General features: G+C 31.5%; 2 protein-coding genes across 2 annotated transcripts; both read left to right on the top strand.

The window, feature by feature from the left end:
• Nucleotides 1–47188: 47188 nt before the first annotated feature.
• On the top strand, nucleotides 47189–48645 carry LOC113520055 (GILT-like protein 1). Its single transcript, XM_026905316.3, has one exon. It carries the CDS (start codon nucleotides 47228–47230, stop codon nucleotides 47894–47896), a length of 669 nt encoding a protein of 222 aa, XP_026761117.2. The 5' UTR covers nucleotides 47189–47227; the 3' UTR covers nucleotides 47897–48645.
• A 6322-nt stretch (nucleotides 48646–54967) lies between these two features.
• Nucleotides 54968–56202, top strand: LOC113520054 (GILT-like protein 1). Its single transcript, XM_026905315.3, has one exon. The coding sequence runs from the start codon at nucleotides 55049–55051 to the stop codon at nucleotides 55703–55705; it is 657 nt and encodes a 218-aa protein (XP_026761116.2). The 5' UTR covers nucleotides 54968–55048; the 3' UTR covers nucleotides 55706–56202.
• The last annotated feature ends 15887 nt before the right edge of the window (nucleotides 56203–72089 follow it).

Genomic DNA, 72089 nt, shown 5'->3' with positions numbered 1-72089 from the left:
TACACCAGAGGAAAACATTAAGGGATCAACAATAAACTGTATCTTTGAATATTTTCGACACTTTCTGTATTTTTTATGTTTGTTACCGTAACAGAAGAATATAAAGAAGCAATAATTGGGCTGATGCCAACAACCGATGGAGAAGAAAGTTTTTATGAGCAAACGCAGTATTCCACACACTAGATTACATTGCCGGGAGTTAGTGAAGGCTGCAATGCCTTTATGGTGTCTATGCGCGCCACAGTGGCGATCATCAGGCGACGATGATCAACGTCAAAGATGTTGCTCTATCTTTTACAATCAGGTGAGGAATTGTTCGAATTGATTCTTGCTGCTGATTTCTATCATCTTACAACCCACCACCAACTAAAGTTCCATTCCAACCATTTGGACGAGCCTCCACCGTGCGATTTTTAAGACACTTTCTTCCACGCACAACCTCTCTTTGTCAACTAGTAGCAGTATTTCCTATATATATATATATATATATATATATATATATATATATATATATATATATATATATATACTGATTTTGTCACTGGTTTTTTATGGGACACAATCTTTTTAACAATTATTTTTTACTATAAATTCTTTAGACAAAATTTGAACTTATTTCAACAGTGATTAGTGAAGTTTTTAAGATTTAGAATTTTGAATATAATTTTTACTCAACATATTTTAAATGAAAAATAAAAGTAGAAACTACGAGCAAATTGTTGATAACTAAGACCATTACGTCTATTAACCAAATTAAAGCACTCTATTCAATTAAAGCAATCTAGAAATCATTTCAGCAGACATAGTTACGGCTATAATTTTCATAAATGAAATAAAACTGACTGCGGCTCAGACCGACCGACATCGGCCATCGTCGGCCGCTTTCAAACACCAAAACCAATTTGTCGTGACACCCGTTTCCCCGTAATTTACACTTAAACAACCCCAAAAAGACCCGCGCGGTTAGATTACAGAGGTCCAGTTAAATCAGACGTGCTATACTCAGAACCCGAGTGCTATTTTATGATCCGTGAATATCGCACAGGCATTTCTAGATGCTTGGATCACATTTTTATTGTTATGGAAATACGAATTTCCCGTTAGTTGGAATTTCAAAAGGGTCGATTAGGACGTCTGGTTTGGAAGGTTGTGCACAATACGGAGTTTCCCCCTTATTTGTAAGATATGCCCTCGGTCGCTGCATTCCGTTTAAGGGTTTCCCGAATTTTTACCTCCGATTTCTTTGTAGAGAAGCAGCGACTTTAAAAGTTCACGCCATTGAATTATGGCTTCTCACTCGATTGAGTTTTACTACTGTGTAAATCCCCATACTTTATAAATGTTGAAATTTTATATCGTGGATGATATTGAATAGATTTTACTTTAATACGATGCATTTTCGGAACATGGAAATGTTTCATGTTGTGGAAATTTGAGTAGGTATTTATTTCCGTTAAATATCTTATTATATAAAATGATGAGTTTTGCTTTATAATAAATAGAATTTAACATCATCATCATCACAAAATTAAGATAAAAGAAACATGACTAAATGTTATCAATTTCAAAAAGAATTATAAAAATCAATTCACTATTTACAAATTATTAATCCCATAATAAAGTAGAAAAAATATAGTATAAAAGAATACAGACAAACTGTGAACAATGAAAAAGCATGAAAAAAAATATCCTTAAAAATTATAATTGTTATATTTTTAGAGAATTTTTCAGTCGATTATTATCAACTGAAGGCTATTTAAACTAAAAACTATGGAATTAACTAATAAAATTTTATTGAATTTTCCAACCAATATGAGAGACGTGGAGTTATTGATGGGTCCAACGTGACTAGGCATGAGCGCTAAAACTTTGCCCTAAATACCTTGTCATAAAATATTAAAACTCTTTATTTTATGTTCTTCTTTCTGTTGTAAATTATTTTTTAATTGGTGCAAAATTAATTTGAAATGTCAAAAAAAATTTTGACTATTAATATTTTCTACTAGAGAGTAGAACTGCATTGATAATATATGTTTGAATATGGATATTTATTATAACAGTTGTTTTTCATTGAATTAATGTAAATGTAAAACTGAGGTGAGACAAACCATCTCTATGTAACAATGGATAACAATGTAAAATATGCAGTAAACATTAGATATGAAAACAAAATATTTGATAGATTCTAAAATTTATTAAATTTACTCATCAAAAACTATAATACTTCAAAATTAGTTTATTTGACCCTTTTCTACAAATCTAAATTAATATTACAAAAAAAGATTTATTTTTTGCTTGTAATGATTAAACTCAAAAATACTTAATTGATTTAATTATTTTTACCTTTAAAAAGCTACATTATCAGCTAGGAAATTAGGCTGTATTTTTTTTTATATTAATTTATCTTTGTACTCATCTACCGGGTGAAACCGAAGCGAATCAGTATTTATATACATTAAATTAACGAAGCATAGCAAACTTACTTATAAAAGTATAAGCAAAAAGGGCTGTATTTCCAATATTGAATCTTAAAATAGAGTAACTTATAGCCCAAAGATAATTCTAGCAAGTCTTGATACATTTTTGAATTTATCACGTCGGCCACTCAAAATAAATCAGGGTGTTTAGTAATCCGAGTCCATTATTAGCGTTTGTTTAATTCAGATTATGAGCTTTGAAATGGTTCCGTATTAGAACAACACCCATTACGTGAAGCTAACCGTCTCATATAATGACCCATTTGTATGCAAATTAACTGTACAGAGATAATTTAAAGGATTTTACTTCTTAAGATGTATTAAGGTCGTGAACCAAGATGCGGTGAGATTAGAACGAGTCGTGAACTTTGCTATTGGTAAGTATATTTTCACCTTAGCCATACATCATTGCCTACTCTATTCAAATATATTTATTTATTTATTCTTTATTGATCACATTACAAAAAATATTTGGTGCAAAAGGCGAACTTAATGCTGTTTAGCATTCTCTCCAAGTCGACCTTTGGCAAAACAGAAATGTAATTATGCGATGAAAAATTGAAAATTGTTCTAGATAAACAGTTACAGAAGTATCCATATTAACTTACAACTTGTATAACACATATAATGAAGAACTATAGCGCATTATGGTCATATAAATTTATTTACATGAGTACATTAAACAAATATTACTTTTATATACAAATATACATATATCATAAAACATTTTTACATGATTATTTAATATATAAAATTTTGTGTCATTGATGTTTGTTGAGAATCTCTATTTTTCCCCCTCAAACAGCGTTACCGATTTTTTTTTTTTTTATAAAATTTTTTGTTTTTATTTTATTATGATTTAGCATTGAAAAATACATACAAATTCAAATTTTCACGCTTTTACGATCAACCTCTGTTTTTTAATCGCGATTTTTATATGCCTCAATACGATTGCAAAATGACAATCGAATATAATAATTATAGTACGATAAATTTTCATGTACGAGTATAGTTCTAGAAATAATGTATATGGTAAAACAACGTTTGCCGAATCAGCTAGTATACTATAATACCAATAAACAGTGATGAGGATAATGAACTGATTTTACAGATATGCATATGTATATTTATCAACCTTTAAAAAAAATATACACATGACTATAATCCCAAATGGGGTAGTCAGAGACATTTATTGATTGTTACTGTTGTTGTTATTGTAATATTCGACGGGCCCACATCGAGTATTTTAGAATCCAACGTGTCAAAAGACGACCTTATCGTATTTCTCTCATTAATATAATTATTTTAAGTTAACTTTCACCTCCTTTATAATAACAATAACAGGTATAACTATGAATAAAAACAAGCATTTACGAACTACTCTGTAGTCGTATGTTATATAAAAACCAACTAAAAAATTTCAGCAACTCTTTTTTTTATTACTTCTGTATGCATATTTTTATACAATTTATAACGGTCAAATTCATTATACTACCGTCATTTAGACTGTAGGTTTGTACTGATCCTATAAATATATCTATAATAGTATAAAACATAAAAATTCTCGTGAAATGTTTTTTAATCATAATAGATTAAAGTACATACATACTCGTACATTATCATTACATATTATACTGGTCATATTCATAATTACCATTAAAATAATAAATTACGCTTCAATCACGTCACAAAATACAAACAGACCGTAAGAAAAAAAAAAGTTTTAACACGTCATCAATCATTGAACGATTGATGGATGTTTGACAGTAATTAAATTTTACGCCCGCATCCACTGCATTTGTTGTGGTAATTATGCCTTTTAGTGGCCGTTGGGATGAGATTCTTCGCTTTGATGAATATCATTTAATACTTGTAACAGTTATATTGACCATTAATAAGTTTTGTGTCTGGAAGACCTCGTACATGTTCGAACGGTTTGATTGGAACATTAAGCTCTATATACATGGAGCGATCTAGTTAATCAATTAATCAACGTGATAGTCATAACGATCTTTCGAACATTAGATTGAACAATTTTCCGGAGAAAGTATAATGGATTTGCGCGAGAGACTGTGATAAGAGCTGTATTCAAGTCAATGATACTAACTAAACTGCATCAAAAATGTGCTAAAAAACATCAAGCCATTTTGAGACAAAAAGTTCTCGATCAAAATAAATTAACTATTTCGTAACACTATTTTTAACATATTTTAATATTATAACTACCATTTTAACTTACGTATAATTAGATCAAGAAAACTCTACTAGTTTCGGAACCAATTTGGGACCCTTAATCTTAAGCGGCTGTGACTGCGCGAATCAGCCTGTATATCTATATTCGATTGCGTCATCACATGCGATAAATAGAATGATTTTATCGTATATTTTCAAGGATTTCCGTTGTGTTCTTAGATCGGTCATTCGTCCGAAAAATTGGACACGAACTCTTCGTGTATGGGGTTCATTATTGATCAAACCATTTGATGGAGGTTTGAATACTTGTCAAACTATATTGCGCAGTTTGAATCTGTACGCCCCCGTAATTTACCTTAACGTGATAAAACGACGTGAATTTCTAAGAAAAGTTTTTTTTTATAGACTCACTGTAATAGGAAATACGTATTGAGTTTTCATAAGCGAACCTGAACTTTCTCCTAAAATATTGTAAAATAAAATCCAGCTAACAGACCTAACCGACTAATATTTCACAAATAAATCATGAATATATATGTATATATTTCATGATTTATTAATATATATATCTAAATTATGTAAAATTTACATTGTAAATCATTCGATTACATATTTATCAAATTTTTTACCACATTGCTTATCAAGTATTAAACTATCTGATTATATGAGTACCTACAGTACGCAAGTAATACATTTAATACGAATAATAATATGGTAGAAAACTTATTCTGACACGTATTTATGTTAAAAGAGTTGACAATATAATATATGTATTTATTGCCCATCGCCCGGGAATCGCTTACATACTACATATCTGACAAATCGAAAGCTTATATACAATTTTCTTGATAAAAATATTTAATAAAAGTTAAATTAGAAAATCATTGCATTTTTACCATTCATAAAAGTTAAAAATCTAATATGGGACAAAAGTTTTAATGTTACATTATACCTAATTTATTTATAGCCACGGTATAAATTGCACGTACAAACACATTCAGCTATTCCATTAAGTATGCACAAGATTATACAACGTAGCTACTAGCATACAATTTGGCGAATAAAAATAAATAGGTACTGAAACATCCCAGAGCTAATAAGACATGTATTAAAAAGCTTTTAAATCGAAACGGCAAAATACAGAAGCAACAAAAACTGACATCGAGACGTGGATACGAATAAAGAAGAGTCGCTTTGACAGCTCCAGATGCCAAGATATAAAATCGCCACGCTAACTTTACGGTTTACATACAAAATGTTATAGAAATTTGATCCTTGCTACAATAAGATAAAATCTATAATGAACAGCAATATAATGTAAATAGCTTGCAAAACAGTACCGTCTTTTCAGCCGTCTTTAGGTGTAAATTATTCAAACGCGGCTCATCCAACGACGCTCGGTTGGTCCTATTTTTTATCATCGTAAGCCTGTCTTTAAACATAAACGAAGGAATTATTTAAAGGGCCGGATCAAGAATTAAACCGCGAGATGTCACAGTTGAATGCTGATTGTAACCCAGATCAAGCCGCGGTATTATAGAGCGAAAGGGATCATTTCATTTACTTTACTTTTTATTGTTGTCATTCCAATGAGCTGAGCTCATTTGCTACATGACTACTTAACATGATAAAAATTATTGATAACTAAATTCATAATCAATATTGATAGTGTTACCATATCCAGTAATAGGTCATTTTTTATAAGTAGTAAACATTTTATATTTAAATTAGGTATTTAATAGATAACATGTTTAACAATATGCTAACTACTTCAACCAACCGTCCCTCTTGATAACGTTAAAACATTCTATCTTCACATCAAGTTCGTTGCAAAAAGGCAAAGATAACTATATTCCAAGGGTCTGTTGTTCCATCTTTTTTTTTATACTACTTAGAATGGCAAACAAGCTGACGGCCCACCTGATGGAAAGTGGTAACCGTCGCCTATAGACATGAGCAGTACCATGGACATAACAGAGTATACTGTTTCGCCCATGATACCCCCCGTTGCGTTGCCATTCCTGAGAACTCAGGTGTTATTCCTCTGTACCTAGTAAATTCACGCCATATCCCACCTTTCAAACCGAAACACAGCCATGCAAACACAACTGCTTCACAGTTGAAACACGAATGGGACATCACTTGTTTTCTAAAATAACTCGTGCAATTAGTAACCAAGTTTATTTATTTTGTGTTACGAAATAAAAATATAAATTTTACTATTTTATAATTTATGTAATTACATAATTTTCAAATAAATCGTTGAAAAATTATTTAATTCAATTCACCTATATTTATAAATAAGTATCTATTACAAAACAATGGATAATGTGTAGGTACACATTATCCATAATCATAGCCAATTCCACATAAAGCGATATTATTCAGTATTTTACAATTACAGACTTCTATTTTAGTATCTAGGCAGACTTCATTTCAATTAAATGTTATTAAACTAGTTCAGTACGATTATGTCCTTTATTTTACCTTTATACCGACTAATAAATAAAGAAATAAAAACTACATGAGTGTAGTTTCAAAAGTAATTACTTAATAATGTGAGGGCCCTTATTATTTTATTACAAATAGATTTATATTGAATCTATATATAATATTATTTCACATTCACTCTCTTATTAAATATTTTTACAGTATTTTCTGATGCATCTTAAAAGGGTAAAAAATCTTAACAACCCGTTTGATAAAAAATTATAACCGTCGCTTATAAATATGAACAGCTACAAAATATTATAAGATACAATTTGACACCAAAGATAGGAGTCACGCGTCACCGTTCCCGAGGACTAAGGTTTTTGTTTATCTCAATTCACCCTGTAATTTTACTGTCCTAGGACAATAACTAAATAACTGATAAATATACATACATACATTTTTAAATACTAATATATATATATACTAATGTCTATAAAATGTTTGCGTTGTTGAATAGACAATCTACTATATATTTTCAACCGACTTTAAAAGAAAAGAGGTTGTATTTCTTTTCATGTTTGTTACCCCACAACTCTGTTAATTGTTAACTGATTTAGAAAATAATTTTTTGGATGTACGTACAGATTGAACCTATAGAAATTTTATCAAAATCGGATCAGTATTTTAATTATTAAATCAAAATAATTGGTTTTGTTGCAACGGAAATCGGTTTTTTTATACAACATAATATTAAATTATCGAAACAACATATTTTTCCAAACGTAGTATGTAACCAATACGCGAGTATTTTTTTTTTTTCTATTAAATAGAAACAAAAATTACTGTGCATTCTTCATTTATATCAGTCAAATTCATAATCTCCGCCTTGCTTAAATCGCTTAAGAGTCTTGGAAAATGCAACACGATTCAAATTTTTAATATTGAGTTTAATTTATATTTATCATTTAAGTTTATTATTTTTCGTTACAATTATAAAAAATCACATATTCAAATAAATTACTAATAATTTTAATTGAACGACACATTCTGTTGGGATTCGAACGCACATCTCTCATACAAATTATTTTCATATATTAAAATAAAAAATCCAAGATTTCCAAATAGTAGTTTAATAGTCATGCGTAAAATCTAGTGGCAAAACATTCCGAAAACGTCTGATCGCACCGACCATCAGGATATACTGTGTGTCCATGTCGTGACTCCGCCGTCATTCGTCGCACTTTGTTTATGGGGCTGCCAGCGGCATTCTACGAGTGTACACTGTGCCCGACCAGGCACGCCTCCGTTCGTGGTCACCATTTTCGGTATCGAGGTCCTGACACCGCATTTAGTTTTATAAAACGAGCGTTAACGCCTTCTAACTGCACTTTCTATACTTTCTACTCGACTGCCGAAAAAAAGACAATATTTTCGGATACTACTATATGTATATAATCTATGACACACACACAATCATAGAGTAACAATGTAGTGTTACTTTTTTACTTCTTGTCATTTTCAAGATGTCGAAAGGCTAATAGAGCAAAGAACATATGTCAGTACAAAAAAAGAAAATATCGAAATAGAACTCTATATTGCGACTGGTGAGCAAAATAAGCTCGCCTACTGGCTAATGTGTTCCTTTTACGGCGATACCTATATCCAACTGTATAATATAAAAATTTATCATAGTATGGTATATATAGATACATCCATACATCCTTACTAATATTAAAAATGTAAAAATGTAATGTAAATGTGAGTTTGTTGAAATGTAAATGAATGAAAGATAACACCTTACAGTTGTGATTTTACGAAATAATACAATAAAGAATTATTTCCGTATCAACGTATATTCGATACCAATTTTAGACAACTGCAAAAACAATAGAAGAACTATATTCAAATTAAGAACTATTTCTTTTTCAGCCTCTCCTAATTTTTACGTTTACGTGAAAATTATAACAGATAAACATACATTTTACTATTACAATAAATCTCACACTTTTCACATGACAGTTTAACTTTTTACGAATTAGCACAACTTAATACAAGTATTATTATATATAAGAAGTTACATTACTATAATGACTAAAAACAATATTAAATAACAAACTTAGCAAATACTTGAGATCAATAAACTTTTATGTTTGTTAAATTTTATTTTTTTTAATGCTTTTGTAAATATATCTGCAATTTGAATTTCTGTTGGACAATAGGTAATGCTAAATTCATTATTTTGATACAACTCGTGTATATAATGATAACGAACGTCTATGTGCTTGGACCTCTTATTAAACACACCATTTTTAATTAATGCAATAGCGCTCTGATTGTCAATATGAAATGAAAGTTTTATATCAATATTCAGATCTTTAAGAAGAGATTTTATAAACATAGCCTCCTTACAACATTCAGCTGCAGATATAAATTCTGCTTCTGTAGAAGACAACGATACAATTGGCTGTCTTCTGGAGCACCATGAAATAGGACCACCTGACATCATTAAAACATAGCCCGTTGTACTACGCCTTGTTTTAAGATCGCTCGCATAATCTGAATCACAGAAAGCGGTAAGTTTTAGATCTGAACCGAATTTGTAGCACAAACCTTCTTCTAAAGTACCAGAAAGATATCTAAAAATTCTTTTTATGGCAATTATATCTTTCTTTTCAGGATTCTCCATACACCTACTAGCTTTACTAACAGCAAATGCTATATCTGGCCGAGTTCTGGTCGATAAATACAAGAGACTTCCTACGGCTTCTCTATAAGGATAATTTGATTTTTCTTCTCCATAGTACTCTATTTCTCCATCTGACTCTATTTCTCCATCTGACTCTATTTCACCCTCTCCTACGGGTGTGGGAACTGGTTTACATTTATCCATATTAAACTTTTTTAAAAGTGTTTTTGTATATTGAGTTTGAGTCAAATACCAACCTACTTCATTTACTTTTAACTCCATACCTAGATACAAAGAGGGTTCATTATAAGACGTAATCTCAAATTTCTCATTCAATTTACGTAGCAATTGCGTTAATTCTTCTGTTTTACCAATTACTACTCCATCATCAACATAAATAGCTAATAAAATTGACGCATCTTGGTTTTTATATATACATGGCTCATTTTTTAATTGGTCAAATCCTAATTCTTTTATTTTTTCATTGAACTTTTCATACCATCTTTTAGGAGACTGTCTAAGTCCGTATAATGACTTCAATAACTTACAAACTTTATTTTTTGAATCATATTGTACTCCCTTAGGAATTTTCATGAAAACTTGTTCGTCTTCCCTTAAATTTCCATTAAGAAACGCTGTTTTTACATCGAACGTCATTAATTTGTAGTTCTTGGCTGCGGTTATAGCAAACAAAGTTTTAATAGCATTTTGAGATGCAACTGGACTAAATATATCATCATAATCTACCTCTTGTTGTTCATTTCCTCTAACTACTAGTCTGGCTTTATGTTTTCCGTTTTCTTTAATTCTGAACACCCATTTATTAGAAAGTATTTTATGTCCTTTCGTCTCAGTTTTATCTACTATTTTCCAAACATTATTTTCTTGTAAAGAATTCAGTTCACTTTCTATAGCCTTTTCCCATTGTTCTTTTTCAGAACTTTTCAATGCTTCTTCGTAAGTAAGCAAAACATAATCCTTATATTTTTCTGGTAATTTTTTAGTTCTTTTTGATGTTATTATTGTTTCTTCAGCCTCTCTTTGTCCCGTTTCTTCTAAAATTCTTTTCTCTGCCTCTTTTTCTTCTTGTGGTATTACTTCTTCAATTTGATCATCTTGGTTATTTGAGTAGACTTTTACATTAATAGTTTCTGGTTTTGTAATTATTTCGGTGTTTATATTTTTACTATTTCTTTTTACGAATGTGATATCTCTCGCAACTATAACTTTTCTATTAACCTCGTCCCAAAGTCTGTATCCGTTATTTGTATATCCGATCATCCTATATTTTATTGCTCTGGTTTCCAATTTTTTACTTGATGGCAATTTTTTTGCGAAGGCATCACACCCAAATTCACGAATATTCGAAAGATTTGGTATCTTTCCATTCCATAGTTCGAAAGGAGTTTTATTATTTATAGACTCACTTGGTAGTCTATTGAGTAAGTATACGCTACAATAAAGAGCTTCACCCCACATTTCTTTTTCCATTTCAGCCATAAACAGCAATGAACGTATTTTTTCATTTAAGGTTCTATTTAAACGTTCGGCTTTACCATTTAATTGAGGACAATATGGTATTGAGTAATCTAGTTTTATTCCTTTTTCCTTACAATACATTCTAAAATTATTTGAAGTGTACTCACCACCATTGTCACAACGAACTGTAACAACTTTCAAGTTGGTTTCACGTTCTGCTTCTGCAATAAAATTCTTTAAACAAGTAGGAACCTCGCTTTTAAATTTTAGTAGAAAAACCTTAGTGTAATGGCTATAGTCATCCAAAACAGTTAAGAAATACCTATTACCATTCCATGTTTCCATTTCAAAAGGACCACAAACATCTGTATGTAATATTTCTAGTTTTCTGCTGGCTCTAGTTCTTACGGTATTGAAAGGCAGTCTAGTTTGTTTAGCTTTTATACATACTTCACAACTTGCCTTCATACCTTCCTCATTTTCTATTTTTACACCATCCGCTACATTAGGTAAAATTTTTAAAATATTCTCACCTGGATGTCCTAATTTTCTATGCCAATTTTCTGCAGAATTATCATTTTCCTTTAATAAATATACTTGTTCTTTCATTTTTACTTCTTTTTTTAATTTAACTACAAATAAACCTGAGTCTTCTTTCTTACCAGTTATTACTTTACCATTGCTGCGAATCTCTACACCATGTTTATTAAATAGAACGGAACCACCATTCCTAACAATCTCTGGAACAGATAATAAATTACGCGAAAGATCCGGCACACATAATACATTTGTTACATCACATTTAGTTCCAATAAAATCACCTACATATTGTGACTTCATACTAACATCTTTCTTAGCTATACCAACATCAATAGTCTTAGGTTTAATATTAGAAAGTAAAGTTTTGTCATTGACCATATGTACAGTACAACCAGAGTCGAGAACAAAACTTTCTGACATTTTAATTGTATTACGGCTAGAGGCTAAAAAAGCAACATTATTATCGTACTTATTTTTTCTAAAAAAACAATCTTTCTCTTTGTGGTTAGTTTTCTTACAAATTTTACAGTATAAAGAATTTTTACAAAATTTAGCTATATGACCGAACTTATTACATTTAAAACATCTATTAGAAGAATGTGAGGTTATTGTCTGACTATTATTACCTTCTTTTTTCGACATTCTACCTTTATTTCCTGCAGCTAGGGCCACTGATTGCTCACTCTCTTTCTTCCTTTCTTCTTCTTTTACTAATCTCAATCTTAAATTCTTTAATGTTCTTTCTTCTTTAGGAGTACTTTCCCACGCAGTTACAAACGGTTGGTATGAGTCAATATTCGAAAATATGTTTAATATTTTGGATTCTACTAACGCATCATCAAAGGGCATTTTTAGTTGTTTTAATCTATGAACCAAATTTTCAAACCTTGAGAAATTTTCATCCATTGTCATATCATTTTCAAATTTATAATTATAGAAATCTTGTAACAAACTCATCTTTTTTCGTTCTTCCGATCCTTCGAATAAATCGCTTAGTACTTTATACATTTCATAAGCAGTCGTACAATCAAATAGTTGTGTTTTATATTTTTTCGATACTGTTTGAAGGATGATGTGCTTAGTCAAAGCATCTTTATTCGATTGTTCGCTTTCTAGTTTTATATTTACGCTGTCTATATATTGTATCAATCCTTTCGCTTCCAGCAGAATCCTTAATTCGAATTTCCATAACTGAAATAATGTTACATCATCTAAAATAGTGACTCGGTGAATTTCTTCTGCTGTTGCGACGGCCATTTTCAGATTGAAATTTTTCTTTTTACTTTTACTTTTTACTTTTAATATATTTTTTTATTTCTTACTATATTTTATTTATTTTACGCGCAGAAACGCAAAAACTAGCCCATAACCTGTGATTTTACGAAATAATACAATAAAGAATTATTTCCGTATCAACGTATATTCGATACCAATTTTAGACAACTGCAAAAACAATAGAAGAACTATATTCAAATTAAGAACTATTTCTTTTTCAACAGTTCCTTAATGGCTTAAACAAAAGCTATGAAATTTCGTATAAACATACTATTTGAGATGGTTATATAGGCCATTACTATATTCTTCTCCATCTTATATGCTAATTTTTTTCTGGTCAATAATCATATACCAGTAACGCAGACGAAATCGTGGGTAAAAGATACTATAACCATACTTTAGCGTAACATACATTTTTAACGTAAAGTGCAGCCTAAATGGTTATATAGTTTTTACAGTTTTAATGGTGTATCAGATAAAAATACAAATAAAAAAAGTAAAGGACCTAAAGGCCCTTAAGGACGTTTGTCTTTACTAATGATTAATTACATACAATTATAACATATACGAGGTCTGTCCGGAAAGTTCGTATAAAAGTGTTCTGGAATGCGAGAAAGAGGAGTGGGGAGGCCAGGTAAGCGCAGGACCCCTTCCTTATGTCCCTAACAATGCTTCAGTTCTGGTCTGACCGCCGTGCGGTGCGAACTGGCTTGTCACGCCATCTGTGAAGTTACCTCTTAACGAAACCCCGTCGGCATGGAGCCCGCTTCCGTTGAAGAGCAGCGCATTGCAGCAATTTGATGTCGAATTAAAATCCCAAAGCAAAGAGTGGAAGACATCCGGGGAACCACGAACAAAAAAATCAAGAAAATCCCGCTCAAATGTCAAGACAATGTTGATTGTTTTTTTCGATGTTCGGGGGATTGTCCATCAAGAATTCGTCCCTCCAGGCCAGACAGTTGATGGAAAATTCTACGTCGATGTGCTCAGACGCCTCAAAGCTCGTGTGGCACGAGTTCGTCCAGAATTGGCGCGAGAGGGGCGTTGGATTCTTCACCACGACAATGCCCCTGCCCACACCTCTCTTGTTGTCCGTGAGTTTTTGAGTAAAAATTCCATTACGGTGACCGAACACCCCCCTATTCGCCGGATTTGGCCCCGTGTGACTTCTTCTTGTTCCCAAAAACCAAATTGGTACTTCGGGGGCGGCATTTGGGGGACATAAATGAGATAAAAAAAGCTACGACGGGGCAGCTGAGAAACCTACAACCAGAGGACTTTCAAGGAGCCTTCTCACAGTGGAAACGGCGTTGGCACAAGTGCATTATGTCACAGGGGGAGTACTTTGAAGGGGATAAAATTGATTTACCTGAATAATTGTAAAATAAAATTTTTAAAAAACTTTTATACGTACTTTCCGGACAAACCTCGTATAGAATATATATTCAGTTTAAATGACAATCAAACCAAAGTCTATTCACAGTTTTTAAAAATAATGTCTACACTAAAAAATACGGTCGAATGGAGAACCTCCACTTTTTTGAACTCGATAAAACATTGAAAATTCAATATTAAATTTCCGCAAAGGACAAACATTACGTTCTCAGCCATTTCAGTAGCCTGGCGTTGCAGCCTGCTGAGCACTACAGGGGGCCGAGTGAATGCACACAACGCCTGATACGTTTTTTCCTTATTTATGCCAGTATTACGCCAACACTGTTAGATAAAATAAAATATATCGTATATACAACTCTTTGTTATGTACTCAAACTTCTGTCCATAGAATTTAAAATAATATTATACTACAAACTAACTGAATCCGAATGTTTTTGGAAAAGTACATGACATTTCGCATAATACCAACTTTCTGCTGAACATCGGTGCATAGAGTAACATACATGTATAATACAGATAGATTATATCAAGTTTTTAAATGTAAAAGGGAAAAGAGTTTTTGTTGTTTCCCCCAAATATGAGTGTATATCAAAAATATAGACTTTTTATAATATATAATGGTGTGTTAAAAGATAATGGAAGTAGATATATGTGTGGTTAAACACTTCCTTTAATAAATTATAATTACCATATACTAACTTTAAAAGTAAGAAAAAAATTATAATACAAATAAAGACAATCATAGTATCTACTCATCAAACTGAACCCTACTGTCACTATTACTAAATAACATGAATCGAAATCGAATTATTAGAAACTCTTTTTTGAATCTCTCTTATAAACCATGAGATCATTACGATCAATTTTCTTGAAGAAAATTACTTGATTTTTTTAACACTATCTCTGGATTTAAATACAAACCATAAATACTACCTCGAAAGGGTAACATAATACAACTAAATTGTTGCCATAACGATTGATGGGCTGAGTTTCCGCATATGTCCGCGCGAATTCTCCCCCATCCACAATAATTCTCGTTCTCTATCTAAAAAAATCCAATTTCGCATCCGTCTACAACACGTGACGCACAAAAAAGCAGTGTCTGACAAAGCCGTCATAAAGTTTGCAAGTAATTCATAAACTGGGAAAGTGCCGTTCCACCGGTGGGCCTTGGATCTATGCCTGCGATAGAGCCCTATTAATTTTTACGATCCATTTAATTCTTTAACCTGGCGGAATCGATTTATAACTGTTTTATCGTCGGGCGAGATTTAACGCGAGTTGTAAAGCTTCTGTCGGTATCGCGACAGCATCGTGTCCTAATGGGCATATGGGCGTTTCACACTATGTGTAGTTTAGACTACGGCGCTTCTCAGATCAAAATGTGAATTGCCCATAAATTGTTTAATATCTAAACTATACATATTATGATATTTTTATGGAGTGATAACTGTATCGAATAAGATCTAATACATCATGCAAAAGTCCCACTATAAAAAACATCTCTGGACGATTCTCGTTATGGTGTGAAAAAATATTGAATAAGAGCACTGGGGCGACTCACACTCTGGTCCTGTCCGCATGTGGTATAACCCATCTATATACATATACCTCTCCTAACAGCTGTCGCATGCTATTGAAAACTACCAGTGAGGCTTGCTAATTGGATTTTCTACTTTATTTAGAACGAGGAAAGACATGTCCGTGATGCATTCAATCGTTAAAGAGACGTTAAGATTTTACGTTTGAATTGATGAAATTGGTAATGTTTAAAATTCTTTGGTAGTGTTAAACGCAAATATGGATTGACCTTTATAAGGGGAAAAGAATACGTACATACGTCGAATAGGTAATATATTAAATTTAGTCTTTAATATAAATAAAAACAATAAATAAAAGTACTCTTTGTTCTATAATAATAAGAGGTTAATTTCTCTCTAATTATATGATTAAATATAAATGCGACCTGCGTAGGCTTCACACAGGTACAAAATTAGTATCTAAAGACTTCTATAAGAAGTACCTGGCTAAATAACGATAAACCTATATCAAACTTTATTGCGTGACTTAAAAGAAAAAAAAACACGAAAAAATAAACAGACGCAAATAGCGACTTCGTATTAAGTAATATACCTTAGTTTTGTGGAATTAATTCACTCTTTGTATCAATTCATTAAAATCTAAGTTTTTTTTTTGTTTTATAAAATAATTTGTAATTTTGTAATATTTTCTCTATTGGTTGACCGTGGTACTATATTAAATACTGTTCAGAAAAAAAAATTCTAAAGTAGTGGACGCAAATAATGCAAAAACAATATAAACTAATATAATTATGATATTAATATAAACAAAGCATATTCCTTTAACATTTTTCAATTTGTTAAAACGACTGACCTTTGATCGACCATGACTTGTTTGTTTTGAAAATCGTATTTTCAGAATGGCATAAAAACATAGAACCCAAATCCAAGCGGCGAACAATTGGTTGAATTTGTTTCAACCTTATTCAAACTCAATTGAAATCGTTCGTAACGTAAACTCGATAGTACGTAACGAAAAATTATACAAAACCAACAACTGAACAAACGAACGGTCAACAGTGCATGAAACAGGTCGAAACGCGTGCGTTTTACTAGTAAATCAACGAATTTGCATACGTGGCTATTAACACAAACCACTGGTTCCGTACTATTACCATAAAAATAAATATCCAGGTAGAACGGCCACTTCCGTAGAATCAATAATAATAACTACGATTACGCGCTAAGTCCTATTTAAGAACTAAATCAGTCAGGGTTTGCAAACACGAGTCGTATTTAATCGTCAAAACAAATAATTATTTGTTAGATGTGAACAATTTTTGTGACAACCCTCCCAACCTGTATAAGGTCTAAAAGGGAAGAAAAATGCATTCTAACTTGGCTTTACCTCATTCACAAAGGAAAGTCTTTCAGTGTCTATTCCACCTGGTTTTTCTATGCTTGTACTATTACCTAACCAACCATCAAGTATAAATATAGCAAATTGTTTTTTAACACGTCTAACTCGTAAAGTTAGATGGTACTGATATTTTATTACAATTCAGGATAATTTCAATTTGTAGTCTAACATTTTAGATGTTACAGGGTTGCTACAGAACTTTTATTTTTATATGGATATAGGTTAATACAAATGATAAATCGTTTTTGTAAAATATATTTACTTTTTACCAGCGATCGGGGATAAAAATAGCCTATGACTTTCTTTATTCTAAATATTACATGTATGCTAAATTTTGTAACAATTAAAATTATAACAATACTAATATTATAATTAACAATGAAATGGAAATATTTTTTATAAAAAAAAAATATTTCCATTATCTTTTTAAGCGTTCCTTTTTAAGCAATTTTCAAGTCCTCATAACAATTGTGAACCGTTTTAGATTATTCTTCTTTTTAAACGGTTTTTTAATTGATAAAGTTTGCTTACATAATTTCTCATAATAGTTTTTTTGATTTCACGTAAACACACGGTCCTGCGTTCTAAATTCAAATATTTTTAATGATCATCCTAATCATAATTTATAACTGCCTTAGATGTTTTATACAGTAGTGTCTTTTATTCATTTTAAAATAATAGTGTATTTATTAATTCTGTTATAATTTAAAACTGTTATTATTCGATCCTTATTCGAGTAAATAATGCTATTGACATTGTAAATTCCATTATATTCCATCATAAAACTGCACAACAATTTCGTGTAATAATGCATGGATTCAAAACTGATTGGTTGGATCAGCTAGTTTGCACTGAATGCATTGAAATCATAAATCAATTGCATAGCCGGTTACTTTGTATGTTCAGCCATTAGCGTCGGTTGTGCGATGCACGTCCCTTCAATGTTACTTGTTGGTATAAACTCTATATTATGATATTTTAAATATATCGCTTAATAAATCTTACTAACACATCTTTACTAATATTAGTATTATTAAAGTGAGTTTGTTTCTTACCTCTTAACTCCTTAAAGGCTTAACCAGTCACAATTTAATTTGATATACACGTACTATATGGGAATGAACAATGGCATAGGCTACTCTTTATCTCGGTCAATAGAATATTAAAAAATAATTGAAGATCGCTTAGCGATAAGGCCGCCTTTTGGACACTTCACATTAAAATTATATGTATTTATTACCTTTATAAACGGAGTAATAAAGTGTAAATAAATAAAATAAATAAATACATTTGTATTTAGTACAAAAACCGTTTGTATCACTACCGCTATCCCAATCATGTTTTTGGAATGAATGGGATATAGTAATAAAATTACAGAGTACATAGAAATATCACCAGTCATCTAGAAAAAAAAAGCTATGACAATACAGTCTCTTTGACATCCATGGTGCTGTTTATGTCTATAGGCGACGACCACCATTTTCCATCAAATAGATCGTCAGTTTGTTGCCAGATCTAAGTATCTAAAAGAGCTATCTTATGTAAAAATAATGTTAATAGAAATTAAAAAGAGCTACCGACTTTTCGTGTAGTCCCGTCTCAACAGATAAAAACTTTATAAAATACAATCGAATCTATATACAATAGATAAAAAATGACAATTTAAACAGCTTTTGTAGAAACCTCTTTTAATAAAATTTATTTTGACTTTATTTAACCATTATTTATTATTTAAAAAAAAATCTATCTGTATATAATTAGAATTAACTATCACGGGAGTAAATGGTTTCATTTAAAAAAAAGAAACATCAAAATGTATTCAGAATGGGCGAAAATATTACTAAATATATACAAAAACATACAGATACAGTCGAAGTCAACTATTCTATTTTAAATTAATTAAAAATAACTACAAATTAGTTAGTATGTTTCTATCTTTCGTTGCAATTATTATTTTATCAAAGTTAATTATACAAAGGTCGATCATTATAGACACGCAGCTAAATAACTATAAGTTAATTAAAAGTACCAGTTTATTTCTGTATGAGTTAAGGTCATTACGTAAACTCATACAAAAATAAACGGTTAGTACATTTACTGTAATTACAATTCTTCATTTACGATTAATTTTTTTGTGATAAAAAAATTACTGTAATTCAATATTTTTTTTTATTTTTTATAAAAATAATTTACTTGCTAGAAATATAATGTTTACATAAACGTTAATTATATTGTTATATTAGAATTTTGATATAATTTACATGTAAATAATAAATTAAATATAAGAGTAAATTATTAAAAGTTAAAAAAATATTTAAATATAAAATTGTCATATCTGGTATTTTATTTACCTACATCACAATTTAATCATTCAGATTAAATACCAAATAAACTCGTAATAAATTTGTACATTTAATACTTGAAATATACATTATGCACTTTATATTAAACATGTATCTATTACAATATTTACTGAATAATAATTACTTTACAATAACCATTTTTTTTAATAATAGTGTAAGTAGTCTCAAGTCCTGTAATAAAACTAAAAAACTTTATTGCATAAACTTTCATATATACTTCTAAAGTCAATAACCATCGTTATTGTGTACACGCATACAAGTTATGACTGATGGCGGAAAATCAATTGCCATCGACCCCTGACGTCTCACTTACGACCCTCATACCCCTCCCCCGCACACCCGCTGATCTAGCTGTTTTTCACCCCCCGTTGCACATGTCAAAATAACAAAAAATGATAAATGTATTATACAAGAAGATCACTTATGAGGAAATCTTCTAATGCGTGTATAAATATGTTTCTTAAGAGTATTCATACCGATGTATAGCAACGTCGGAGATATATGTAAATTTTCAAAAACAATTGAACAACTTACAATATTTTAATGTTATAGCCACCGGTTTAACTTATGTTAGTCTTGAGCGGCTGTGACATAACTAAGGGTCCCCAATGGCCCCGAAACTAGTCGAGCTTACTTGACAAAATTATACCTAAGTTAAACCGATAGTTATTATGTGTAATCGCCTATTGCCGTGACCACAAGGTGATAAACCTTGTGGTCACGGAAATAGGCGATAGAATAGGCGACCCCTTCCTTTCCAGTTAGACTTTTAGATTTAGAGACCTAAAAGCCTAACTGCGACTACCAACCCGCCTGTCAAACGTGGAAACTACAGCCATTGTGGGAAAGGCCTATACTCAGCAGTAGACAGTTAACGGCCGATAGTATATCACCGGTTAGTCGATCAGAATTACTTTGTTCAATTCCTGATGTAGTAATGTATTGTAGTAGTATGAAGTATGATTTATTACTATTATTATTTATATAGAAGTTCTAAGATATTCCATATTAGTCACCAATCTCCGACCAAATTATCAATTAAACGAAGTAGTTCCGATTGACTATCCGGTAATGTGGGCTTTTGCACCTAGTTCACTATAATATTTACAACCTATCAGTTTACCAAACTTTATTTATATCCGTTCAGTAACTTTTGCATAAAAGAGTCAAATATCCATCCGTACGGATGAATATTTATTATGTATGATGAACTTTCACGTTTACAATAATAGTTAGGATTAATTTTACATATGTTCACTGTCAGAAAATGTACATTTGTATATTTACATTATCGTAAGTATTGTATCTCTTTATTAATAGTATTTAAAATAACGAAGAGTTTCCTGCCTTTTTGTCACACTGTTTATAATTACTCTCCTCTATCCAAAGTACCCCTTCCTATCCCGTGGGTGTCGTAAGAGCCGATTAAGTGAGGGCGAGGGACGGGCAGCAGCGTCCCTATTAAAACATCTCTAAAGCCTGACTGCGGTTGCCAATCCGCTTGCCAAGCGTGGCAACTACTGGTAAAACCCTATTCACTGCTGAATATAGGGAAGACCTATATTCAGCAGTGGACAGATAATGCCTGATATGATGATCCAAAGGTTGCCTGGAAAAGATCGCTCTTAGCGATAAGACCGCCCATTGTTTCCTCAGTGTAAAATTATCTTGTAATTGTTTGTATTTATAATAAGTTTACTATTGTAATCTTATGGAGGAAACAATAAAGAGTATCTATTTTTTTATTATGTATTGTATTTTTTTTTTGTATATGTATGTTGTAATTTGTGTGCTGTAAGTAAGTAATGCAAATAAATTATCTATCTATCTATTTATTAGAACACTGTTTAACTAATCAATCAGATATAGGTATTGTTTTTTTTTAAATAACAGATAATTCCGACGTCACCATACATGGTAGTCGGTATGAATGCTCTTAAGGGTGCTTAATGTGCGTGACTACTCCGATAAGATCGCCAGTTGGAAATATATTCGCCCTTTGAGGGGTACGTCAACGGTTTAGTTAATAACCCGAAAATATGGAGACTTGAAAGTTTTAATTGTCAAACGTTTATCGCTGGCTGCTCGTGTAATTTAATCGCGATTTAATGGGTAATGTAAGCTTTGAAATGGTAAAATATGTTAATTTAGCGGTAGAAATGGCGGTGTTAAATCATGCAGAGTCGAAAGGTTTTAGAAATTAATTAATTAATATTGAATTTGTTACGTGTAAATTGGTGATAATAATAAAAAATCATTCGTGTTATTCTATATATATATATATATATATATATATATATATATAAGGCTACTAATATATACTAATACACGTATTATAAATGTGAAAGTATGTTTGTTTATTACCTCTCGGCATTTAAGGCTCAACCGATCTTCATAATATTTGGTATACATATAGTATTTCGAAATAACATGAGCCGTTCCCAGTCAACTGATGATTTTACAGCCGAGATGGTCACAAAAATACACATAAAAAAATATTACTGAAAATACTTATAATAGCCCATAAGTTAATAAAAATGAATGTATTAATGAATGAGTATACTTTATTTGCATTATACAATATAGGGAATAAACAAGACAATTAATAAATATAACTATACAATTATATAATATTGTACAAAATAAACTTAGTACATCGATCAGACAGGTGTTGTTCTGTTTCATTTCATCTTGTCCCCCAATAACGGGACTACTACTATCTTTTTTAAAAAAAATACTATCACATATTTTTAAAACAGACTATAACATTTATATTCTAATATTGTATATATTGATATCTCAAGAATTTGCTCAGGAGTTTCTTTCAAGTTATCGACTCATTAAAGAAACCATGGGTATTACAATATATTTTGAGAGATAAACAATACTATTATTACCTTTGAGACAAAAACAGCTTTATACATAATCAATTATACATTACACTTTTACTAAATACTAGCTAATTACAGTTATCCACAGCGTAATGCGTAGGTAGCGATTAAGCGAACAAAACCATTAAAATAGTTTACAATGCTAAAGTAAAATAATATCGTAAAATAAGTCGGTTATTACTTTCCTCAAAAATTAAAAAAAAATTGTAAATTTACTATCTACAAATTATACTATTGTAAATTTAAGTAATTGGCGATGTTCAAAATAAGAATTTAGAAATTCAAAATATATTATTTGGATTATTCTTTAAGAGATTCCTAATAATATTATAAATGTAAAAGTGAATTTGCTATTTTGTTTGTTACCTTATAGTACCTTTACGGTCCAATCACTATGAAATTTGATATACTCGTACTATTTGGAATGGAGAAGGAGACATGCTACTTTTTTTCCCGGTCATATGGTTAAAATCGCGGGTAAAAGCTAATATTTACATTTATAAATCACAAAATTGATTATAATACAAACAGTCAATTTCCTATTGTAAAAATGAAAACTTCTCACAAGTACCCGTTCATGGCACAATGTCTCCTACGTTGTTTCTTAAATCTACGCACGTGACGTTATCCAGCTCATGCAAGAACCATTTGTCGCCCTGCACTAAGTTTGACACCAAACTTGGCCGTAACAAGTGGAGAAGGGAAAAAAATAAATATTTCACAGCTCCCCTTCGCCCTTGTTGGTGGAATCACGCGTCGCTTGCGCGTGTTTTCACGAAGATGGATCATTGGTACGCGCGACAAGTTGGGTTGCAAACGGACGTTTCTACCGCAGTGCTACTGCATTTCTAAACGTTACCAGATTATATATGTATATATGTACTGCAGTAGAAACGCCCGTTTGTAAGCCAACTTGTCGGGCATACTGCGCGACTTTTAGAACGAGATGAGACGCTGTGATGCAAAACGCCAAACGCCTCTTGAAAAAGACTTCCAAATGAAGGCGAAATGATTGTAGAAAATGACAAAAAAAAACAGTGAGTTCATTAATTTTCCGTTACTCGTGTATACAGGCATCGAATAAAAAATGAATATGTTTTAAAAAATATATGGACGTTTTTACTGTAATTCTATCGTTACGAATGCTACAAGGTTAAAAAACCATGACTATAAGCATATCACATTATATATGACGCTGTTCGTATCTATACCAATGAGATCACTTTCCAGCAAATGAGCCGTCAACTTATTTGATATTACGAGAGTATAAAAAATTGTCAACCTCTCTTTTTAATACTAAATCCATAGTTTTTATAGCTTATTACATTTCTATTATTTCTCCAAAATTGTTTTTTTATTAACGATATTTCAAATAATCCATTCGAGTAGTTAATATTTTTTATTCACTTATTGTATTTAAGTTCTAATATTAACTAAATGGTCGACGAATGGGCAGCAACATTTCTCTTAATATATCACTAAAACCTAATTGTAGTTGCCAACCCGCTTGCTGAGCATGGCAATAACTTGCAAAATCTCTTATAAAGGAAGTCTTTGTTCAACAATAGACAATTAAAGGCCAATATGATGATATAACGACACAAAAAATGATATATACATACATATTTCTCCTACAATGATATAATTGTAAACAAACAGCTACCAAATCTCATTTAAAACAAATTGAATTTGAAACAATTTTATTATTAGAGATATATTCTTATGGGAAGGTCTATATTCAGCAGTGGACAAATAATGAGTGAGATAATGATGATTAAGGATACACCTATTTGAGTCTCAGTTACGAATATATACAGTTTATACCTAAATGAACAAACAATCAAAATGCTAAATTCCAAAACTGACAGTTTTGTTTGTTTCAAATGAAAATTGTAAATAAATTGCATAATCCAACTGCAAATCAACACTATCTTATTAATGAAGTAATTTATGGGCGTTTTTCAGACGTTTGAACCGCCCGTATGTAATAGGCAGCTCCCTTCAAGATGGATCATCGAGAACTACGGGGGGTGCCGATCGCGCGATAAACCGGCGCGATATGAAAACAACGGAATGTGAACATCGGCACTGCCACCGCGAAATGCTAAGCTCGCCGCGATTCGACGCTTTTGTGCATGAGTAAAAATGATAGTTTTTATTTTTTTAACACTTTAACTATTGTGTTCGCGTTACAAAAAGGTCTCGTTATGAATAAGTATGTTTGATATGTATTTATTCAAAACCACTTCCTTTTTAAGTTCGAATCTGTCTCAAAAATTAAAAAAATAAGTATGTTCGGTAAAGTAAAAAAATAAATAAGCATTTCTCAACATTGTCTCGTTTTTGAGTTCAATTTTATCTTTAAAATAAAAAAAAATAAATTGATCACTCTATACTTTTTATTCTATTCTGTGATTTAGCTTGACCTATTTTTATGTTTATAATTGATATCAGATTTGATATTAGTAAAAAAATTTAATATTTTAAGTAAATAATGCCATAGACGAATTGACAAAAAGTAAGTAATAAGGACTTTTATTTCGATCAAAAAGGTTTATAATTAATTAAAATGCTACTGAAACTAGCTTTTACCCGTAACTTCATCCTCGTGACCAGGATTAAAGTAACCTATGTCCTTCTGCATCGCATCTGTTTACAAAATTTCAGAGATCAACAATCAAACAAATTTACTTTTACAGTTCTAATATTTATAAGTATATTTTAATTCCTAGTTCATTTATTTTTAAAAAAACATTAGAACGGATTCCTATTAAAATAAAGTTTCATCGCATTTAGTAATAAACAGTGACATTTCTCGTTGATCTTGTTCCAAAACAATCTACAAGGGATTTCGATAATTTTGTTATTCGATAAACTCATAATGGAAATTTGAGATCTTCGCATAGAACGCCGCGGGGCTGTTCCGGCGACGGGTGACCTAAGTAACAAAGCTTGTCAACATCAAATGATAAACTGATATCAATGCCATAATAAATATTAAGATGAAACTTGATAAATCTCTATTATCACGAAAAATGGAGATTTTTGTATTTCAGTGACACATATAGACCTAGATGAAGTTAGTACCATAGATAAAATATTTATTTATTTAATTGTAGTACCTCAAATTTATAATATGAGTATTTTACAATGTACTAAGTAAAAAATATTGCGTGTTTGATCTCTAATTGTATATCTAGGCTGAGTATATCTGCCTGGAGTTTTTTATGTTAAACTTTTCGTCATACACAGACAAAAAAGAAAAAAAAACATTTCTTTTCTGTATTAACCTTTCTTTATATATATTTTTCTCCTTATTGTCTGTTGTTGTTATGTGTGTGCTAAATTATGCAAATATTTTATTTATCTATATACCTCTAAATTTCATGTAAAAACTCCATAGCAACATTAAGCTGGGGTCTAAAGCCTCTTTGAACGTACGATATATATTTATGTCTATATCCGTGAGTAATTTCATAGAAATATCGAGAATATTTTTTCTAACATTCCATAAAATAAAGTGAAAAGTTTGCATCTGACGGGTGGTTGAAGCATAACAAAACTCACAGGGCACAAGTAAATATTAACATTTACTTAGACAACGTATATGCACCCTCACACCCTCGAATATTTGCAAGTACAAACATACATACTAACAACAAAGTTTCAAAATGACGCACCAAAAGAACACACTCTTAAAAGGGCATTAAGATCTTATTTTTATATTAAACTTGAACTCAAAACTTGTAATCGCCTTAAGCCTCCACCGTTCAAAGCCAGCTGTTGCCAGGTCCCCTTCGAAATATTCCTCATTTTTTTTATAATCCAACTTATTGTTGTGACATTTGACTGGAAATACGAAATTGAACGCTATTTGTTATAGCAATACGTTTAATTTCTTTTACAGGTTTTTTTTTTCGAAATCACTAAATATAAAATTATAGTATTGCCCTGTCAAGTGAAATGTAATAAACAGAGGGTGATAAAAATAATTATATTTGAAGTTAAGTACATTTTACTAAATTCACAACTGTTAGGCAACTGTCTAGTCGAGATTATTATAATCGTTGTAAGCAATTATTAAATTATAATTATTTATAACGTCATTTAGAAAGAAATTATTATTATTAAAACATTATTTTAACACAAAAATAATAAAGTGTGTTTTGTATCACTTCTCATTCATATTTACTGTATTTGTTATTTCTCTTGTTACTTGGTGCAATAAAGTGTAAATAAATAAATAAAAAAATAAATAAAGTGACTAAAAAATTTCAAAACGGATGGGGATTAAACCGCACCTTCTACGCCATCCTAGGACTAGTGATCATACTTATTGAACGATCACTTCACTAGATGCTTACATCGATACGATTTTGAAATAAATACATACACATATTTAAACTACCAAAGGGACACTTTGTACAAAAGTCGTTTGCTTGCGTACCTCTGTCTGATTCGTGTTTCAACCGTAAAGCAATTGTGTTTGCACGGTTGTGTTTCGGTTGGAAGGGTGGGACTACAGAGGAATAACACCCGAGTCCTCAGAAATGGCAACGCATGGGAGGTATCATGGACGAAACAGTATACTCTATTATGTCCATGGTACTGCTCATGTCTATAGGCGACGGTTACCACTTTCCATCAGGTGGGCCATTAGCTTGTTTGCCATTGTAAGTTGTATAAAAAAATTATAATAACTGGCAATTAATAAAATACTGACACCTATTTTGTAAAATGTTGTTTAGAAAGGTTTTCTTATTAATATGTTATGTTTATGGACAAAATTGAAATGAAATTTATACAAGATTTTTGACCTAAATATCGATGACTTATTTGAGTAGAAACTTCAAAAATCTATCATCATTCAGAACACAATTATAATAAAATAATATTTTAGACAGCAACTCAATCGAAATACATACGGGTTCTACCAATATCCCTCACCTGCACAATTAAATTACGTTTAAACCCTTTTGTCAGCACAGAACTGTAGAAATCCTAGAAAGTATACTGTACCTTTCAATAGTTGTATAGGTAGCCGTAATACTAATAGATACGGTCGACCCCATTTCAATCCAACTATCCATATATGTCGAAACCCTTTTACTATAATCGAATATAGCTTTCATCTTTCGGACATTCAAAATGGACATTTTGTATAATGATATTGCTTTCTTTTTTACATATGAGCATACATAAGTAATGCGTCAATATTATTTTACTATTCGTAATATATGAGGTTTACAGCCAACCCTCTAGCGGATATAGAGCGAAATGACCCACGTTCTTTTTATTTTTACTGCGGGGACGCATTGTGATTTTTTTAGAGTTTTTATTAAAAAAAAATGAGAAATAGTGACAATATATTATGCTTTATTCTTATCTTTCACTTTTAATTTTAATAATACATTTTATTTTCGAAATCAAAAATAAAAAAAAAAAATAAACGAAAATCTGCTTATAATTAGCAAAGAGACTATTAAAAAACATACAAAAAATATCTGGCAATATAAAAGATAATTAATATTTGATCACCCCAACTAGAACTATACTGTACTAGTTGCGGTGATCAAATATTAATTATTAATTATAAATTTAATTATCGAAATGCTCACAGTTAATATGATCAAATATTAAATAATTGTGAGCATTTCATTCATATAAGTACCTGACAGTAAAATAAATATTATTAAATATTATATTATTATTTCATTTATTTAATTTTTATTCATTCAATTTTAAGAGACTTAAAAAAGTTTCAAATTTTTATAATTTATAGCAATAATAACAATGAAAAGAAATAATATGAGCAAAGGTATAGTATTATATTATCTGTAGCAAATATGAACTTACTTCTAAAAGAGATTTCTTCTAGTTAACACAGTGACATGGGAAGTCTTGAGTGGACATCAGTAGTGCAAGGGAATATGGAAACATATTTAAATACTATAAAATATAATTGCTACGTGATATCTTCGCAAATTTTGATATCTATTCGATGTGATTTCAACTTTATACCTTTCGATTCTGATACCTTTTTTTCAATCAGAATTGTTTATTTCTATATTAGTTCTATAACTATTGTGTCAAAATTGGAACCATTTTTGTTTGTGGAACAAAATTTTTCATTTAACTTACTGCTATAAAAATAATTAAAAGAATGAAAACTCTTTATTTATCCTTAAATAACAATTACAAAAACATAATTACGTAAAAGCAAGATAAAGATACAAAAATGGGCGACCTTATCACTAAATATCGGTCTCTTCTAGGCAACCTTTCCTGTTGTATCTAATAATATTTCAAATGTCAAGTTGACATATATTTGCATTTGTCGTTTGATGATTTATAAAATAAAAAAAAAATCCAATAAAGTATTTGTAGACTGTTGCGTTTTAATAAAACGTAACATTGGACATGCCATATTTCCCCGAACATATTTTTTTTATGGATGAAAATGGAATGGTAACCCCGCCTGCGCTATCGGTATGTACTGGCGGAGCACCAGTGAGCAATCATAGATGAGCATGCAAGCAGGTCAGTTAGCCCATCATGAGGATTGCAACAAGTATTAGTCACCATGATTTCCATAGGAAACCACGTGGTTTTGCTAGCAATAGGGCCTATTAGTCCCCATTACTAACAATCCCTTTCCCCCTCACCGAACATATTAAAATTCATTTGCTGTATGGTCGCAAGTCGGTGGTGGAAGTCACGAGAGGTTACTAAAGGAACTTAATGGGCAGCAGCGAGGAGGAAAGGGATTGTTAGTAATGGAGACTGAGAATCCCATTGCTAGCAATATACCCAACCAGGTCGACCTCCTCGCGGTTCTCCCTGGAAACTATCATGGTTAATTCCTGATGAATTCATCATGATGGGCTAACTGGCCCGTTTTCATTCTCATCTATCACCCTTCACTGGTGCTCCGCCAGCGTATCCCGTTAGCGCAGGCGCGGTTACCATACCATTTTCACCGATCAAAAAAAAAAAATGGCCAGCAGCGTCGCTCTTAAAACATCGCCAAAAGACCAACTGCAGTTGTCTACACGTCTGCTAAACGGTACAGCTACAGAAAAACCCCCCTTATGAAGTTCGTCAGTGGACAGTTAACGCCTGGTATAATGATGATGATGATTAGATTCCAATATGACAGGAGACGAGCTTCTCTATCACTTAGACAAGTTTATTGTCTAAGTGATAGAGATAAACATAAGAGATAATTATAATAATTGTTATTGGTGTTTTCTATCATTGAAGAATTAGTCGGAAATTGTATATTGACACAGAAAATTATTAGTGTCTGGACAAATTCACATCCATTGCGTTCTATAAGGCGGACTAGTATACCACTGCGCCATAATACGACGAATTTGATAACTTATCTCGTTACAAATTGTCTTGTATAATTCATGAAGGTCCCAAAGGTGATAGGGGTCGATAGGAAAGGAAATTATGTACATACATTGGTACTTATCTGTTGGACTTTTTTCTCGTGAGTGAATCGCAAAGGGTGTAGTAACCATTAGGGTATGTTTTTCATTATTTTAAAAGCATTCTACGTGACATAAAAGAACTTAATTCTATTACACGATACAAACAATGTCTATATATAAAAAAATAAATGATAATGAACGTAAAAATTTGTAATCGAATTACGTTAATACAGCTTGTAATTTTAGTTTATATCCTAACTTACCACATACAATACTTTTATATACCAATAAACGCGGATAATACCACGAAAAATAGCTTGTATAAATATAAAAGGACGTTATATTATAACTAGTTTTTACCTGCGACTTCGTTGATTAACCAGAGAAAGATTTAAAACAAATTTCTTTTATATGTATACCACAAAAGTAACAAATGGCCCATATAATGGTAAACGGTGACGGTATACTTGCTTCGTCGTTCCAATTTAAAGGTGTAAATGGAAGCAAAATTTCCGGGGCTCGAAAACATGCAGTACAGCATACTCAGTGATACTCTTAATACTGTTTATGTCTAAAAATGACGATTAACTCTGTCTTTCTGATAGCTGTCAACCTATTTGCCATGTCAAATTATTAAAAAAAAAGCTTCCAATCAAAGTTGGTAATAGCTATAAATTCCTTTGCATAAAACGTGTAATTTCAGAACATAGATAATACTATACTCCCACAGATATTAATAAACTTTTTTCGCGTACTAAGCGAGCCACCTATCGACGGAGTCAGCAAAAAGTGAAGCGTACTTCGAAACCCTTACGGTACAAAGTAGAACAAAAAAAAATTAATTTTGCTACAAAACTTTGTACGGATGGGCTTTCTTAAATTACTGACATGGCACTAAGGAAGTTTTCCTATTAGAAGAAGGCCGTAACTTGAAACTCCAGTGGGCAATAAATACAGAAGAGCAGCTCTTCAATTTTTCAACCTATTTCAAAAGATGGAGGTATTTAATTCGAATTCATAATTTGTCTTTGTAAACATAATTTTGTTGTTAGAATATTCCCTGAAATGGTTACAATAAATTCCGATTATAGTCTCTATAGGCACTTTTTATTCTAAGCTATTTTCTGCTCGCAATTTATATAATAAGAATTTTCATTCTATTCAATTATTATCAGCCTACTGTGATCCAACGCTGGATTTATTACCATGCTCTGGAATCAACTTCCAGCAGCAGTACTTCCGAACCGATACGATATCGTAACCTTCAACAAAAAAGCATACTTTTTTTCCCACAGACTGGCAGCACACCTGCATTTCATGTTCATGGGCGGCAGTAGTCGATTACAATCAGGGAAGCCGCATGCTCCCTTTGTTATAAAAAAATATATAGGTATCCATCAATACGTTTCAAGCAATGCGGTCCTTAATATTTTACATCAATTTTCTTTCTTTCTTCTTCGTACTTTAGTAAATCTATTTATTTATTCTAAAAAATATTGTATACGTTTGTCTGAAATATTTCCTGTGTACAGATATTGTCTAAGAACAATTTTATTATATTGTTAACTTTTTGTCTCTACTTCGTACGATTGGATTTTAGAAATAAGAAAACTAATAAAATATGCCAATTCTAGATGGTGGATTAAAATGAAACCTATACTAGATTTTAACATAGACCGCATCCAACTTAGCATAGTAGTTTTAGCTTAATACCGGAACAAACATATAGGCAGTCAGACAAAATTTCTAAAAATTATCGTTTTGGCATCTATTGATCTTATTAACACCCGTTATCATCATTATCACTTTAACTCTCCATGCTGGACATAAGCCTCCCCCTTGGGTGGTTTTGCCAGTAGTTGCCACGCTTGGGAGGCGGATTGGCTACCGCAGTTAGGCTTTGGAGATATTTTAAGAGAGAAGCTGTTGCCAATCCCTCGCACTTATTCGCTTCTTACGATACTTACAGGAAAGGAAAGGGTGGCTTATTCTATGCCGAGACCACACACGATGGACAAACATCGACTAGTTAATGCACGTAACTTATGGAAAAATATCAAAAATAATGTAGTTAATTTTCACAAAAAAGATTTTGAACTTCCCGCATATTTGAATAAACCTGATAGCTTAAACCAACATTTTCTTAATCTTCCTGGAAAAGAAGATGCTGACAGTAATTTAATTGATTATTTTAAAAATAATACTTTTGGTTCTGCTGTATTCACCCTAAAACCAGTAACTGAAACCGCAGTTTACAATATACTGTATAACTTTGGATATGATTATGATTACATTACCCCGTACATTAAATATAATTACTGCCATAGTAAATAAAAGTATTGAAAGCGGTGTGTTTCCTGATTTATGGAAATTAGCCAAAGTTAGACCTATTCCAAAGACGCAACATCCAAAGGATTTTAAAGATTTACGGCCTATTAATGTTCTACCTTTTATGTCTAAGGTTGTTGAAAAGGCTATTTGTATACAAATGACAAGATACCTCGAATCAAACAGTATCTTACCTAAAAAACAATCCGGTTTCAGAAAGTCTCGTAGTACTACCACTGCTTTATTGGATGTGGTGGATGATATTTTGACTGCGCGGGATGGTGGTAATGGTACAATATTAACACTGCTAGATTTCTCACGTGCATTTGAGACTATTAATACCTCACTCCTATTATCAAAGTTAGCCTTTTATGGATTTGACAATAATGCTTTGCGTTGGTTTGCCAGCTATCTTTGCGGCCGCACACAGTATGTTGAAACTAATGATGACAGTGGCAATGTGTCAACCTCTGCTACATTATCTGTGAACAGAGGAGTCCCACAGGGATCTATACTAGGGCCTATCCTTTTTATTTTGTATACGACTGATATTACTTACACTATTCAAAATTGTAATTATCATTTATATGCTGACGACCTTCAATTATACATATCTGTAAAACCGGATACAACTGAGTCGGTAGTAAATAGAATAAATGAAGATCTGAATCGCTTAGCCTCTTGGTGTGAACAAAATTGTTTAGTTGTTAATCCCAGTAAGTCGAAGTTCATATTATTGGGCTCCAAACGTTAAGTAACTGATATTAATGCACGTAAACCACAAATCGTTTTGTCTGGAAATCATATAGAACAAGTGACATATGCACGAAATTTAGGCCTTGTTATGGACGAGAGATTACAATTCGAAAAACATATTTTGGATATCATGCGTAATTGTTTTTACAGACTAAAAGTACTGTACAGGCTGCGTGAATTCTTATCTGTTGATATTCGAATCAAACTGTGCGAAGCGTTAGTGTTGTCTAAGTTTAATTACGCTGATAATGTGTTTGGGGAGTGCCTTTTAGCTCGAACTAAGAAAATGATACAACGTATCCAAAACGCATGTGCTCGATTTTGCTTTCCTATTGTTCGTCGTGCTCATATCACTCCCTTTTTGGAACAGAATAACTTGTTAAATATGACAGCACGTCGAAATTTACATTTTGCTTCATTGCTTTTTGGCGTAATACACAGTAAAAAGCCCTCATATCTGTATGATAAATTAAATTTTTCAAAGCGTAACATAAGAATAAATTCTCTTTTACTTTGTCCACGATACAGAACAGCTGCTTTTCGTGGTAGCTTCCAGTACGCTGCTACGAAATGCTGGAACAATCTTCCACCGCCAGTTAGGAACGCCAAATCATTATTCACCTTTAAAAAACTATACAAGAATTATCTATGTACTATTTAGCCTATAAATCTTACGGCAAAGTAGTTGTATATATATGTTTAATGTTTATATTTATTAATGTTATTTTATTCTATTTTGTTCTTTCTAGTATATGTAATTGGTTTGTATTTATTAGTTGTAATTTTGTTTTAATTATTATCATGAATATTATAAATAGTGCCCTCTCTCTCCCCCCTTTTTTTATATATATATTTTTGGTGCCACTGAAAACCAGCTGTATGTTCACCTAGGGCATACATTAAAGCTGAGTGGAACCATTTCAGTGCATTTTTGCATGTAAAAATGATTATTTTATGTTTATTTTAATTATGGTAAATTAAGTTTAATTATATGTACATTTTATTTGCTCATTTTTTTTCTCGTTTGTTGTTTATATTGTATTTTTTACATTGCACTGAATAAAATATTTTTCTTTCTTTCTTTCTTTCTTTCTTTCTAGTTACAATTAGTAACATTAAGATTTACACAGGCGAACATTAGCATGATAATGGAACTATATTGTAATAGAACTAATACCATTATTCTGTCGACAAGAATTATAAGAGCTAGGAAACAACATAATGTATACGGAAAAGATGTTACGCTAATGTGTCTGGACTACCAGGAGGCGTCCCTAGAGATTATATAAAGCTCCATTACTATGCAACAAGGCTTCGGCCATCAAATCGAAAACTCGATATCTATCTATTATAGATAGTTTTACCTATAGCCGTTCTTGAAAGCTAGTTGCATCTAAAAAGTAAAAAATTTATTCCACCCCGGCTTCGCACGGATAAATAGATATTGCCAATTGAAAACAGTAAATTTTTTTTAATGAACCGTCGGGGAATTCAACCCGGGACTTCGTTTACCAGAGGGAGACTTTGTACAAAAGTCGATTGCTTGTTTCGGTTTGAAGGGTGGGATATGGCGTGAATTTACTGGGTACAGAGGAATAACACCTGAGTCCTCAGGAATGGCAACGCATGGGGGTATCATGGGCGAAACAGTATACTCTGTTATGTCCATGGTACTGCTCATGTCTATAGGCGACGGTCACCACTTTCCATCAGGTGGGCCGTCAGCTTGTTTGCCATTCTAAGTTCTATAAAAAAAAAAAAAAAAAAAAAAAAAAAAAACAAAGCAGCATGCCTACCACTGCGCTACGGAAGTCGTCACAATTAAATTTAAATTAATAAATAATTATACTTAAATTGACAACACATATCTATAGACGTCTCAGTGTATTTTGTGATGACCAGTATAGTTATCATTTGCCAGCAGCATTTTAAATTGACATTTCGGCCATTTTTTAAGGTTTCAATTCAAAGAGAAACAATAAAGAGTTTTCATTCATTCATCTTCTTTAACAACATGCTTTCTACGTTCGGAAACGTGTGGTACAACTCCAGGCTTACTATGAGCACGTCTATTGGCCTCTTTCCTTTTAGCTTTCTCTTTAATCGTTTTGAGTTCTTTCTGTGAATTGTAGACGTGTTTTGGAACATGTCTATGTCGCGCAATCCTTCTTATTTGTGAATGATTTGCAAATTTATCTTTTAAAGCATCTGCATAATTTAATGCAGTACGTTCACGAGGCTTAAGAACACCAAGTTTTTCTGAAGCTTTTGCTTTCCACAGTCTTATGTTCATTTATTCAGTTCATCTGTATTTTTAAACTACCTCCAAAATAGAAGAAGATTCTTAATACATATGAATTTTTAATGGTAGTATTTTATACAATTACGTCGCCAATTCTGAAACAATTTTCTCAATTTGTTTTTACATTTAATAGCGTTTTCTCCCATGTTGATCCAATTTTAATTTTGTGATAAGTGACCCTACTGTTATTCTGCAGCTATACATATTTTAAGGCAAAAAATGAGTACATTTTCTAATAATTTGTGTAGTAAGTTAGATTCTTGGAGACGAAATCACACTAATATTTGATTTTTATTTTTAACAGTTTATTGAACTGTAAATCTTATCATGCTAAAGTGAGTAGAATTGGCTGTAGCCAATGCACCTAGCTTTTTCGTTAGATTAATAAAATTCTCCTATCTGAATGCGCAATAAATTGTAGGCCGTACGATTTATGAACAAAGGCTTGCCTGATACGAATCTCAATATCACCAAAGTCCCCGGCTCTCGTTGCAACTTTGAAAAATAAGCACCTTTATTTTTTAACTCACAGGGCTCACTTTGAACCCGTTTATTATATCAACTATGTTTTCTAGCGAAAGTGCTGTATTTTTTAATAAAAGAAAATTAATATATATCGAAGGAAATTTTCGACTGCTGCCGTTGTGCTGAACATAATATGATCGGTGAAAAGTCGGGTTATACAAGCAGTGCTACATGTTCACTTTTCTCTGAGCGCATTGGAATTCATCTGTCATATCTTATAACATGTGGCAGAGAGCGAGCTTACCACCGTCACTCGGGTTAATTTGAATTTGATTTATTTTCATTCTATTATTATATTTGTTTTAAATACATACCTTTATAGACCTTTTGCCGAATGTTAAATAATAGTGACGTTCATTATTTTTGTAATATATATTTCTATAAAAGTGTAATCAACGCGTACGTGACATCCTACGGTAACCGTTACCATAGCATGGGTCGTATGCTTATTTATCAGCATACTAATATATATATAAATATATATATATACATATATATATATATATATATATATATAATATTCTTTATTGCACTTGTAAATTACATTGTTAATGCATTTATAAATATTGTGAGCAAGGGTGGACTTATCTCTGACAGAGATCTCTTCCAGTCAACTTAATGCAGTTAGAAAACATGTTGTTAGCGGGTAGCTGAAGTGCTATAACTATTAATATTTAGAGTACATAAACAAATATACAGTTAAATATATTTCTTCATTATAATTTTAATTTTATCAGTTCTAAGAGGTTTGGCCCCTGTGTTGTATAAAAATATAAAAATTAACTTCTTTTCTATTGTTTATTCAGCGCTCTTAATTAAATTAAGGAAAGAATACAAAAATCTTTTTCTTCGCTGTATCTGTTTTTTTTATACGAAAAACACTGTTTAGTCCACTACTTAATATCTACATATTATCTTCAATCCTCACAAACAATAAATAGCGTAGAAATAATAATTTAAATACTACAAATTAACAATACCCTTAAGTAAATCATGAATAAATAATGATGGTAAAATTAAAAAATACTTCTACCTCAATCCTTTAATCTATTGCAATTCCTGAAACGTTTGCTTTTATGAATAACTTTATAAGTGAATAAATTCCTCTACGGGGAAACTCTTTGATTTATACCTTCAAACGTTTTCCATACAAGGTGGCAGCGAATACACATTTTTATGTAATCTGAACAGAAAACAACGAGATATCTACCGTTACCGTTCTTCACCAGGAAACGTTGCTATATATTCCAAGTACAATAAATCAAAAGGGAGAGACACATCTGTCAAAAGTGTAAAATATGGATTTCTTGTAACGTCCCCTTGTCTTCTCCACTTAAAAAGAAAATGCATTCGCATTTTAGATGACCAAAAATCTTCTTTTATATAAAATGCAATTGTATTATTGGTTTTTTTTCCGATATTATAGAAGTTCAATATTTAATTATTTATTTACTATTTATAATTAGGATTTTATCGTACTTTATAACAAAAAAATATATTGTCAAAAAAAATTGGAACAAATTAGTAAAAACATTACTCTTTTATTCTCAAATGAATTCATAAAATATTAAATGAATAACTTATAGTTAAAAAGTAACAGTTTTTAAAGATATACACGTATCTTGAACTTTCCTTCTGATAAAAAAAGATTTCAAAAATCGAACAATAAATCAATATTCATTTGAAAGGAGATCCTTTTAAAAAAGGATAATATTAATTATATATAGATATTTTAAAAAATATTATAATAAAATTATAACTTAAACAAGATTATAAATTTATTACAGAAGTTAATCTTCTTTGTCTATATAAAAAAAACTCCTATATTCTATTTAGAATCAGAATTTAGTCTTATTTTAAAACCTAAATGTTGAATTTCTTAACTACTTCTAATTTACTTATATACCAATTTTATGTTTTCCACGAATTAAAAATAAAAATTGTTACAGAGTAAACAAAGAGAAACAATCAATTTACCTACAATTACAATTTATTCTTTTTTCCATTACTTTCATGTTTAGTCTCGAAAAGTTCAAAGCTAATCGCTCAAACTACAAACTTCTTTTATAATAAATAGTATGCGTAAATACTGAACTCAATTCGAACCTGTAATATCCTACTGCTGTACACCTATGAGCTACTCCTACTTTCACCGCCTTTCTCTGCTTGATGAAAATAAACCTTTTTTTTATTTTTTTTATGCAACTTAGAATGGCAAACAAGCTGACGGCCTACCTGATGGAAAGTAGTAATCGTCGCCTATAGACATGAGCAGTACCATGGACATAACAGAGTGTACTGTTTCGCCCATGATACCCCCCATGCGTTGCCATTCCTAAGGACTCAGGTGTTATTCCTCTGTACCCTGTAATTTAATTTAATATTCGCAAAAGAATTAGTGAATGCTAAAGTCGTAAGATGTAGCATAAGTTTTAATGGTGCAACTATAAGAAAAGTAAATACTTGGTATGAAATCTCGTATAATGATTTTCTGTGTACGAATATTTACCACGAGAACTCGAAACCATTACAGGAAGAAAGTTGATAGATCTAACACAGGACCGAATCTTGTTGCAAAATATGAGGGAGATCTGTCTTCAGCAGTGAATGGTGGATGGGTTGATGTAAACGAGCAAATATAAATACAAATTTAATCGAAATTCTTTATATAAAGTACCAGCACGTTCATTCCTTCCAAAACATTGATGCTTCACGCTCCGCCGACTATCGTTGTCACCTTTTCAGTTTCGCATCAAAGGATCTTTTTGATCGGGTTCTCATGCCCCTAATTAGTATCCTCGCTCGTGGCTCATCCAACCGGAAGATATTGTTTATTGGCAATAGCTCCACCGCACCCGACAAGGCCTATTGGCACGGAAAATTGAGGCAAAATCGTGTAATGCTCTACTTACCGTATAAACCTGGATTTTTCATATTTTATATAAGCCGAATAGGAAATATTTAATAAATAAATATTCAGAGTAATATCAACTTGACTTTAACTGAAGAATTAGCCTTTTTAAAGAACTCTACATAGTCTCATTGTACATTCTTATCACCTGAACGCGTAAAAGCGTAAAACCATATAGAATCCTACTGTAAGCGTTCATTTAGGCACAAGCTATGGCGATGAACTCATTTTTAGTTACGTATATGAGAGACGGTATAATGAAGAAACTGGATGTTGAGAATCTCTGTGCATATTCTACCGAATTTATCATGGGGAGTGTTCTGAGGAATTGTTCGGACTGATACCTACTGTTGATTTTCACCACCGTACAACCCGTCACAAAGTTTCGTCCCAATCATCTGAACGAGTGGCGGTCTTCCACCGTGCGTTTTTCAAGGCACTTTCTTCCACGCACAACCATTCTTTGGAATCAATTTCCAGCAGTAGTATTTCAGAACCGATACGACAACATAACCTTCAAGAAAAGAGTATATTCCTTTTTAAAAGGCCGGCAGCACATCTGCAATGTCGCTGGTATTGTGGGTGATCATGGGCGGCGGTAGTCACTTACCATCAGGTGAGCCGCATGCTCGTTTGCCCTCTGTTTTGTAAAACAAAAAAACAATTCTCATCGTAGAAAGTCTATCAAAAAGTCTCATAGAATTTCAGAACAAGAAAAGGTCTATACTCAATGTTACTCCAGTGTTATCTGAAGACAATGATCTAAATAACATACTAATTAATTTAATTAATCTTAAAATATTGCTAATATTTCAAAACTAAACAGTATTATTGTTTCAATAATTATAATTTTATACAATGAAAACTTGCGTATGTTATTTGCAAAGTTTAAAGCCGAGTTGTCTTGGTATGAATACTTGAACAGAGACTACCATCCGCGTGAAATATGCGAAAACTAAATATAACTCCAACGCAGGTGTTTCACTAGATTATGAAATAACTTTTGTTTATGTTCTCCTAGCTTATAATCTATGTTTTAACTTCAACTTAATGCATAATATTACAATTTAGTTTTTCTCGTGGGGAAAAATAGTTGGAAACCTATTATATGTTTAACATTACCTATTATTTCAGTACACTCTTGGCATTTACTGTTCTTATTACTCTTAATTTTTTTTATTTATTTACTCTTTAATGAGATCAGAATAAATTAAGAATATGTTTACTCCTTCTTTTCATACCTATAAATAGTGTCTTCAGGAATAAACCACAATATTACAATACCTCCAAAAACTCTGCACTACCTATACTCGAACTATTATGAAAATTTATGAATTAAATAACAATAAATAATACAAATATTCTTTATTTAAATTAACTCAATTATAAACATTTTTGAATTCTACCGCTTAGTTCGGAGTGCAACTTCTGCTGAAAAAAATGGACAAGAAACTCAACTGTTGCTTATTTTATTGAATAAAAATTAAATTTATAATAAAACGTTGTCTCCAGGAATCTTGTTATTATGCAACAAAAAAAATTGTATCAAAAAGATTTTAACACTTTAATTATTTAAAATATTTTTTTCTCATACGACATTTTAAAATTTTCTACTTATTATTTTTATTGTAATTAGAATAAATAATGTTACTTTAAGTTCTGAAATAATTTAAAATAAATATATCCACGTAAATAAAACTACATTTTGCACACCATTAAAACAATGTACACCATTAAAACAACTAATTAAGATCTATTTCAACCATATTTATACGAATAAATTTTTATTATAAAAATAAATCCGCTTACCAAGCGTGGCAACTACTGGCAAAAGCATCCAAGGGGAAGGCTGGTGTTTAAGAGTGGACACTTAAAGGCTGGAATGATGATATGATGATAATAATAATAAATATGATGATGATGAAATCTGTAGATAATGGCTTGACTGGAACTTGTGGTCATTATTAACTATAAGAGATATATTACATATTTAGCATATATTCCCAAAAATATATTACGTTATTTACATGTTGTTTGTGTTGTTCTTTCACACGCAAAACTTATAAATAAATTAGCCAATACAAAAGGTTAGTGATTCGGAAGATATTGCTTATTGAAAACTATTATTACGCCGTTCAGCGGAGATGGCCATTCAACCGAATAATATTTCAAAAGTATCCCTCTTGCTTTTTTATCGCATCCCGATACTTAATAAAGGTAAAAACGATTTATTTATTTTAATGCTCAATATTTTTTCCATACTTTTTTTTTAAAGGCAACCCATCTGTAATTCCTCCTGATTCACGAGTAATTATTGGTGGCGGTAGCCATTTACCGTTACATGGGCCTCATTCTCGTTTGGCTTCTGTGTTTAAAAAAAAAAAACAATGTTATCCAAGTGTCCTGAAATATACTTTACGTTAAGATTTTTTTTTTAAATACCACATTATAAGATTCTTTAAACAATATGTAACGCACAACTTAATCAGGTATTGTCCATAACTGTAATAAACCATCAGCCAAAAAAAGAAAGAAATATTTTTATTCAAGTAAACTTAGATTTAAGCATTTTTTTATTTTTTTTTTTCATTACTGCTCATTCGGAATGCAATTTCAGCCAAGAAAAACGGGCAAGAAGCTCAGATGTTGCTGTTTTCAAAAAGTTTGACTATATAAATAATGAATTTGTGTGAATACAAAATACTTAACAGCATCAGGTCATATGTAATGTAACAGACGTCATTGTGAAATAAAAACAGGTAGATGAATTCGCGGAAAATTTATTGAAACGAATTTCCGTATTCACCTAATAGAGAACTTCGATTGTGCTAACATTCGACGAACCAGAACTACGTCGATGTTGGTACACTTTAACTTGCAGTAGTTACAAAAGAGTACCTCATACATTTTTAATTAAGAAAGATGGCAGCGACTTCGCTAAAGTTGACCCGATAAGAATCTGTGGAGCGACTTCAAATTTAGTTCCCGGACTTTAGTATTGATATCTGTCTAGAACTCTTGAAGTTTTATCTGTTTCAGTGAAACTCACTTTCAGCTCTTTTTTATTATGAATGTAACTTTATTCTTTTAATAAAATATATTCAACGTTCAAGATGTTAACAAATGAAGATTAAATATTTAAACATGCTGTATTTATTACTGTTATAAATGGTGTTATAAAGTGGATTATAAATAAATAAATACTAATACATAAAAGAAACAATAACTTCATAGCTATAGGCAGTTTCTAATTTCATTTTTTTATTATTATTATTAAAAATATGTACTAATCTTTATTTATCAGTGTGGTACCGGCATAGAATGGGCCACCCCTTTTTTTCCCGTGGATGTCGCAAGACCACTACTAAGGGAACTCATGGTAAAGAGGTGGGCAGCAGCGTCTCTCTTAAAACGTCACCAAAATCCTAACTGCGGGTGCCAACCCACATGCCAAGGATGGCAACTATTGGCAACCAGTGGAGAAGGCTGGCTGATATGATATGATGATGATTTAACAGTAAGCGTGTATTCATTTTTAAACATTCACAGATATAGAAAGTGCATATTTACTTTATTGCATAATATCGCTCCGAGAAATAAGGATCTCATAAAATGCAACAACTTAACGAAGAACTTTACAATTTCATAATTAACTACTCCTTTGTTAATTTGAAAATTTTCAGACACCTGTCTTACAATAAATTTAAATCAAGCAGCAGTAAGATGTGCAATAAAAAGGCACATGGTGAGCATTTTATTGCAAGAAACGGAAATTAAATTAGATACTACCAAAGTAAGGTGAGGGAGGAAATTTAATGGCTAATATTTTCCAATTTAACATCACGCTTAGTGAAATTAAAGTTAGCAAACAATGTTTTACAATTAAAATTGAGTTTTTATTTAGTAAACGCACAGTGCAATACTCTACTATCTCAAAACGAACTCTAACAATTCTATGTTACCTATTTGTGTAAACATGTTATTAAAACAAAGAAATGCGGTTTCCATACATAAAACAGAATACTTCTTCCTGACTTAAGTGTGAACTGTTGGAAAGAATAATATTTATTTTAAATTTTACTAGTACATGTAGAACCAAAAAATATTCGTATACCTTATAAAAACATTGCCTATCGAAAAATACTCATGCAAGGTGAAATTTAAATTGGTAAAAAATCTATCAATTTAACTGAACTATTAATAACCAATAGATCAAAAAACGACAAAAAAAAATATTAAATTCTCATACAAACTTAATGCGCCATATTAGTATTATTAACTTTACCACCATATTAGTAACCTTTCGACTAATGTGTCTTTGGAAATATTTTCAGAATCCCTATTAATGTAGTGACTGTTACTGTTATTTTAAACAAAATATATGATTTTATTTTAACCCTGATTACTCGTATGTACAATTACTTTAGACTTTCAACAAACTGACGGTACATATATGAGCAATGCAATATCATGAATACAAATTACAATAATGATATAAACAACTGAAAATCGTAAAGGACTTAAAATGTATGTCTCCCTCAAACCTTTGACAATTTGACGCAAGATTGATTCAATTGAGTTCCCGCCATTTCCATTCTCTGTGCATCCGGATAATACTTCAAGTGGTTCTGCTCAGAAACCCTACCAATATAAAATGACCTGATCCCTTTCAATATTCTATGCATTAATACCTTTAAAGAGAGTGAAATTGTTAAATAATTGGAGGTCTTTGTATTTGGTCGCTTATATGTCTCCTGGCGTTTGAGGAGCCGAAAATCGTCCGATTCGGACCCCTTGCCAGGGCGTGAAATTGAATCTTGTTGCGGGCGGAGGGTGTGCAGAAAACTTAAATATTTTAAGGGGAATTACCATCCAGAGAGGCAACCCGGCGATTCAGAGGTAAGGTATTAATTTTACGATCCCCATTGTAACTGTAGATGGGGATGTATGAAGTCGTTAAGTTTTAGCAGTCGTTTGTAGACAGGATTTAGCTTTGGGGTCGAGACGGGTTCAAAGTTGTGACTTTTGGTGGGCGCAATTTAAATTAATTAACATTAGCAAGATTTTGGGGGTGTTATGTAAGTCCCTTGTGTGTGACACGAGTTGACGAGATTGCGAGAAAGTCGTAAAAACTTTAAATCAAAACTGTAGGAGTAACGCATTGATACAAGTAGGTACAAATAATCTTAGATACACTATCAGAGGCATGGAAAATAAACGATACTGAAAAAATATAAAAACTAGTCATGACATGATTGATTTTGTTTAATTAATATTATAACTTTAATTATATTAACATTTTTTATGATACAATATAATACATAAAAAGATCATGCGATTCTGCAACTATACGAGTAAACGATTATCGCTGCCCATAAACAACTGTAACATCAGAGAAATTGAAAGTCTTGCCGGCCCTTTAAGAAAGAATATACTCTTGAAGGTTTCAATGAAGTATCTATGTATTTAGAAGTAGCAGTATTTCTGAAGGTTGAAGTTGGTTGTTATACTCGTACTTTGATTCTGCATGGAAGACAATATCTACAATATTTGACGGTGGAGGACCGCCACTTATCTAGACGATCGCGATCTATGATCGATGATCGGAACTTTTTTTATATTGTATTCGACTCCACTTATGATAACTGTAATTTTAATATTTTAATTCGGGACGGTTTTAAGGGGAAAGTTATCCTTAAAACTATATAACAACGAAAACATTTTTTGTATATGTATAATACTCACTTTCGTTTTTACTAGATTGTACCTGTTTCGTCAACTACGATTGAAACCCAAAGCATTACTTGTTTTATCTTGAAAAATAAATTTGCTAATAAAAACTATAGAAGCTAATTACATGTATATTATACAATTGACTAGCCGCAGTTTCACATGGGTGCTATTGTACTTACAAATATTATGTAAAAAATATCTAAATGACAATGAAGCTCATATAAAAATATGTTGCGTGATTTAGAAGTAAGCAGAGGAACAGATACACGCGGACACCGTTTTTATTTTATACTGTTTAGAAATTATAATCGTCTTTTATTTATTCTTATTGTTTCAATTTTTGCAAGCTAAGTCTTCTAAAACAATTGTCTATTCTCTGCAGTACCGCCGCCCCCTGAAAGTATTTCAAGGTAATCTCTTAAGATTACATCACAAAAAACTCAAACTCTTTAAGCCCCCATATTTTCTTTATGCGAAAAATATGTTTTTGCTGCGGGAGTCTTGTATAATAAACAGAAAACTTATTAACTTTCCTTGAAAAATACAGGCGATCGTGTACTTTTTTCAAACCAATACAAATTATGTCTTCCTTAATTTAAAATATAGCCGAGGGAGGAATAAATTTAAATTATAACTTTAAAAAAGTTACTATTTATTACAATACAAGGGTAATAAATAGACCACATTGTATTCAAAAATGGCAACAGCAGTATTAATACAAAGGTTCAAATCCGGCTTGAAGGACCAATTTGTTTAGACCTGTACTAATAAACAATGAAAATTGAAAATTTCATGACAAAACATTTTTTCATTAGAATTAGAATTTACAATAAAAGACAACATTACAAAGCCTACGGTGCCGTAAGTGGCGAAGAAAAACTATCTATGCTGAAATAGTTCAACGATTGTCAATGTTGCAATTTGATGAACGACAGTTACCATTTTTCACCAGATGCCGTCAGTTTGTCGAGACATGTGCAAAACTTTAAATTATTTGAATTCAACAAACAGCAGAAATATAAAATGTCCATTTCGGATTCTCATAATGTTTATAAACTGTAAGATTTCTATCAGAAACTCGTTAATTTGATAAAACATCGATACCTTTGTTTCGAACTCGTAGAACAATGCCGCAACTCGACTAGAGGGGAGACTATCACTCTAGGGGTCTCGAGTTTGTTCCCTGGGGAAGTCAATTTCATTAATACTGCGGTTGGTACTACCTTAGACGGGTGGTTCGTACATTTTTAAACGTATTATCCGTAATTGAATACCTGCTGTTTTTACCCAATAAATTGCGCTAGTTGAATTATATCGATATTAAATAATGTTTTAATCTAATTTTAAGTACGTTATACTGAATGTAACCCACATATATATATATATATATATATATGGTTCATGATATAAATTTACTGAAACCTGTCCAACCTTATAAGCATTATTGTGACGAACAATAAACTCCTTTATCCTTTATATTCTATTATAATAATTATTTTATATAGTATAATAACTATTTTACGATCATGAAATTTCCCTGTTGAGGTTTATCCAAGAGATTACAGCATGAGGTTCTTTAAAAAAAAGGGATAAAGAGGTATCTTCAGGGTCGGCAATGCGCTCGTAATACCCCTGACATTACAGGCTTTCATAAGCTATGGTAACCGCTTACCATCAGGTGGAAAATAAGCATATAGCATTTTTATTTTCCACCCCAGTGGTATATAAAAAATTAAATTTGGGCTGGCTTCTCTAAAATAAATTCTTGTTTATAGATTATGTATAGTGAATTATTTTCTTAATATACAATAATATAATATAAAAATTTGTGTAATCGATTATATTATGGTACATCTAAATCAAAATTCCAATATAGATTTTATAAAGAATTTACTTTGTTAATTTTTTTTAATCCATCATATTTTGTAGGTACTATAATTCATCTTTTTTTTGGCAATGGGCCTGCATGAACAAAATTATTTTTATTTAATTTTTTGTGCTAACTGCTTGACTGTACTTTATTCCATTGTCTTTCACAGTTTATTTTCATTGTAAAATAACCGAATTTACTTTTATTAATTTAATCAAATATTTATTTTTATTAAGAGTACTCGATTTGTTTTATTGTCATCCGAGGACCTTATTCTTGTACTTTCATAACACCGCCATTTACCAAGATCTTATTATAGTCGTACGCTGACGAAAGATATTTTATTCGCGAATAACACTGCCTTTTAGTCCGACAAAAGACGGTCTAGGTCATCTTTGCTACTTTTATACAATTGTAATATATAAGTAAAAAAAAAACATAAAATATTAATAAAGAATTAATACTCTTATAATACAATTAAACTGGTAACATATTTTATTTTTTTTCCATTACCGCACAGAAACCATTGTGATATTAAAAATAAAATAATTAGAATTACGATATAGTGCTATATGTATATACTCGTATCATGTTTTGTAGATTAGCAGCTAAATCCATTATCTATGTAGATTAAGTAAAAATTTCAATGATATTTTTATATTTAATTTGATAGTGTATAGAAACGGACGTCATGTTATCCAATATTTTGTTCACGTTTTTCTTGTGCTCCCTTGTGCTCGTGGCAGTTGTAGCAAATCATATACAAGCTGTGAATGGAAGAATTAAAATAACAACACTAACTACAGCAGGATGCCCCGATACGGTGCGTTTTATTAATGAACAACTGGCTCCTGCTTATGAAGCATATGGTGAATTATTAGATATCGAGTTCGTACCATGGGGAAGAACAGTGAGGTATGACAATGGTACTTTCTATTGTCAGTTTTCACAAGTTAACTGCTGGGCCAACCGTCTCCAAAGATGCGTATTAAATTTGCTGAAAGACAATCAAGACGCTCAAATGAGATACATGACATGTGAGTTTGGTACAGTACAACCTGCTTTTCATAACAACAGCTATCTTTGTGCTGTAAACGAAGGTCTCAGTTTAGTAGACGTCGATTATTGTCTTAATAATCGTGAGCTTGACAATTTGGATGATATTGCAGAGGAAGCATCACAGGAGCCCATGGAAGTTATTAACTTTGTTCCTGCCATAGTTATAAACGATATTGTCGACTATGATATCCATAGTGAGACTTTAAAACGTTTAGAGAGTATGGTGTGCTTCGCATTGGCCGATATTAATAATACTGATGTATCTTTCTGCCATGTTGATGTTAATTTTAATAGAAATTAATGAATTTTATATTTTATATATTAATATTTTTGTGTATCCAAAGGATATTATGATTAAATTACCTCGTTAACCATTTATGATATATTAAATAAATTTATTAATTAATAAATATAATTAAAAGTTAAAGTGGATAAAATAAATAAATGAATTAATAAGTATTTTTATACTGTGTACATATCAAGTCTTAATAATTATATAACAGTCCTGTAATACAAATCAGCGGTCGTTTCCGTTAATCTCCAAAACCGCTGAACCGTTTTATAAAACTTTACAAACGTGTAATTTTTACCTCGAGTATCAGGACACTTTCAGTCCCAAAAAAATCCAGTAGGTATTACCTACTATATAAATAATCTACAGGCAGTGATATTGACACATATATAATTAAGAATTAAATTTAGTCATAATGTTGTAAAATAGGTATCAAAGTATCAAAGTTCAGTATACAAATAAATACCGATAAATTAATGATAAACATAATGATAATCTATTATCATATAAATGTTTACCTTACACGATTACGTTAACAGATTATTGATGTCCACTTATGGGCACGTGTCTCTTCTCAAAAGTGAAGAATACAGCCCAGATATCAACTATTGATCTGGCAACTTGGTATAGAGTTTAATTTCAAGTTCTTTTCTTGCATTTATATTGTGCTCTTAATTTAGTCATAAAAACCTTGATATAATGTTTTATTTTTATTCCGTTACCATAATAATAAAAATATTACAAATATTAAGAATAAAGTTTTTTTTTTTTATACAACTTAGAATGGCAAACAAGCTGACGGCCCATCTGATGGAAAGTGATAACTGTCGCCTGTAGACATAAACATAACAGTACCATAAACATAACAGAGTATACTGTTTCGCTCATGATACCCCCCATGCGTTGCCATTCCTGAGGACTCAGGTATTATTCCTCTGTACCCAGTAAATTCACGCCATATCCCACCCTTCAAATCGAAACACAGCCATGCAAACACAACTGCTTCACGATTGAAACACAAATGAGACAGAGGTACCCAAGCAATCGACTTTTGTACAAGGTCTCCCTCTGGTAACTGTAAGTAACTGGAATACTGTTTTATATCTTATCTTATAGAATAACAACTAAATCTAACTTATGTCAATTACATTAAATTTTAAATGATGTTCTATTAGCTATTATATATCAGTAAATGTAAGACAACGAAATAAGTGATAACCTTTTTAGTTTCCTAAATTGATCGGACTAAGTATCAAACCTGCGATCTCATTTACACAGAGCAACAAGGCTACTACTGCACCACTACGGTCACCAAAAAATATCTTAAGATTTCTGATAGCATTATGAGAAGTGCTTTTGTCCCAAAATATAATGTCAAGTTAATAAATATTAAATTATTTAAGGAGTTTCGCTCTTGCTGGCGATTGAAGAAGTTTTTATCTCTCATTTTAATACTTTTCTGTTAAATATTCAACTTGGCTGGCTTGTTATCGAGAAACTTGGGCAATTGGACAGTCGTTCCACCACAGATATGCGTAATAGCGTAAATTATCTAGATAAGAAACACAATGATAACACTTGGCGCAAACATTTCTACAACAAATCTTTAAAATAACAATTTCATATTAAATTTTACGACAATAAGTAAAACAATGAAAGCTTCTATCTAGTATTTTATTGACCATTAAAATAATGCTCCGATTTTTTCAATTTTTTAAATGCTATTTTTTTTTATTTTCTGACTAGTTTTTATTTTATTTTTTTACAACCACATCAATGGCCTGTTTCTTAAGGTGGGATACCCTGTGCTATGAGGAACCAGAGGACCTACCATGAAATGTTTTCCGAAAATTCCAAATGGCTGGACGAAACACAAATTTAATGTTAAAAGTACATGATTCACACACTTCAAAATTATTAAAAATATTTAAATATCGCTGCTTTAGTCTTTTATGCTTGAATGAATAGCAATCGAAGTAGTACGCTCCATTTAGTTATTTGATTTTGATGTGAACAAAAACACAAAATTAAGTCCGAAAATTCGGAATTTCATTTTATGGGAAACCCTCAGGTAACAAATATCTGGGGACACAACCCAGAACATCCAGACTCAAGCCAATTCAGAAATGTTCGTTTCGTAAATTGAATCAACCGATTACATTGGGATTAGTACCCAGGACTTCTTTAATGTAAAGCAAAGATCCCACTACTGCGCTACAGAGGTCGTCACATTTTGTTGATACTAAAGATTATTAGCACTTATTAAGGTTTAAATCCATCTTTATAAGTAAGAACACATTCGTCCTACTTCCACAAGATATATAATCCCTTAATATGATAAAACTGGTTGGATTATAAAATGTAATTAAATAATTTTACACAGACTGCTGTGTGGTCCTGGCATAAAATGGGCCGCCACTTCCTTTCTCGTAGATATTGTAAAAGGCGACTAAGGGAACTTAATGGTCAAGAGATAGGCAGCAGCATTCCTTTTAAAATAAAACCAAAGCCAAATTACCTTTGCCAACCCACCTGCCAAGCATAGCATCGACTGGCAAAATTTCCTCAATGATAAACTGCCATAAGGAACAGCCCCGTTCCTTGTGGCTGTCTATGGGCGAAGCTTATGTTCAGTAGCAAACAGAAAATAACTAATACGATGGATGACAATGATATCTAGACCTCCGTCTAACTTAACGCCTTATTGATAAATTAAGGCAAGAAACAGTAATACAGTAGAACTTAGTTCTACTAAAACAGGTCTCCGGGAGAAAAGGGATTTTAATAATGGAATGTAACAGCTTCATTGTTAGCAATATACCCTATCAAGTCAACCTCCACGCGGTGCCTCCTGGAAATTATCGTCGTTAATTCCTGCAGAATTCGTCACGATGGGCTGACTGACCTATTTTCATCCTCATCTCTCACTGGTGCCTCACCAATGTATACCAATAAAGCAGACGGGGTTACTTATCATTGCATTCTCGCCCATTAAAAATTTTACCAAATTTTCCTTCAAAAAAGTCCCTTCGTGAACATTACTTCAATTTATCACAACAATGAAAAGCCTTAATCTGTTATATAATTAGTTATTATTTATATATTTATTAATTTAATATATACTATGTATGGTTATTTATATATGTATTGTATGTCATTTGTGTGTATATTTTTTGTAAGTATATTATTCTATATGTTTGTATGTTTATTTATCATAAATTTAGTTATCTCTTAAAATATTTATTTAATTTACTATTTTCTTAAATCTGTACACCGCCATTTTCTCTCTCTCTGTTTGGCGTGGTAGTTGACTGGTAGAGAATGCCATTAGGCATTAAGTCCGCCTTGTAGACATTTTTCAATGTGTGCAAAAGTATAAATAAATAAATAAAAAATATATTAACATTACAATTCTATTAAGCCCTGTAAAGGGATAATTATAATAAAAAACTAAATCGGCACCAATCACAGCGCCTTATTAAAAATCGAAAGCAAAAACAATACCTACACAGTGGTGAGTAGAATTGCCAAAACAAGTTTTTTAAACAATTTTATATTATAACTATCTAATGAAGATACCAGAGGAAGACTCTGTACAAAAGTCGATTGCTTGGGTACCTCTGTCCCATTCGTGTTTCTACCGTGAAGCAGTTGTGTTTGCATGGCTGTGTTTCGGTTTGAAGGGTGGGATATGGCGTGAATTTACTGGGTACAGAGGAATAACATCTGAGTCCTCAGGAATGGCAACGCATATATCATATATCACGGGGGTTATCATGGGCGAAACAGCTCTGTTATGTCCATGGTACTGCTTATGTCTATAGGCGACGGTTACCACTTTCCATCAGGTGGGCCGTCAGCTTGTTTGCCATTCTAAGTTGTATAAAAAAAAACACATATACATATATATACAGATATTTTAAATACACCATCAGGACTCAACGTGATAAAAAAAAATTACAAATAAATAATAACATAACTGCTTCTTTCTTGCCGACGTTTCTTTGTGGATTGCATCGCGTTAAGTGCCGATAGTGTATTTAAAATCTCTGTAAACAAAGTTAAAAATTAACTATATTTTCAGATTGACCATTCCACATTGTCGCTCCTGGAAACTGGAACTGTGAATTCGCAACAATAGACTAACTGACTTGACTGGGGGGGGGGAAAGGGATTGTTAGTAATGGAGATTGAGAATCCCATTGTTAGCAATATACCCAACCAGGTCGACCTCCTCGCGGTTCCCCCTGGAAACTATCATGGTTAATTCCTGATGAATTTATCATGATAGACTAACTGGCCTGTTTTCATTCTCATTTACCACCCTTCACTGGTGCTCCGCCAGCGTATCCCATTAGCGCAGGCGGAGTTACCGTTACCATACCATTTTCACCCATAAAAAAAAGCTGACTTGACTACGTCCTTATCGTGTCATCCTCCACCGTGCTCCGTCATTGTATATTGTTAGTATTGGTGGGTGTATTATACCATTTACATTTCATAAAATAATCTCTAGCACTTTATTAAAAGCAGAAAGCAACAGAAATTTGCAACCGTGCAGTAAAATAACCGAAAAATGTAACCAAAAATTTTTTCATTGCATTTAACTCAAGTATTTTAATCGAAGCTGATATCGAATACTTATTTACCTTAAAACTAAACAGTAAACATTATTTCTAGCGATAAGGATACCTTATTGCATTTATAATATAAATGTATCTGTAATAATGGGATTAAATATAAATATATAATATTTATTTTGATAGTAGTCATTTCGGATTTCTTTTCTAATTCTACGTCAACAAAATATTTTTTAAAGTTATTTTTAAAAATATTTGGGCAAATTACCGTAATATACCTTAATTATGGTATTTTAGTCTTTTTTTTTGTATACATTGTATGCCAGTGGCAAACACAACATACAGCCCACCTGATATATAGTAAGCATATATATATTTATTCGATATATGGGTATGTATGTATATAAATAATTAGTAGTACCGCATTCGAGCATTACTATGCTCAAGGAGAGAACCCATTGCCAAACCATATTTGAAAAAAAATAAATAAATAAATATACCTCTTTAGCCCTTTTTTGAAGAACTCCATACTGTAGTAGCTTAATAAAATCTCGATAGGATATAACCTGAGCGTTTGTAGGAAGAAATTTCTTTGAACCCGTGTTATACGTGACCATCTAGGCTAAAATAAATGGTAATTTTTACACATTATTTTAACATGTAAATTATGTTATGCACATAATGTTTATTTATGTAAATAATTATAAGCAAAACTTTATAAACACTAAACGTGAACAACCCACAGCATGCAAGTAGCACCCGTTCACTAGTATGACGGTTGAATCAACAATCCTTGTGTTCAACCGTATTTTAGGGAAATCAGAGATCCAACCATCCACGCCACCACCAACCTAGACATTAAAGTTGGCATGACTTGGTTTAGGTTTCCCGACTACGTCATTAAATAAATAATTACATTAATTTACTATATAATAATCAGGGTAATAATCCATTATAAAATTTATCTTATAATTGATGGGTATTAGATTTAATACAATCAAGTAGATTGAACTAAAATCAGTAATCCTAATGTCAATTTTGATTGAAATTATAAATTTACAAAATCTATACTCTATACTAACTAATATATAAAGCGAGAGAGTTTGTTTGTGTATTTAAATGCACTACTGTCTGCACCTACTAATTGGATTTAAAAACATATTTTCATATTTGATAGCTTATGTCTTGAAGAAGGCTATAGGCGATATATACAATCATGTGCAGAACCGCGGGGCATAGCTAGTAATAATATAATCGTTTGTATTTTTTTTTTATTGGAATTTATGTGTTGGATAATACAAATAAAGTATCTACCTATAAATTAATTCAATTTAAAAAAAGAATGGGAAATAATTTTATTTTCGGTATTAATCATCTCGCAAAGGTGGTATCTAATAAAAAATATATACATTTCTGATTGTTTTCAAGCAGCTTCTACTTAAATGACACCTTTAAAATTGTTCACCTTTATCATCATCATTTTATCATCTGTTAATTGTCCACTGCTGAATCACGAATGAACTCCATCATAAGCGGGATTTTTGCCAGTAGTTACCACGCTTGACAGGTGAGTTGCCAACCGCAGTTAGGCTTTTGGTGATGTTTTAAGAGAGACACTACTGCCCATCCTTCGACCATTAAGTTTCATTAGTTGCTTTTTACAGTACCCGTTTATATATAGTACAAAATGTCTTAATTGTTTAACATGTGGGAAGATATGCCTGTAAAAATTCAAATATTTATCGACTCAATATAACTTGTATATACCTCTAAATTATAATATTTATATTCTTGTATAACTGTGAAAATGAATTTATTTGTTACCTCTTGACTCTTTAACAGCTTAAACTATCATTATAAATATTAATAGTTGAACACTAACATACAACATATGCTGCAAAAATTATAAAACAAAGATTTATGGACACACAAACTGATATACATTAATAAGTTATAACATTGTATTTTATCCATTTTGTTAGAAAACCTAAAACCACATATCTGAGAATATAAGCTACTTTTTACCCCAGTCACGTAGATGAAATGGTAAGCAAAAACTAGTTTCATTTTATTTTCAATATTATATATCTACATATATATTTTTGTAGGTCGAAATTTCATAATTTTCAATTCAAAAATGCAAAAAATTACAGGTATTCCTTAACCCTCGTTTATTATAAAAAATACCTAATCGAGAAATTAGACTATAATAAAATGCAGTGAAAAATATATAAAAAATACGCCATTTTATTACACTTCACTCATAATTCAAATATAAAAAAATAAATTGTATTAATTATAAAATAACAGATAATAATAACAATTTTCAATATAAAATATGTTCTACAGTACCCTAAAAAAAATGTAACGTCACGCAAACTCCATATCGTGTAGACTCAATGTTTCTAGAATTTTATATGTATTAGATAATCATCATACTTATAAATTACAGCGATATATAATATCTTTAAAGATTAATCCACTAACAGACTTGATTAAACTATCTTACTTCATACACCTGTAAGCCTAACGATACGTCATTTTACTATTTACTGTTTGAGTGTGAAGACAAACGGACGTCATGATTTCAAAGATTTTATTCTCAGTTTTATTGTGTACTTTAGTACTGGGCGTAACCAGTGAAATAGAAGTGATAGATGGAAAAATTAAAATAACAACATTAACAACTGCCGGCTGTGTTCATACGGTTAACTTTATCTCCAATCAATTGGCTCCAACTTATGCACTTTATGAACAATACCTGGACGTCGAATTCTTGCCTTGGGGGAGAACAATCAAGTATGACAACGGGACATTCTATTGTCAGTTCTCACCAAACAACTGCTGGGCCAACCGTCTCCACAGATGCGTATTGAACTTCCTGAGGGATAATCAAGCTGCCCAAGTGAGGTACATGGACTGCGAATTCAGCGTACCACAGCCAGCTTTTCAAAACAGCAGCTACAGTTGCGTTCAAAACGAGGGGCTTAGTTTGATCGACGTCGATTACTGTGTGCGAAATCCTGACCTTGACGACTTGGATGCTATAGCTGAAGAAGCATCACGCCCAGCAATGGATCCTGAAACTGGAATAAATGGCCTGCCAGCTGTAGTTATTAACGGCATAATAGACATAGAGCTAAGTAGACAAGCAAGGGCAAATTTAAGGGGTTTGGTCTGCACAGCATTAGCTAACAGTGGGGTCACCAATATATCTATTTCGTCTTGTGGAAATTAATATGCTGTGATGACTCAATTTTAGCAATATTAAAAATTGAGAAACCATACACTTATGGATATGAAAATAAAAGGATTCTGAATATATTATTTTTGTTAACAGATTATTAAAATGAAGTTTAAATAATTCGATTGTTTTTTCAAGACATACACTTCAATTTAGACCAAATTTCTTGTTTGTGTGACATGGGAGTAAATTCTTTCCATTAAAAAAATAGCCATGAAAATGCTGAAAATATCGCGTGCTAAACGAAAACAGTGAGCCTAATTAAATTAATCGTCCATTTTGAAGTTGTTTAAAAAACACAATAACAAAATGTCATAACAATTATTATAAATATATTTGGGAAAATATTGGCTAGTCATATTTTTGTTATAACAATTGTGGTGTGGGTGAACTAATGTCATTATAGACAGTGAAAATATAGTTTACATATTTTTAACAAATAACAAATTTCCACATATAAAATTGGAGGAAAATACAACCATAATACATAATACTTGTAGTGTTATTTTTACCTTACCCTTGCAACTAACGAAAATAACTATCCAAGGGATTATTAGTAATGGGATATAAAAGTTCCATTGCTATCAATATACTCTAACAGGTCGACCTCCACTCAATTCCCCTTGGATAATCCCAGATAATCTTGGTTAATCTTGTTTAATTCGTCATGATGGACAAATTAATCTACTTTCGTCCTTAACTGTCAATTCTCGCTGGTGCCCTCCCAATAGTAAATAGAGCCCAACCGATAGCACAGGCAGGATTGCTGCCTGCACTATCTTCTCCTATTAAAACAAAGAACACCCCTCATAGGTCGCTATTCCTAAAAAATATATTTTGCCAAGAATTCTGACTGCTTTATCCCACTCTACATTCGAAACACAATCATATAAGCATAGCTGCTCCACACTTTTTTTTTATATATGGAGTTATTTTATTATCTATCTCGTTTAAAAGAAAAACATCAATGTATTCCATAACTAATATGACTATATAATATTTCCACTTATTTTCAGGTGACATGTAGTCAGTTTGTCAATAATTAATATATATATATATATATATATATATATATATATATATATATAAAATGAAATATATCGCCCCCAGATATTCTGTGTTACCCATAGGAGGCCGATCACTTTAATTACGAATCTATATAAGTATACATAGTCACATTTTTTTACTATTATTGTTATTATTTCAGCCGTAAATGTCCACTGCTGAACATAAGCCTTCCCAATAAGGGGAGTTTTGCCAGTAGTTGCCACGCTTGGCAGGCAGATTGGTAACCGCAGTTAGGCTTTTAGAGATATTTTAAGTGGGACGCTGCTGCTCATCCCTTGCCCTCCCTTAATCGACTCATACGACACGGGAAAGGAGGGAGTGGTCTATTATATGCTTATATTATCTATATAACTTCCCAATAGCCATAAAAATATTATGTCAATCTATTATAACTATATCCTTTTGGTATAAATAATTTATAGATATTAGTTGGAAAAGTTCTAACTTGCAATATGTGTTGTAACTTAAGAAACAAAAGAAATACATAATGGAGCTAAAAATAAAAAATGTACTAAAACGTCTGCGAACTGATAAAATCACAATTCCTAATACTACGTTTCACTTCTCAGATATGATTATTTAAATTTCAAATGGGACTGATAACGCAATATGTCGATAAAGTTAAATAGAAATATGCAAGATATTTCGTCGAAATTTTTGGGCTCTATTCAACGAATTTTATTGCTTATCGATCGATCGATGAGATTCAAAAATTGAATAATCACTCTGAACATAGATTATGAGTATATCTTGTATAGAGATTACAATATAAATGATAACACAAAACGCATTTAAACTATTTTTTCAATTCAATATCTATAACTTACAGAAAGGTGTTACTCGAATAATAATGCATTAAAAATGTTGGATTCATTACATATTTGTTCTAAGTAAATAAATAACCGCCGTGTGGTCCCGGCATAGAATGCGTCACTCCTTCCTTTCTCGAAGGTGTCGTAGGAGGTGACTAAGGGAACTTACGGTCGAGAGATAGGCAGCAGCGTCCTTCTTGAAGCATCACCAAAGCCTAACTCTGGTCGCCAACCTGCCTGCCAAGCGTGACAATTACTGGCAAAATCCCTTTTTTATAGGGGAGGCTTATGTTCAGTAGTGAGTAGTTAATAGCTAATATGATGATGATGATGATGATAAAATGGATGAAGCATCTTTGCTTCAAACTACATATCTATGTTTGTTCTCTATGTTTTTTTTATATGCAATTTAGAATGGCAAACAAGCTGACGGCTCACCTGATAGAAAGTGATAACCGTCGCTTATAGACATGAGCAGTACCATAGCCATAAAGTATACTGTTTCACCCATGATACCACCCACGCGTTGCTATTTCTCAGAATTCAGGTGTTATTCCCCTGAACCCTATAAATGCACAGGCACACAGCCATGCAAACACAACTGCTTCACGGTAGAAACACGAATGGGACAAAGGTGCCCAAGCAAACGACTTTTATACAAAATCTCCCTTTTGTAAATTATCTATCCTATAAATAATTTTGCATGAAGATAACACTTTTAAACTTTTAAGATAAACAGTAAACAATATTATTCTCATAATAATTGGTAGCTGCAATGCTAATTATGTAATAATTGTTAGTTACTATTCGGTTTATTTATCCTCTCAATTACAATGTGCTAATGATATTTCTAATAACGCAATATGTGTAACAGGAATACTAATGATACTATCCAAATAAGCACGAGCTCAAAATAATTACAATAACAACAGTAACATACAATATAACTACTAAACACTAATTATTAAATATCTGCCCATTATTTAGTCGTAGTTAAAGCACATACAGTATGCTTAGTATTTTTTTTAATGGGGGAAAATGGAATGGTAACTCCGCCCGCGCTATAGGTATACACCGACGAGGCACCAGTGAAAGATGATAGGTGAAAATGAATGCATGTTAGTTAAAGATTATTCATTAACCATTCGACAAGAATTAACCATGATAGTTTCCAAGGGAAACCGCGTGGAAATCGACCTGAGAGGGTATATTGCTAGCAATGGTGCTATTAGACTTCATTACTAACAATCTATTAACTTACTATTAACTGTACATACTATACACGCACACATAGATAAAAAAATTACCTATTTTTGGGGAAGTATTTGTATAGAGATACTATATCTATATAATCTAAAAATCTAGATAGTACCTGCGGTCTTATCTGTATAGAATTTATAAAAAAGAACATTCATATGAACTATAAATTAATTAAATTTTCAGTGTACATAGTATTGATCGGGCGGCCAGACGATCCGACACGCTGGGGACCATACTTCTTCAATTATTCAGCTATCTACTTCCGTGAAGCCTGATAGTTACATCTCCGCTTCGCTATATACTTTGATGTCCAATATGACGGGTTTTGTTGTTTTCTTTAGGTTTTTTTCCTAATTTATTTATATTTAGAGTTAATATAGTTATTTTAGTAATAAAAAGATTCGAATAAATGAGATATCAATACATATAATAAAATTTTATTTATTTTATTTATTTATTTATTCTTTATTGCCCACATTACATAAAAATGTCTGGTACAAAAGGCGGACTTAATACTATATAGCATTTTCTCCCAGTCAACCTTTGGCTAAACAGAAATTTTATTATGAGGTGAAAAAAAATACAACACATGCAATAGAGAATTACTGCACATTATGATTATATAAATATACATACATGAATACATTAAACAAATATTACATAAATATACAAATATGTAATAAAAATACATACATATAAATATAAATATACATATATAAATATACCTACATACTTATAGATTATATACGATAACACAAATAAACAACGATAGAGAACGAAAATTTCTATCAATACATATATATATGAAACATATGAAAAGTATCACTTTTTTTATAATTCCTCAATTCAAAAATTCACCGTCTACTTATTTCTCGATTTGCCCAATGGTTTACTGGTAAAAAACACCGTCCGGTGTTAAGTCCGCCGTATGTACTATGTAGTTTCACTATGCATTAAAGTTTAAATAAATAAAATAAATATAATAAAAAATGGTATAAAAACACTCTTACTTATCAAAACCTCTGTCTCTATAACATTTTGCTGCAAATTAATTGCTTTTACCCTGGTACCATTGCAAAGTTTTGGGGACTTGGATTTCTAAACAGCATTATAGGTACTCCGACTTTTAAATTTATGAGCCAGCTATAAACTTGTGAGCTAGCAATCCAGGGGCATTAAGGATTTTGTGGCAATGTGATCACCCATTGTAGTTGGAACCATGACCGCTATTTGCTTAACTTGTATTAGCGCTACGAACTCTAAAATCAATAATTCTATATCGTTATATTATATACTTAAATGATAATTACATATCCAATACCTTGATAAAGTTTCAGCCAATTCAACTGCTCAGTTATTTTATAATATTTTATATGTGATTATTTTGATTGATATAACTTTTTTTTTTATGAACCGTTTGTAATAAAACAAATATTAAATGTTAAGTGAAGCAAACCGCAATGTATTGAAAACCGCATTCAATTGAGTTAACTGTTTCTGAGGTTAGCGTTCACAAAGGTACAGATAAATAGACAAAAATTCTAAACATCTTTGTTTTGGGTTCTATTGCGTTCATAAAGTATATAATATATTATATTATTAGTTCATAAAGTATATACTGTGATATATTTTCTTATATACTTACGTGGAACGTACAAACAGCGACCAATTACCATTTTATTATAGGTATGTATTGATGATATACAAAAGTATATAAATAAAATTATTTAAAAATAAAAAACTTAAGTGTACAGTTAATATTCTCAGAGCATTCTTAACTAACCGCTGTACAGAGATTTTTAAAGTTAAAACGAAGAACTCGGACTGGAATCCAAGTTACTAACTTTAAGATTCTTCTTGTAGTTTCAGACGAAGTTTATTCATATTTGTATTTGGGAGATTGAATCTCTTAATCCATTAATTTAAAACATTTACAGTTGAGAATTTAAAGCTAGTAGCAATAAATATATGCACCAATTACAGTGTAAAATACAACCAGTAGTCTAATAGTGACACGTTCAAAACGATAATGTATTACAAGATCATTTGAGACTTAATATTCTCTCTAAACATGTTTATTAAATGTCAGGTAGGAAAAAGTCTCTTCGACAATGCAAAAAGTTTCTTAAAAAAGATGGGTGTTTGTTACTCTTTTATACAAAAACTTTAAAATTTCTGCCCCATTCGTGTTTCTACCGTGAAGCAGTTGTATTTGCATGGTTGTGTTTCGGTTTGAAGGGTGGGATATGGCAGTGAATTTACAGGGTACAGAGAAATAAAACCTAAGTTCTCAGGAATGGCAACGCATGAGAGGTATCATGGGCGAAACAGAATACTCCGTTATGTCCATGATACTGCTCATGTTTATTGGCAACGGTTACCACTTTTCATCAGGTGCGCCGTCAGCTTGTTTGCCATTCTACGTTACGTAAAAAAAGATAGAGGATTATATCTTAATACATAGAATATTTTATGTACTTATATACGCAAACGAAGCTGCAGGTTATAACTAGTATAAAATATAGTATTTCTCGCGTGAATGTAGAAGAAAATACATTATTACGTCACGCGATTCTATCCGAATAAATCACATTTATAATACATCTATTCGTACTGTATATGAACTTACAACCCCATATTTCATTTCAGTGTCGCAAACGAATTATAATATTAAATATTCTTGTTCATTGCAGACTAAATTCAAATGCATATTGCTCAGCGAAATGTGAACAAGTCAGTTTTAAGCTTATCACTTTGACCATAAGCTTATATTCGTATCATTAATAGTTCTCACAGATTTCTTCTAAATCATAAAAATAAATATTGACCTTACTAATATTATAAATATAAAAGAGTGTCTGTTTATTACCTGTTTGTACTTTAAAAGTTGTTGTTTGTTTTTTTTTCTCATGAAGTTCTTTTGAAAAAAAATATTCATTTTCACTGTAGACCTTTAAAAAAGATGTTAGTAAGAAGAACTAGTTATTTATACATACATACATATCTATCACGCCTGTCTCCCATTAGGGTAGGCAGAAACAATGGAACGCCAACTACTTCGATTCAAACAACCTCTTTCGCTTCTTCCACATTCATCAACTAGTGATACATTGCTAGGAATATACCCTGTCAGGTCGACTTCCATGCAATTTCCCCTTGAAACCATAGTGATTAATTCTTGATGAATTCATCACGATGAGCCAACTGATCCGCTTTTATCTTCACGTATTATCTCTCACTGGTGCCCCGAGAGTATATACCGAAAGTATAGGCATAGTTACCATTCTATGATCATTCATTAAAAAAAACTTCCTTAGAAATATGTTAAATATTATCATTTTACCCGACAGACAGAATTTCAAAGGTACAATTACCTATTAGTGTTTCCTAATTGTTACAATAGTTAGTAAACTATTAATCTATAGATTTATAGTATCGGCGATAATAGTTTAGTACAAAATCTGGTTAGATTAAGTGCTGAACGTAGGATTTGGGAACACACGAGCCTCCTGCCTCATTAACTCCGAGCCAGATCGACCTTCTTAATCCCTTGGATTGATAGTATTTTGTAGAATAATTATCGAATAGTTTGTTTTACAGTCCTCAGATTTACGAGCGACTATTAATTTAATTAAAATCTCTAATCAATTCTTAGGTTTTGAATACGACAAATTTGCTCTGCTAGAAAAAAAATATGCAATTTTAATAAAATTATTATAAAATTAACACTGAAATAAACGATTAATTAAGAACAGATTCTTCGATTCAGAATTGATAAAGGTATCGCATCGCATACATGCAAAAATAAAATACATTGTCATCAATTTACGTCAATAATTTGCATTGACAAATTAACAGCGCCTATAATCAATAGTCTTTTAAACTCAGACTTTCATACGAACTCATACAAAAATAATATACGTAAATCTTTGCACAATTCACACTAAGCACTCTGGTCCCCTAAATGCATACGTATTGTATGTTGTTTGATATCCTCCTTTGAGAGTCTGGTAAAAAGACAAACCAATTAAAATATTCAATTTAGAAGGGTCGTTACAATTATATGCATATCAACAATTTTGGGGAGTGGTTACCTTGACAACCCCTTTGATGATAATTTCAGTGTAATTTGAAAATTTTACTAGGTACAATTATAAATATAATAATTGACTACATTAGAAATCTTATATGCGTATAATTAACATCCACATTATTATGAGTGTAAGTTAAATCATAAAGTATGAAAATAAAAATAAATCACATGTGAAATAAATTTTAAAGAAACTCTGAATCTAACATTTGAAGCTTTTGTAATTTCAAATTGGATTTTAACGGTAACTCTTTGTTTTTTGGATGGGTGAAAATGGTATGGTAACCCCGCCTGCGCTAACGGGATACGCTGGCGGAGCACCAATTTCCATCATCATGATGAATTCATCAGGCCATGATAGTTTCAGGGAGAACCGCGAGGAGGTCGACCTGGTTGGGTATATTGCTAGCATTCTCAGTCTCCATTACTAAAAAAAACGGTAACTGTAAGTTAAATTACAATTAAACTTACATTAGATATTATAATAAAATGATTTAGTTCCAATGATACAAATCAAGTGGAAAGGCTTATAAGTAGAAAATCTGTAGCAGGGATTTTTTTTGTTAGACTAAAATAATATTATACGACATTGAATGAAAGCATTCATTCAAGAAAAAAAAATCTCTTGAATCGCATCTGAGACTCTTCTGATATTGCCAGTGTCTACAGATTCTGGTGATCACTAACATACTACTACTTAGGTTAGCTGTATGCGCAATTATTACTGTTTTATACAAAAAATATTTATCAAATGTTTGACTTTTCTGCATTTATAAAATTCCGAATTCAAATTCATACCGAGCTATCGCTTAAATTTATCATACTAGTTCAATTATTGTAATTTACGATATCACTCGTAAAATATGAAATACACACATATGTATGTATTAGCTGTTAACTGTGTAACATCCTGCTGAACTTAGCCTCCCCCATAAGGGGGGTTTTCTAGTAAGTACTACGCTTGTCAGGCGGGTTGGCACCGCAGTTTAGTTTGATGATGAAAACGTTATCAAAAGCCAAACTGCCTCTTAAAAAACCTCCACCATAAACTCCATTATTCGCTTCTTATAATACACATGGGAAAAGACGAAGGGGCATATTCTATGCCAGATCCTACACGGCTTTACACATATGCTTTATATATATAAATATATATATATATATATATATATATATATATATATATATATATATATATATAAAACATATATTTACAACTTAACTTACATCATATATATATATATATATATATATATATATATATATATATATATATATATATATATATATATATATATATATATATATATATATATATATATATATATATATATATATATATATATATATATAGTCAGCCTTAAGTGTAATATAGATAAACATAAAATCCTTGAAAATTTCATCTTAAAGTTGGCTCTGAGTAGAGCTGCAAAATTGAAGCTACTGGCCAAAGTAGTTCAAGAAATTGGCAAGAGTTGCCAAAAGAGGGTATCAAGTGAACCTTAGGCTGGAGTTTGTTGTATTCCCTTAACCCGGTTCGTAACGGCGCATATTAAATTAAACCGTAGTAGCTGGATAAAGATAACATGGAACGGGCAAATAGAAAGTGGAATAACGACATCCGTGGAGTACCTTGTCTTAAAACTATATATATATATATATATATATATTTATTCGATAAACTTGCAAATATTACTTGCTACTAATTGTTTAAAGTAAACAATTAGTAGTATACAGAAAACCTACTCATATTAGTCCATCATCATTATATCATCATATCAAGCGTTAACTATCCACTGCTGAACATAGGCCTCTCCCACAATAGGGGTTTTGCCATCTACTTTCTGTCTTTGTTAAGTTACAAAATAAATTTTCTGCATCCAAAAGATTATACAATATCTAAAACGGACCTTAAAACTTTTTCTTTCCTGTAAAACTTTACAAATGTAGTACATTTGTAAACATAAAAATATTTTTTTTATTTCAAAATTTACATTAAGATAGATGGAGAAGAAAGAAAAATAGATGAAGTACATAAGTAAGGATAGAGAATATTTGCCTCCCAATACCACGCTAATCATGATTAGTGAAAAAACTTCACGGACTTTCATATAGAGTTTTACTTCGACCCTTCTTTTTCTTTCGTACTGATGTGTTGCGTTATTTATCTATAAAAATTATCATGCAGATGGATAGAAATGGTAACACATTGTATATGCGCTGCTATCACACAGATAATGTAACAATTTGTCACAAATCCTACAGTACCAATAACTACTCTACCACTGTAGCCTCGCACTTTTCAGTACAAAGAAGCACGTTGTCCACCGTAACGCTATATAGATAAACAACAGGGATAGCGCATACTTATCTTCTTAGTAAAACCTTAACAAGTACCTAATAAGCTATTATCTAAGTTTAAGTGGTTATACTGTGTAACTTGCCTAGATAAGATGCTATTCTCTATCTCTGAAATAAAATTTTCAATTAGATATTAGAGGGAAGTTCTCTTTTTTTTTTGCATTTATTTTTTTGCATTTTGCATTATACAAATTAGTTACACAGTTGTCAGTACTGCTAAAAAGCCTATGTTTAATATCTGTATGCATGTATATGATAACACGAATTCTGTTTCCTACAGGACAGGCTCAGCCTAGTGTAGGAATCAATGATAAATTCTGTGCTAATACAAACATACTTTGTTAAATAAATATATCTTTATCTTGTCTTTATCTATCTTCTGCTAACAAGCTGATCTAATGGTAAGTAGTAACTGGTACCTATAGACGTGAAATATATATTAATATGAATGACATATAATTCTAAGAATGAATCAAAACAAATTTAATATACAATAGAATTGAGCTACGAGTATATATATACTCTATAGTACTCTATATATATACTCTACAGTTTATTTTCTATAATACGTATCGTAATAATTTCACGTCAAGTGTTAAAATACTCGTATAGAAACAAAATCATCATCATTTGTATATGCATTAAACATTTCAGAACGCAATATCCTTCTACCCTTCTTACCTATCCATATTCCCTATCAAATCTGGGATCACATTGGGGCGTAGATGGACAAAATCAGTCTATAATCCAACTGCGCGTCGAGCTGGTCAAGTTCCGCTAAGATCACGAATAAATCTCCGCCAGATGCGAATTATTCAATCAGCCGCGATCTCCGCGCAACATACGGTGATACTTAAGGAAACCAACAAAAATGTTGAATAATCTGAAAGGAGAACAAGAACGCGTACAAAAGACCTACACGCGGGGACTAAGTGAACCAGGTTTGTCCTTTACTTTTCTTTTTATCCAACAGGAGTACTTGGTTATCTACGCAATAATACTACAACCTAAATACTTTACAAAATTTACGTTATCTATGATTATCATTACTACATAAACACTTACTCCTTTATTCATAAAATAAATTTAAATAGGCTTTTAGGAGGTTTTAGTTTTTATGAATAACTCATTTAGTTTTTATAAATATTATTAATATAATCATTGTTCTATTGTCTAGCTCATTTGCGTTTGTTCCAAACGCGATATATATATATATATATATATATATATATATATATATATATATATATATATATATATATATATATATATATATATATATATATATATATATATATATAATAATCTGGCCTTAAATATTTTAATATTTACACTGTGGTTATTTTCACCACTATTTCCCTATACACCACGTGTGGAGTTCTTACTGATAACACAATCAACAAACGCGAATGCTTCACCTACAATGTGTATATGATTTTCATTTCAATGAATGCTCTTCATGACTGAGTAGCAATTAGATTGAACAAACACATATGAAATCATTCGGCCGGAACAATATGAGAGGGGTGCTCATACAAACAAAAGCTTTGTAGCCAAAGCGGTTGTATTGTGATGCCCAATCGTTTCTGCCGTCTATTAAATATGAAATTGCGAACTTTTCTACATATATAATACAGATTAAATTGGCTTAAACTAATTGAATTTTAAGATTAAACATTAAATTATTCATGTATTTTTATTTGGAATTAATCTGGATTAATTTTTTCATTGTAAAACATTATGAGTATATAATGATAAATTCTCTTTTTATACCACATAATTCAACTATAGTTATAGTATTTTCTAAAGACTGCCTTCAAAGTGAATAAGTTACGTATTTGGGTTATATTTTGTACAAAAAATGTTTAAAGTTTCTAAGATAAACGTACTTGTACAAATACTTTAACTGATACCAAAAAATCTCATTACTTTTGATAAACTTAAATGAAATTTACTTAAGATTTTATTTCAATTCGACTGTCATTGACGATTAGTAATTTACGACTTGATAATAAAAGTAATATGTAAATATTTTAGATAGATAGATAGATACTCTTTATTGTTTCCTCCAAAAGATTACAATAGTAAACTTATTATAAATATAAATAATTACAAGAAATAATCACAATGAGAAAACAATGGGCGACCTTATCGCTAAGAGCGATCTCTTCCAGGCAACCTTTGGATGGAGAGGAGTAATTATAAACAATATTTTACTAAACTAGAATTAGGTAGGGCAGTTTTATATTACATTGAACCAGGTTTTACTTTGTAGAAGTCCATATCACTAGTTAATTGATTAGAATTATTTTGTTTAGTTTCTCTACCATTACTGTGTGTGATTGTAAACAGTCGAAGCTTGACTAATATCATTATTACCAGAAGTCCTACGACCTTACATATTAGTCATCAATCTCCGACCGCTATTCAGGTCACGCACATTTTGCAACACGTGTTTCACGTCTAGACGAGACATCTTCAGGCAAATTAATATATCGCTGCTCAGAGCCTAGTGTTAACCGTTCGGTGCCTAAACTATGAATAATATTGTAATTAAAGTGTCGCAGTACACATCAGATTAGTAAACCTATCCAGCATGGTAACAGTACGAGAATACCCGGGGGGAAAGGGATTGTTAGTAATAGAGACTGAGAATCCCATTGCTAGTAATATATCCAACCAGGTCGACCTCCTCGCGGTTCCCCCTGGAAACTATCATGGTTAATTCCTGATGAATTCATCATGATGGGCTAACTGGCCTGTTTTCATTCTCATCTATCACCCTTCACTGGTGCTCCGCCAGCGTATCCCGTTAGCGCAGGCGGGGTTATTATACCATTTTCACCCATAAAAAAAAAGTACGAGAATACCCATTTATAATAGGGAGCATCATAGGTGAAATTTCCATTACTAGATACATTATTAGAAATTTCCACTACGGAGTATAGCTCAGTAGTCGAAATTTTAGGGATTATTAGGGTCATGGAAAAGGCATCAGTCGTTCTTGAATTAAAGGTGGTTATAAAATACACCAATATGTCTATGGCATTACTTATGTACTCGTGTTTACTCAAACCACCGAATTGGAAAATGAAATATATTAAATGTTATAAGAAATGAGATTACAAAATGAGAACGGTAAATAAACGGCAAATAATATTAACAGAAAATAATTCAATATTAAATAAAAATCCAATTACGAAACAGAATGGTGGATAATTTGTATCGCCACATCCCGGCCTGCGGATGAAGCCTGAACAATGGAAGCGACTGTTGCCAACCGCTGAAAGGAACTGAATGCGCTTTGCGAAGACAAACCGTGAGCTTTTGTGAGGCTCCGATGTAATACGTTTTATGACAAATTGGAATCTCAAACCCGTACGACAGTTCTGAGACGATAGGTAATTGGTGTAGTGGAAAATTTTAACCTCTTTCATGAAATACATTATGATTTCGACCATAGACTTAAGAAGAATAGACGAGACTAGTAGCTCAATTTAAATAAGAAGTAATAGGTATGCCAGTCAACACTCAAATGAGGGAGACTTTGTACAAAAGTCGATTGCTTAGGTACCTCTGTCCCATTCGTGTTTCAACCGTAAAGCAGTAGTGTTTGCATGGCTGTGTTTAGGTATGAAGGGTGGGATATGGCGTGAATTTACTAGATACAGAGGAATAACACCTGAGTCCTCAGGAATGGCAACGCATGGGGGGTATCATGGGCGAAACTGTATACTCTGTTATGTCCATGGTACTGCATATGTCTATAGGCGACGGTTACCACTTTCCATCAGGTGGGCCGTCATCTTGTTTGCCATTTTATGTTGTATAAAAAAAAATGAAAATACTAAATATAATAGTAAAGCTTTAAAAGGTATTTATTAATACAAATAATATCCCTGATACCGTTCTCTCAATCCTGCAATCTTTTTTCGATATCAATTTCATTGAGGAACTTCTATTCGAAATTTACTCGGAAGAAATGTTCATTAAGGTTCTATTGAGCATTATGTTTCTATGTAATGAGTGTAAAATATAATAATAGTAGTAAAATTACAAAGTATGAAGGTATTACACTGATCCTGTTTATCTTTAAAAGCGACAATTAACAATCAAACCCCGTGTGGTTGTTAATTGTCGCTTAGCAATTACAGCTTGTTAACACGAATTTTGCATAAAGAAAATTGCTTATTTGACAAAACAACTAAGTTTCTTAAATCTAGTTTTCAAAATAATACTTTTGAGGGTAACTAATGAATGAAATCAATTTATGATTTATTCTATTTTCACTTTAAGATTTATTTATTTATTTAACTTTTATGTACATAACAAAGATGCACATGGTAGATATAATAATTAAATGTTTGCTCTACCAATCAACCGTAGGACAAACAAGGATGTTTGGTGTTGTTACTTCAAAATAAAAGGAAAATTATATAAAGCATATATACTAATATAAAATATCGGACGTATATAATAAATATAAATAAATATAGATAAACTAATATAATTGAAAACAAATTTACATAAAATATACAATATATGATGAAAAATATTATTAATAATTTAAACAATAGAAGAAAGAGAAAAGCCTTATGGAGAATAAGTAAGCAGAAATTAGGTTGGGAGAGAGTGGAAATAATGGGTACGTGACATTCGTTTGAAAATGAATTTACTTATGGTGATTTTAATGTCAGAAGAATGAATTTATGTTATTTAAGAATCGACACTACCCTTAAATTAACAGAACTAGAAAATAAATCTATCCAAAACATCGATAAAAGGTCTAGCTACTTTATAGAATAAATTTCTGTTGCAAATAACTGATTGCATAGATTGTATACTATTTTTTTTTTGTTCGTAGTAACGCTGGCCAGGCTTCACGCATACAAACTCATTGGTAAACCGTCAGCAAGTAGACTAGCACCCGTCCATCAGACGCCTGTATTTAATCAAAATGCAAATTAAAATGCTTGCGCGGGTAAATTCGTCGCGTGACTTGACAAAACGTTGTTCCGCGAGCTCCAATGTATATTTTTAGCAAGATTAAACCACCTTTCTGGAGGCAATATTCTAAACGTATATGTGATATATCAAGGTTTAAACTATTGCCTTATAGATTATGACACAATATTAAGAATTATAACTTTACTGTTTTGTCTTTAAAGAATAGCATTCAAGTGTTTCAAGAGATGCCTACATATTTTTTTCTTTTACTAAAAAAAAACTAAACTGGCTCTATCCTGCGGCTTCACTCGCGTGAATTAGTATATAAATTATTTTATTGCTAAGTTGGGATATTTGCGTCAAATTTCGTTCAAATCCATTCAGTATTTTTTACGTTAAAGAGTAACAAATATAAATCCATCCACTGCTTGTGTTCTACTGTTTATACAACGAACTGTACTCAGAGGAATAGTTCCATATGCTGCCAGTACGGCCAGTTTCTACTATCGAAGAGGTCGCCATTGACAGGAATTTTACCCCCATACCTTAAAGCTTAGACGGTCGCGTATAACGCGATTTTTTTTTTTTTACAACACAGGGGGCAAACGAGCATGCGGCTCACCTGATGGTAAGTGACTACCGCCGCCCATGGTCACCCACAACACCTACGGCATTGCAGGTGTGCTGCCGGCCTAAAGATTTCAGAGAGATTTTTTCAGAATCGTAATGTGCTGCTACGGTAAAGATTTCAGAGAGATTTTTATTATTAACGATGTGAAAACTTAAAACTAGTAATTATATCTCTTAAAATATTAAGTTAATTTTAAATGAAATTATATAAAATGTTAAATTTATGAATTTACTATTTTACTATACTATTTTACATAAAGCTATGAAATTACTCGTGCATGATTTACAGAAATATAAATATATTGTTGGATTACTTACGTTTTCAATATTTTCAACAAAATACAACTATTTTCATTATACAACGTTGTAAAATTAAACGAGTTTTTAATTGCTTATTGCTACTATATTTATTTCTTATTCAAGAAAATAGCACTTTTTAAAAATAAATTACTTCACCTTCATATATAAAATATTGTAAATGTAAAATAAGATTATAAACTCGAATATAAAAATGTAGATATTTGGAAATACATTAATGGAAAATAAAAGCTTTTTAGAGTTTCGTACTGTCCATTCGTCTGTTATTGTACTATATCTCAATAACTGATTATGCTGTCTGAAAGATTGAAATATCACACTCAACAAAAGAAAAATTAAAATAAAATATTTATTAAAATATCCTAGGGGTTTCAATGAAGAATAAAGAAAATATAACCCTTCATGCTCATGAGTATCGTAAAGGACGACTAAGGTAACTTAATGGTTGAAGGATGAGTAGCAACGTCCCTCTAAATATATCACCAAAAGTCTAACTGCGGTTGTCAACTCGCCTACCTAGCATGACAGCTACTAACTAAATCCTCTCTTATGGGAGAGACCTAAGTACAGCAGTGGACAATTAACAGCTAATATGATGAACCTTATTTATAAGATACTTTAAATACTTAAGAGGAAACCTCTGTGTTCAACTCGCACGTGACAAATACTTTTTATACAAACTCATTTGTTTATCAATATTTTTTGTTTTTTATCTTTTTTACTAATAAAAAACCGAGCCGTCTACTAATAGACAATGGAAACACACAATCGGCGTATATATCGAAAATTGCAGAGGCCAGCAATAGTTTCTCTTACATTCACGAAGAAATCTAATTTACTTCTCAAACTTTTACGGACCGCAGTCTAGACTCTAGACGTAAAACGTCTCTAG

The sequence above is a fragment of the Galleria mellonella genome, unplaced genomic scaffold (genome assembly GCF_026898425.1).
Source record: "Galleria mellonella isolate WM207_F2 unplaced genomic scaffold, CSIRO_AGI_GalMel_v1 utg57, whole genome shotgun sequence".
NCBI classification, from domain to species: domain Eukaryota; kingdom Metazoa; phylum Arthropoda; class Insecta; order Lepidoptera; family Pyralidae; genus Galleria; species Galleria mellonella.
The sequence above is the reverse complement of the archived record's forward strand: the minus strand, read 5'-3'. Positions and strand labels throughout refer to the sequence as shown.

Coding starts and splice junctions, on each gene's coding strand:
- LOC113520055 (XM_026905316.3), top strand. CDS start 47,228: ATGTTATCCAATATTTTGTTCACGTTTTTCTTGTGCTCCCTTGTGCTC.
- LOC113520054 (XM_026905315.3), top strand. CDS start 55,049: ATGATTTCAAAGATTTTATTCTCAGTTTTATTGTGTACTTTAGTACTG.